The 59,746-nt window shown below is 35.1% G+C and overlaps 3 protein-coding genes across 3 annotated transcripts; all 3 read left to right on the plus strand.

The window, feature by feature from the left end:
• Window positions 1-6,976: 6,976 nt before the first annotated feature.
• On the plus strand, window positions 6,977-13,129 carry LOC110898788 (polyadenylate-binding protein RBP47B'). Its single transcript, XM_022145631.2, has 8 exons — window positions 6,977-7,250; window positions 8,043-8,526; window positions 9,853-9,905; window positions 9,980-10,110; window positions 11,545-11,632; window positions 12,338-12,499; window positions 12,641-12,741; window positions 12,855-13,129. The coding sequence occupies exons 1-8, from the start codon at window positions 7,047-7,049 to the stop codon at window positions 12,943-12,945; spliced, it is 1,314 nt and encodes a 437-aa protein (XP_022001323.1). The 5' UTR covers window positions 6,977-7,046; the 3' UTR covers window positions 12,946-13,129.
• Window positions 13,130-26,060: 12,931 nt separating this feature from the next.
• Window positions 26,061-34,979, plus strand: LOC110898789. The gene is made up of 12 exons (XM_022145632.2): window positions 26,061-26,909; window positions 27,883-28,085; window positions 28,189-28,386; window positions 28,613-28,684; window positions 28,777-28,872; window positions 28,966-29,045; window positions 32,748-32,823; window positions 32,911-33,121; window positions 33,233-33,429; window positions 33,512-33,611; window positions 33,857-33,946; window positions 34,047-34,979. Exons 1-12 carry the CDS (start codon window positions 26,384-26,386, stop codon window positions 34,766-34,768), a joined length of 2,571 nt encoding a protein of 856 aa, XP_022001324.1. The 5' UTR covers window positions 26,061-26,383; the 3' UTR covers window positions 34,769-34,979.
• A 15,067-nt stretch (window positions 34,980-50,046) lies between these two features.
• Window positions 50,047-55,951, plus strand: LOC110898791. Its single transcript, XM_022145634.2, has 12 exons — window positions 50,047-50,857; window positions 51,842-52,044; window positions 52,131-52,328; window positions 52,469-52,540; window positions 52,629-52,724; window positions 52,820-52,899; window positions 53,765-53,840; window positions 53,928-54,138; window positions 54,264-54,460; window positions 54,539-54,638; window positions 54,880-54,969; window positions 55,047-55,951. Exons 1-12 carry the CDS (start codon window positions 50,350-50,352, stop codon window positions 55,766-55,768), a joined length of 2,553 nt encoding a protein of 850 aa, XP_022001326.1. The 5' UTR covers window positions 50,047-50,349; the 3' UTR covers window positions 55,769-55,951.
• Window positions 55,952-59,746: the final 3,795 nt, after the last annotated feature.

The following is a 59,746-nucleotide window of genomic DNA, read 5'->3' on the forward strand; positions in this document are numbered from 1 at the left end:
AGTCTCAATGGTTAAGATCTCTAATACGAATTGGTCAGACATTTGTCTCTGAACGGTTAAGCATTATACTGTTTCTTAATAGTTCAGACCTCATACTGCTTAAGCATTTAATAGTTCAAAACTCTTACTGATTCAACACTTAACCATTCAAAAGTTACCAAACAGCCCCTAAACATTATACATGAGCTCCATGTTACGGCCGGTGTATTCGGTACCGGTACCCACTTTTCTTGTTTTTCAGTACCGGTACCGAACTAGTACCGTACTCATCCCTACCTAACAATGTTACCAATTAATACTATATAAATAAATACTATAGTACATGGTTTTATCATAAAGCAAAGTCCAACTTTATAAGCTAAAAATACAAGTTTTAATGCATAACAATGTTACAAATTAAGAGTATATAATTTTTGAACAACTTCATTTAGAACCAAAAAAAAAAAAAAACAAAAAAAAAAACCCACTAAAGCACATGTACAACTCATATAGACACAAACTTGTTGCAAAACAATAGTATATAAATAATTTATAATTAGAGTTTTTTAGGTGGGGATGAAGTCATCCATAGCCCATATTGTCCAATAAGAAAATAAATGCTTCAAATATGGAAACAACATATAAAGCACACTATACAACAACTAAAGCACAACAATGTTTTAAATTAATAGTATATAAATAGTATATAAATAGTTTATGTTAACATAAATTGATTAAAATGATAAGTAAATTATAATTGGTATGGTTATAAGATTATAGATTTTAAAATTTACACATGTAACCTGAGAAAGTGTATCGTACAATTGGTCTTAACGTACATTACGTATGCGAGTATATATCACACGTTATAAAAAGGCGCGTTCATGAATCTGGGGAATCGCATGGGGGGGATGAAATCGCATGTTGTGTTTTATGGGGTGAAATTGCATGGGGGGATGAAATCGCATGGGGGATGAAATCGCATTGGGATGAAGATCTGACGGCTGGAGTTATCACGTATGTAATGTACGATAACTCATTTTGTACGTTAACCGGCCCATATAACCTTCAAACTTATGAAGTAGCGTATGAGTTATGAAATACCTAAAATAATAATAATATATGTCTTTTTATTTTTAATCTAAACTTTTTACCTTCCTTTAAAATAACATCAAATCTCATAAAAGGCGTAGGTAAGATTCTTTTATTTTGTGAAGTTTTACAAGTATCGAAAAGAAAACCAAGAAATTTTCTTTAATAAAAAGTGGATTGTTGTGACGTGTTTAAAATCTTACACAAACAATAAACACGTCAGCATTTTTTTGATTTTACGTTCAGTTCTAAAACAGTAAAAAAATCATTTGTTAGAAGACGTCTCCGGGCCTATTTTTTCGGAACGGTTAATTTCATTAACTACTAGCAAGGCGCTAGCAAGCGCTTACATCACAAAATAAAAAATACACCAATTTTTCCACGTACTTTTTAACACAGATCTATTCTTTATCTACAGAAAGCTAGGGGATCTTTAAAGCCTTGACCGCTCCATTCTTTCAACGAAAAAAACCATCTTGTTTCTCCATTCTCAAATACACCACACTGTCCGGGCGTATATTGGATGCTTTTTAAAAGGTCCGTATATCACATTTTTTTTTTCACACACATCCCTCGAAAATCAACTTATTTGTTGTTTATAAATTTCAAAGTTCGTCCTTTATGTATGTCTAATATATCAAAGTATGTCCTTTATCTTTAATAACCTCAGAAAACATCCTTAATGTTTGAAAATCCTTACATGTTACGTCCTTTAGTCCTAATCCAGTTACTTTTCATGGTTAAATTTGACTAAGTCAGCCCCACATAAGGGTATTTTGGTCATTTTATCATAAATATTAAAATAAATAATCATCAAAAACAATAAATATATACAGTCTAAATGTTTCTCCTTCTCTCTCTAACTATCCTAACCCCACCATCACAACCCAGCTGCCACCACCACCACAGATCTGCCACCACCACCACTTCACCTGCAACTTTAATCTGCTCCAAACCAGTTTTCCGGCAAATTTCAAACCAGTTTTCCGGCAATCAAATCATCAAGCTTATTCATCATCACCTGCAACTCATCTCACTCAAAAGCTCTGTTCCAAACCAGATCTCTCCCCCCCCCCCTCCCCTCTCTCTCTCACACACACGCCCACCACTATCACCAACACCATCACCACCGTCAACCGCCATAGCTCCATCATCACCACCGCTGCACAAACCTCCACCACCGCCCAACCCCAACCTGCATATTCAGATCTGAATATGTACAGATCTGAACACCACCACAAAATTCAAACCCCAATCTACATTTAAGCTACTAACCCCAAACAAACCCCAAATCCGGATTTAAACTACAAATCTCCCCACAACCACCACATATTCGATCCGATTAGAGAGAGAGAAAAGAGGGTAGTAGAACGAAGACCGCATACGGTGGCGATTAACTGCGATGATGACATCCTTAACTGCGATGATGACATACGGTGGGGGTGTGGAGGTGGTGGCAGTGGTCCGGTGAGGTGTGTGCAGGTGGTGGCAGTGGTCCGGTGAGGTGTATGGCGGTAGTGGTCGGTCTGGTGAGGTGTATGGCGGTGGTTGTCGGTCCAGTGGTGGTGGTCCGGCGATTAGAGAGAGAGAGAGCTGGTGTGTGTTGAGAGAGAGAGAGAGAGGTGTTTATGTGTGAGAGAGAGAGTTGATGTGTTGTGAGAGAGAGAGAGAGAGAGCTGTATGTATATATATATATATATAATTTTTTTATTATTTATTTTAATATTTATGATAAAATGACCAAAATACCCTTATGTGGGGCTGACTTAGTCAAATTTAACCATGAAAAGTAACTGGATTAGGACTAAAGGACGTAACATGTAAGGATTTGCAAACATTAAGTGTGTTTTCTGAGCTTATTAAAGATAAAGGACATACTTTGATATATTAGACATACATAAAGGACGAACTTTGAAATTTACTCTTTAATTTCATAGTAATCTGTTTAGAAAACTTCTAATAAAGCTCTTGATGGGCATCATTAAATAAGTTGTACAATTTGATAAATCTTGATAATGAATATAATCACAATTTTTTGCATTTGGTTTCATGATTTAAATTTGTCACCGTACTAATTACATGTTTCCGAGTATTAGGGTAATTTCTCTACCTTCACACGAATAATGCATTAATTATCCATCCGATTGAGTAGTTTAGAAATCCAGAACGATGAGTGGTTAACTTCAGCAGATGACCTTCTATGTATTGACAGCCCTATCATAGTTGGTAATAGCGCCCATAACGAGTGCTATATCAAATAACTCATTCATCGTTATCTGATTTGGGTGTCTTCAAAGCGAGTGAATAGCGGGATTTCAACTTTTTTTTTTTTGTTTTAATATAAACAGCGATAAAATATACGTATATAATAGCTGGATTTTAGGTTTTTTAATAGCGATAAAATATACGTTACAATAGCTGGATTTTAGGTTTTTTTTTTGTTAAATATATGTATAGAAACATCGTATTTGGATATAATATACATATAAAATATTTCTAAAATTTTCTTCTAGTGTATCACTAAACATAAAATAGTGTCCGCTATTTCATCGTTATCGGTACGTAGCGTATAGGTTGTCGCTATCGCTCGCCATTCACTATTAACAACTATGAGCCCCATCACCTTCCAAAGTATAGGTCATGGGTTCGAGTCTCGCCTGGAGCAAAAGTGTTCTGGGTTGAGTAAGGGGTTTTACCACAGTAGGCCTTGGGCGGTGGAATGGTGCTGGGTCAGGACCCCAACGGTCCAGTGCGTCTACGTTCACGGGCGTGGGTGATCTTTTGCCATTGAGTTTACCTGAATGATCGGAATTTTGTTGATCGTTAAAAAAATCAAGAGGTTAACTTCAAATTCATTAGAAGATAATCAATAGTAGCTACAGACACAATAAAAACCCTAATAGTTCTGGTGAAAACACAAAATTCTCACTAACCTAGTGATACAATTCAAATCTCCCTTTCACATCACCATATCTCGTGTCACGTTTGTTTGATGTTGAAACTAGAAGCATATGACTATGTCATCATTGCAATTTCAATCAAATCTGAAATTGAGTCTCACTTGAAACCCGGTGCTTTAACTTTAAGGGCCTAAAACCTTTGTGTTTTTTTTAAACATAATTAGGTCTATTTATCTACTTACGTCTCGCTTGCGGTATGCGCATATAATGTATATGTGTGTGGGCGCTCGGGGGGCAAAAGTGAAAGTGCACTAATTTTAACGTTATTTTACTAATTTCGTGAAAATAATGTTAAAAGAGGGGGATGGTTAATCATGCATCATGTGGTGGCGTTGATAGCCGAAAGACAAGGGAGTACATGCACTAATTGGCCTTTGTCTTAATTGCCGAGTGTTATGTGCCTTATGTCCAAGGTTTGATGCAAAACTACCATCGAGCCGGGGGTCTCACTGGAAGCAGCCTCTCTATTCCTACGGGGTAGAGGGAAGGCTGTCTACGTCTTACCCTCCTCAGACCCTATCTTAGCTTTGCTATTGGTGGGATTTACTGAGTATGATGATGATGATGATGATGATGAGGTCTATTTATCTACTCTAAGGGCATGTTTGGCTAAGCTTATTAGAGTTAAAAAGGACTTTTGGGAAAAAGACTTTTTGAAAAAGGAGTTTTTTAAAAAAGTGTTTGGATTAGCTTATGGGGTGGAAAAAGCCAATAAGTCAATAAGTTGTTTTTTAAAAAGTGTTTGGCTTAACTTATATGATATAAGGGGGTAAATAAGGGGTATATTGGTAATTTGAAGCTTGAAAAGTTATAAGCTGGCTAAGAAGTCACAATATTGTGACTTCTTAAAAACTCCTTTTCATTCATCTCAAAAAGTCATTTTCAAAAGCACTTTTCAATTTGGCAAACACTAAAATGACTTATTGGCTTTTTGATTAAGCCAATAAGTCAATAAGTTACTTTGAAAAGCTTAGCCAAACATGCTACAAGAGGTTAGACCACCCGCAATAGGCATTTACAATATACGAGGGATGAAGACGTGGCATCGTTAAACGACTTTCCAGTGGGCTACGTTTTGTGCAGCCTTGTATGTGAGTCGTATTCTATGATCACTTTCTTGGGGGAAATGGCTATAGAGTTCATGTATGGCTCCAACTAATTTCTAAAAATAAACAAAATTGAGTATCAAGGTTGGAAGGAAAGACGTGATCATAAAAACCCCCAAATTGAGTATCAAATCAGTCGTAGTCTACTTTGCCAAAAACATTTTACCTTATTAGTTAATGTAAATGAAGTGGGTTAAGGAGTGAGATGGTGGCTTAGGCACTGGGCGACAAACCTATTTCATGTATGCAAGAGGCATATAGGGGTGAGTGATGTGGCTTAGGTACGGATCATCCTATTGGGATGACATCCACAAGGCCACAACTCTTGGACAATGGGGTATAGTCAAGTGGAAATGGGGTGTGAAAGGTGTCACATAGGCAGTGCATTACTCTCAGGGGTTGGTTCCGGTACAAACCATATTTATCCTACAAACCGTAAGAACAGATCCTAGCACTTAAAAAAAGTTAAATTAGCACATACCAAACAATACATACATAAAAGTAGCACATTTAAATTATATTAGCACATGAAAATTAATCAAGATAATTGATTTTAGCACATATTTGGATGATATCAGCACTTTTCTTAATCAGCACATTGAAAACAAAAGAAATACCCGAATAAAGAACGAATTGCTTGTTAGCATACTTTATAGGGAATTCAATATAATTGATATTATTTAGGATATTATTTTATCATTTCTCTATAATTGGTTGGATGCCACGTGACACTTTTTAAATGGTTCTTACAGTTTGTATGCGAAATGTGGTTTGTATTTGATCCTACTCCATTACTCTCATACAGTTTCCATAAATATAAGACGTGTTTCCACATCTAAGCTCCACACTCATTATATTAATTAAAATAAAATAAGAAAATAAATAAAATAAGAAAAATTATTGTTTAGGAGTTCTTCAAATACACACCCAATCTTTCACGCCTCAAACATATATGGTGGACTTCTGCACGATCAACCAATCATTTTGTTGTAGCCATGCCATAGGAAACACGGTGTTCCACGGTGTGGCACAAGTATACCCCATAGTTTTATGTATATGCTAGGGTTGCAGGCAAGATAATGTTTTTTTCTCTTAGTTTTCTTAATACCTATTTGTATTCTTTTGGATAGAATTACAAAATAAAGGTATTGGAAAAACCCCTCTTAACTTTTCTTATATCTTTAAGTTTAAATTTCTTTATTTAAATTATTAGGTTGCAATGTGCGGGTAAGAAAAGTTGAATTCGTGTTTTGTAACGATTGTTTTACATCTCAAAATTGTTTTCATGATTTCCAAAATAGTTTTTACTTTTATAAAGCAAATACTTTTGATACGTTTTCTTATATGTACTTAAACATGTTAATGTCATCGTCGCAACAAGTGTAACTAAGTTTGGAAATACGTCGCTACCCGTGATCCCACCCAAAAGCACGGGCAAATTTGCTCATAGAACTTAAAAAAAACATGGTCGATGAACCATAATCTTTAGTTTTCTTTTTTGACCCTCAAGTTTATAGACTTTACACGCTCATCCCCAAACTTTTGGTATATCTATTTAATAACTTCACAACTCGTCTTCTCTAACACTTCAATTCTTTTGTTTAAATTACTATTACGACTTTACAGCTCAACATGTGAGACATTATACTCTTTTTATCTATACCTAACCACGTTACTGTCACTAACGTGACGTGTGTAACAAAGTTAAAAACGTGTCACGTCACACGTTAATGTCATCACTATAACACGCGTAACGAATTCACAAACATGACATTACCGCCATAACGCGCGACACGGGTAAAAAACTTATAAAAACAATATGATAGATAGTTTTGGTTCAAACTTGTAAGTTGTGACTGGTGAAGACAAGAACATATTCTAAACCTGCAAAAACTAAACAAGAGCGACGATGGAAGCACAGGGTGCGCAACAGCCATGGATGATGAGCGCACAACCGCAACCACAGTACGCTTACGGAGCACCGCCGCCGCCACCGTCGCAACCCTACCACCAACCGACGTCACACGAAGAAATCCGTACCCTCTGGATTGGCGATTTACCCTACTGGGCCGATGAGTCCTACCTTCATTCCTGGTTCGCCCCCACTAACGAGGTTCTTTATCCACATCTCTTCTTTTACGAATTACTGCTTGTGTTTGTGTCTGTCTGTTATGGCCTTTAGGGTTTCATTGTTACGGAAATTGACCCATGTTACTGAATCTGTCAGAAGTTAGGTCTCTGTTTTTATCTGGGTTTTATCTGTTTGAGGAAGGTTTACGCTTCGTGAGGCGAAAGGAAAACACCTCAAGGCTCGATTCTGTTTTTTGTTTTAAACTTTGTTCGCTTAAGGTTGTCAGAGCGCCTGGATGGCAGCAAAGCGTTTTCCCTGCGCCTTGCCTGGCTTGAGGGCCTAGGTGCGCGCTCGAATGGCTTTTGCCTAGGTTCACATCGGAGCCAGTCACATCATACAGGTCGTATGATAGGGCGTAAATGGTCATAGGGTCCGTGACTTTGTCAGTGGTCACACTGTGTGTTAATCAAACACATTATTCCAGCCATATGATTTTGCAAGCACAACCTCATACGGCCTCTCGCCCTCTCATACAATCCACATGACCATTTCTTGCATGTCATACGGCTCAGATGACCATACGGCCCGCATGACACTTTATTGGTAATGTTGTATTTGGATAGTGTGTGAGTGGTGTTCGTATTCGGATAGTGTGTGAGTGGCGTACGTATTTGGATAGTGTGTGAGTGGCGTTCGCATAGCTCTGATCTTTGAAAGTTACGGATCCACAAATTTGTTCTTTTTTCTTTCAAAAATAACTTGAATCATTGCAGAAAGCTGTTTGTTCTTGATTATGATTATTTATGAGTTATGACATTTATCATACATCTACAGGTGCTTTCAATAAAGGTAATTCGTAACAAAGCAACAGGCCTTCCAGAAGGTTACGGGTTCGTGGAATTCGCTTCACACGCTACAGCAGAAACTGTTCTTCAAACATACAACGGAACACAAGTTCCCGGAACCGAGTTAACCTTCAGGTTAAACTGGGCGTCTTCAGGAATCGGAGAACGACGACCCGATGCCGGTCCGGAACATTCTATTTTCGTAGGTGATTTAGCACCTGATGTTACCGATCATCTATTACAAGAGACTTTCAGGACTCAATATCCGTCTGTTAGAGGGGCCAAAGTTGTGACCGATGCCAACACGGGTCGGTCAAAGGGATATGGTTTTGTTAAATTTGCAGATGAGATGGAGAGAAACCGTGCAATGACTGAGATGAACGGGATTTACTGCTCGACTCGACCCATGCGAATCAGTGCGGCAACTCCAAAGAAGCCCACGGTCTTTCAACAGCAATATGTTGCACCAAAAGGTATTGTGTTCTCGTTTGAATGCGTTTTATTAAATATCACATAATCAGTTTCAAAGCATGCATTCAAACACCCTAATAGATGCTAATTTCTGTGAATATATACTTACTTAAAAGAGTAATTTACGTTTCTGGCCCCTGTGGTTATATCACTTTTACTATATTAGCCCAAAATAAGAATTCTTAACATATCTGCCCCCATGGTCTCTATAGCTAACCATTTTGGCCCCTAAGTCTAACCATTTTAGCCCCCATGGTCTCTATAACTAACCATTTTGGCCCCCATGATCTCTAGACTTAGGGGCCATAATGGTTAGTTATAGAGACCATGGGGGCAGATATGTTAAGAATTCTTATTTTGGGCTAATATAGTAAAAGTGATATAACCACAGGGGCCAAAAACGTAATTTACTCTACTTAAAATCAATGGTTGGTGCCTGGTGGCATAAAAAAGACAAAATAGGTCCTAGGCTTGTTAACTTGGCAAAAACAACCTTTTAACTTTCAAAGTTGACATTTACACCCCTTACATTTTCAAAAAACTTTATAAAATGCTTTTTACGCCCTTGAGTTCTAACTTTTCAAATTTACCTTTGGTATTTTCATTCTTTAGCTTAAAAGAAATAAACTATTTTCTCACGTGTCGTAATTTTTTTCGGAAACGAGTCGGGTCTAATATAATGTGTTTTCATGCTTTTTTTTGTACGTTTTCGGTTGGTCTACTTTTTGATATTTTAATGTACGTGTCGGTACAGGGGTAGAGGTAAGGCTGTCTACATCTTACCCTCCTCAGACCCTACCTTAGCTTTGCTATTGGTGGGATTTACTAAGTAAGATGATGAAGAATGTACGTGTTGGTACAAATTCCCGTTTCAACGTAAATGATATAAATTCACGTTTTGACATAATATTTTTTTCAAAACGAGTCATGCTTATTTTTGCCTACGTTTTTTGTTGGTCTAAGTTTTGACATAACTGTGTTCGGAAACGAGTCAGGTCAAATATATTTTTCATTCGACGGTATGAGTTTTGGTTATTGCCCGTTTTGACGCTGCTAAGTCTTGATGCAAAGTTAAGGGTGCTGTAGTGGTTAGGTGGAACGCTCACTAAACGAACCAACTTGTTTTCGATTTCGTTTCTTTTGTAACCGCAATGCTTTAGATCGGATACGTCGAAACACGCGTTTTCTATGGTTAACGCATCATATGACGTGCCACCCACTATAAACAAACTACGTGTCACCGCCACCACGCGCGGTCTATTGCAACAATCTAGTTTGAGTTGAAGATGATGATTAACACACACTTGTATTGTCGTATTTGTTGGCAGGGTTATATCCAGCTTCTGCCATTGCTATGGACACCGATCCAACTAACACGACAGTAAGTCGGGTATACTGGAATATAGTATTGTATCCGTTCGTGTTTCTTATTTGCATTCTCGTTTTGTATTGCAGGTTTATATCGGCAGTCTTGATTCTGCTGTTACAGAGGAAGAATTGAGGCAGATTTTCTTGCAGTTTGGGGAAATAGTTTATGTCAAGATCCCTGCAGCTAAGGGATGTGGGTTTGTGCAGTTTGTAGCTAGGTTAGTCTTTAATGTCGGGAAAAACTGCTTTCTTATATGCGTCGACGACGTATTTACTTGTGAATGGGCCTAATCGGGTTAACTTTTATCTTTAAAATTTAAATGGTTTTCTTTTATCTTCAAAGGATACATGTCAAAGGGAGAGGATCATGAGAAAACTCTTTTTTTCCGTTAGAAAACTCTATCAAACGATTGATATTTGTGTTAGGTTTTTTTGGGGTTTATTTTGTAGGGTTTAAATTTTTGAGGTTAGGGTTTAGCACTTTAGCATTTAGTTTTTAGCTTTTAGGCGTTAGCCTTTAGGGTTTAGCTTCTAGGCTTTAACTTATAGGGATTGCGGTTTAGTTTTTTTGGGTTTAGGGTTTATTTCTTAGGGTTTAGGGGTTAGATTTTATAGTTTAGGGTTTAGTAATTGTTAGATAGAGTTTTCTCATAAAGAGTAGTTTTCTCATGATTCCTCCCCACAGGTCACATGGGTCTAAGTTGGCCATTGTTTAATTCTAATGCATAAAACTGGGGCTGCAAACAAACTGAACAAATACGGACAAAGCCTTGTTCGTGTTAGTTCGTTAAGTAAATAAACGTTTTCACGAACCGTTCATGAACACTTACCGAACGAGATTATCTGCTCGTGTTCGTTCATTAAAGAAATGAATGTGTTTGTGTTCATTCGTTAACTTCAGGTAACGAACACAAACAAACGCTCATGAACACAAACATACATTCATGAACACAGACGAATACAAACAAACGTTCATGAACATGTACAATTGAGCATATGTTAAAAGGTATGTAATATACAATACACTAATATATTTTAAATATTTTATTAATTAGTGGTAGTTTTGAAGTTTTAAATAAAATATAAAAATTAACCATAATCAACCATCAAACAAACATAGACGAACAAGTTACCAAACGTTCGCAAACATAAATGAACGAATGCGGCCTATGTTCATGTTTGTTCATTTAACTAAACAAACAATTTTTTTTGTTTGTGTTCGTTCATTAATTAAACAAACGAACACAAATGAACTCTTCCCGTCGAACAGTTCACGAACTATTCGCTGAACGTTTAGTTCCTTAGCAGACCTACATAAAACCTTATAAATAGTTTTATTTGAAACTTTTGATGATTATTGATTGATAAAATTTTGTAACCGTAAGTTATTTTAAAAATCTGAACAACAAATGTTACTTGTACTAGAAAGTTACCGTTTTGACCCGTTACCCAACCCGCTCTTTTTCACATCTTACAGCAATCTTTCACAACTAGTGAAGTGTACTTTTGTGGGATAGTGGGAAGATGTCACTTTATATATTTTTTTATGAGATCAAGTGGAACCATTTCTTCATGATCTTTAATAAGGTTATATTGGTTTTTTTTTTTTTTTTTTTTTTTTTTTTTAAAGTCGGTGATTGTATGCTATGCAGGACATCTGCTGAAGAAGCAATTCAAAGGATGCATGGAAGCCAGATTGGTCAACTTGTTGTCCACCTTTCTTGGGGAAAAAGCAAGCAGGTGAGCTTTTACTTTTGGCTGTTTTCTGTATGATATGCAACGCATAATATTAGTTTTTATTAATATTTAATACCATTTACCCCTTATTTAAAGTTGTCTAGTAAACGAACCGAGCTTTCTAAATTTGTTTACGAGCCGAGCCTTTTAAATTTGTTTACGAGCCGACAGTGGCGAAGCTTGACCCGAATGACGAGGGGGTCGAAAACGTATATACCCAAAAATTTCTATAAAACCGGGGGGTCGAAAACGTATATACCAAAAAATTTCTATACGAAAACTACATATATAACACTACTGAGCGAAAAGTTTGGGGGGTCGGGCGCCCCCTCCCGCCCCTTCTATACTTCGCCCCTGCGAGCCGAGCCCGAACATAAAATTAGCGTGTTTAGTAAACGAGCCCGGGCCCGAGCTTCACTTATCAATCTCACGAGCCTAAACGAGTTATTATTTATATTATTTTTATTTAATTATTTAATATAGTAATTAATAGATAATAAATGTGCCGAGCCCGAGCCGAGCTCGAGCTTAAGCTTTCATAATTTACTTGAGCTCGGGCTTGGCTCGTTTGCACCGCAAGATATGCTTCATACATAGTATGGTCATCGAAGTAGTAGAAGGTTCATCATGGTCTACACAACTTAAAATTTCAAAGTCTTAAGGTCAATATGCAGTTTAGCAAAATTGTTTTCTGGATTTATACTGTAGGACCCATCTGGAGTGTGGGCCCCACAAGCCGATCCGACTCAATGGAGCAGTGCATACTACGGTTATGGACAAGGTTATGATGCTTATGCCTATGGAGCAACTCAAGATCCATCATTATATGCATATGGTGCATATGGCGGTTATATGCAGTATCCTCAACAGGCAAGTAAATTTACATATTGTTATCATATATACCTTTTTCATTCTTTTTTAAAACAAGTTATATACTTCAATATAACTTAACGGGTCAGGTTCTTTGATTATATGGTATTTAATTATATATAAGATGCGGTTGATTTTCAGGGTGAAGGTGAACAGGATATGGGAGCAGTGGCAGGCGTTGCGCCCGCTGTCGAACATAGGGAGGAAATATATGATCCGTTAGCCACACCAGATGTCGACAGGTAAGTTTCTTGTTTTTATAATGTTATTGTCACAATAATTCTTTACAGAAATTTTGAAAAAGTTGACATAATATGAAAGATTTTCATAATGATAGTGGTGGTAATTTTTGTAGGTTGAATTCTGCCTATCTTGCTACACACGGAAGTGCGATATTGGGCCGTCCTATGTGGCAGAAAACGTCATCTTCTTCGTTACAAGCGTAGCTATAATGTTGTTCTATGAACGAAAAGCGAGCTAGTTGCTAGTTCACAAGAGTTTGGTAATAGTAGAAGCTACAATTCTGTAATGGAGGTTGTAGATTTAACCCGATTTATTGAATGGCGACTTTTATAGATATGGGGTTTTACTTGCTAAAGCGTTTATGACATGCTTAATTCATTCATTCAACAACTTTAGGGATTTACGTATTCTAAGATCAACTAAATTATTGCTAATGTGTTTCAACATGTCAATTTGCTCGCGATTATTGGTCATATGCTCCTCCCCATACACATTCCAAAATAAGTAGATTATTGCCTCCATTAGCGAATCAATCAAGGATAATAACCCCGTTATTCTTGTCATCTCCGAAGCCCTTCTTAGGACCAAGTTGTTTTCCTGCACCGTGCCTCGCTTGAGGGCCTAGGTGCGCACCCTAAGGTCTTTTTGTCTAGGTGCATACAAGAGCTGGTCACATCATATGGGTCGTATGATAGGGCGAAAAATGGTCATATGGTCCGTGACTTTGTCAGTGGTCACATTGTCAACTCATCCCCAAACTTAAAATCTTCTCTATGTGCCTTCTGGCTTCTTAGATGTCGATTGTTCCCGGTGTACATATAACCATGGTCCATGGGGGATTTGTTATGTATTTGTGTTCCAATCTTATTTCATGGACTCCTCGGAAATAATTCCAAGTTTTATGTTCATTTACTAAATCCGAATACAAAGTTCACGGGCTAAACTTACCTCGTTGGAAGCCTTTCTTTGTGAACTTAGTGTTGGTGAAACTTTAATCACTACCCCATAGGCCTATAATATGACGTACCTTTCAGCTAATCATGTCCTCTTGGACAAAGCACAAAGCATGTGGAAGTTGACATTCAATTTGTTAATGAAAGGGTCACACAAACGAAATCTTCAACACCAGTTTATATCGACAAACAATCAGACTGTTGACATCTTTAAAAAGTCGTTGCCAACTATGGGAGTTTTCTCTTTATGATCTAAACTAAAGGTTGTCCTCCTTCCTTAACTTGTAGGGCGTATCTGGCTAATTATGTGTTGAGGGCGTTCATGAGTATTATCCTTCTATTTATTACGTATATTGCCCTATACAGCACACATTTCTGTCCGATTGGCGATTACTCTTGTTCAATACAATAAGATTATACCATTTTGACATATTCGATTGTTTTCTAAGTACTATATCTAATATATAAGACGAATTTACATCGAGATAGTTGGTAAACGGGCAACAAGCTACGATATTATTTAATTATATTAATACAAGCTAATAGCTACGATATTCATAGTTATTTATATAACTGGCCCATAAAGTATAATTCTCTGTTCTCTGACTCACCTCATGACTATATTATTATAAATTATTTTTTAGTTTGTCTCACATTATAATGAGAAAAATGCAATTTGCGTCCCTGTGGTATGTCCTAAACATCAACCTGAGCCCCTAAATTAAATTTTTGGATGTTTGAGCCCCTGACCTTATAAATTCATAACACTTTGAGTCCCTGCCGTCAGTTTGACTGTTTGAGGCAGGGGTAAGACCGTCTTTTGACATATATTAATAACACTTTGCGTCCCTATGGTATGAGTGAAATATCAACCTGAGCCCCTAAATTCATTTTTTGTTTTTTTCTTAAGAAATCTAATAATTCAAATTAAATTAACTCTTTTATTTTTTTTAAAAAATGCAATCTAATAATTAACTCTTTTTTAAATAAATGCAATATAATAATTAAATGCATCCTATATATATCAAAGATCCACAAGCAATTGGGTTATATTCATTCATAATAAAATTCTCGATAACAAAAGACCGTAACGTACAGACTCGATAACAAAAGACCGAAACATACAAAACAGAGACAAAACGTCAAAGATCCACAAGCAATTGTGGATCTTTACTGACGGGTGCACTTCGGAATGTAGCAGATATGAATGAATATAACCCCAGTGGCAGATATGAAATTCCAGAGCTCGCTAATTACATATCTGCCACTGGGTTATATTCATTCATATGAATGAATATAATTCATTCATATGAATGAACATAACCCAAGTGGTAGATATGAAATTCCAGAGCTCGATAATTACATATCTGCCACTGGGGTTATATTCATTCATATGAATGAATATAACCCAAGTGGTAGATATGAAATTCCAGAGCTCGCTAATTACGTATCTGCCACTGGGGTTGTATTAATTCATATCAATCACTTTCTTATGTGCACCGCGCCATCTTCTAGGAGGTTGTCAAGTGTTCTCGCCTTCGTAGTTGGTGTTTTGCGTAGTATCTTTACGTCCGCAGCCATTCTGTACAACAAAACACATTTAAATGAGGAACACATTCAATCCAAAACTGATCCAATACAACAAAAACATTCAAACCGGAATCAAAACCAAAACACATTCAAACGAGGAACACATTCAATCCGAAACTGATCCGATACAACAAAAACATTCAAACCAGCATCAAAACCAAAACACATTCAAACGAGGAACACATTCAATCCGAAACTGATTCGATACAACAAAAACATTCAAACCAGCATCAAAAACCAAAACACATTCAAATGAGGATACCCTAAACCTTAAACCCATAAGAATCAAAACCCACAAGAATCAAAACAAAAACACATTCAAACCCCCAAATAACACATTCAAATAATCAAATCAAAACCAAAATACCCAAATAACTGTTATCATCGAATCAAACAAAAAACAAAAATCAAAATGAGGAACACATTCAATCCGAAACTGATCCGATCAGTTCTTAATATGAGGAACCCAAATCATCGAATCAAACCCTCTGTTTTTCACCGAAAATCAACCCTATGTTTTCACCCTCTGTTTTTCACAATATAAACACATTCAAAATCAAACCCAACATTCAAACCCAGAATCAACCCAAAATCAAACCCAAAATCAAACCCAAAATCTGTTTTTCACCCTTTGTTTTTCACCATCGATGAAGATGATGATGATGATCTGGGGAGTTGGGAGAGGAGAGCTGTTGATGATGATGATATTGGGAGTTGGGAGCGACTGTTGATGATGATAATGAAACTGGTCTGCTTTAAGTATAGATATTAAAGGGTGGGGGGTATTATGGACTTTTCACAACTGGCAAACGGTCAAACTGACGGAAGACTGACGGCAGGGACTCATACTGTTATGAAATTAATACCACAGGGGCTCAAAATGAAAAAAATTATTTTTAGGGGCTCAAATTGATGTTTGGGACATACCACAGGGACGCAAATTGCATTTTTCTCCATTATAATGCTAAACAATGATAAAGACGTAACAAAAGACTAGTCATCGGTTTAAGTTGTTTTTATTAGCACAGACGTTTTCAAAATAAATGGTGGTTTCGAAGCCATTTATAGAGTGGCTTCGTTTTGTATTTGAATTTAATTGATACTGTTGATGTTGATGAGACAACTTAAAAATTGTTTTTAAATATATTTCATTAAGTTGTTGTAACCACCATGATTTTAATTTCTTCCCGAGAGTTGTGTGAGGAATATATTTCTTTTCAGAGGATCAATTAAATATTGTTCTCTCCACTTTGTCGATTAAAGCCTCAATAGCTATTTAATTATTTTATTCATCTCTATTAATTATTTTTTTTATATATAACTACTATTTAATCAGTTTTATGTATAATGTTAATAAATAAATATAATATGTAAATACATTTAGCATATTAAATAAAAGTATAATAATGTTGTTTAGGCTCGTTTAAACGATCGAGTCTAGTCAAACTTGATAAGTAAAGCCTAAGCTCGAGCTCGTTTATTAAAAGCAGTGGCGCAACATAGTGGGGGCGGGAGGGGGCAGCCGACCCCAGAACTTTTCGCTCAGTAGTGAAGAGTATGTAGTTTTCGTATATAATTTTAACGTTTGATCAGAAGCAAAAAAAAAAAAAGTTAGTTTTTTTTTTTTTTTTTTTTTTTTTGACAAGGATTATTCGTGTAAAATTTTCCATTCTTTATTGTACTAGACAAAAGATTCTTTATGGCAAAGAGGCAACACTTAACGTGCTCTTAAATGCATATCCCCATCAAAGTGTTACTTCGAATCAATGAATTGGGAAAGAGACTTGAAAGGCTTGGGTGCATAATAATTGAGTGGGGCTTGTTTTTATGGAGCCAAAAAAGATGCATTTTTTGTGCTATTATCAATGGTTGCTTTCCTCTCACACCTATCTCATTTATTAGAAACTTGGCCAGATGTAACTTATAGTTCATGAAAGTAACTTTATATAAGGATGTGTTTGGGATCGCTTAAGAGTATGTGTAGTGGTAGAAGTGAATAATGCCCTAGAAGTGAATAATGTCCTCATTTTTGGGCATTGTTCGATACGTGGCAGTCCAGTCATCCAAGGGGCGTTTTAAAGAAATGAGTGTAGTGGGATAATGCCCCACCCTTGGGGCATTATGCGACACATGGTTGTCCAATTATTACCCATTATTATTTTTTGTTTTTTGTTTTTAGTTAAAACTAAGGTTTAAAATAGATGTAGGGACATAATTGGCAAAGAAAACAAGTTCAGGCATTAAAAAAAGAACACCTCATCCAACTTTTTCAAAGAAAACACCCCTTGGGTGGTTGTCTGGCGTGAATGGGGCATGGTTTTGTACAAAATGCCTAAATTTTGGGCCATTACGGGTGATCTAATGCTTTTTGATATATTATACCCTTATAAAGAAGCAAATTTTTGGTGCATATCAAGTTGTACATTATGCTTTGCACATTATTCAAAAAAAAAAACTTGACTTTTTACTTTTAACCCGAAGGTTTTTACCTTTTGCAATTTTAACCCTATATAATTTGTTTTTTTTAACTTTAACCCAAAACTTTTCATTATTTGCAATTTAACTTCACAACTTTTGTCACTTATACTTTTCATCTTTCGCAAATTTCCGTTTTACGTATAGTTCTAAATTTTTCGAGTTAATACGACGTAACGTACATGTGTGGTTCAACGTTTTTGCCTCTATTTTTCCATGTTTGAAAGGTTTCGCAACACGCATATCCTAGGTCGAGTCAGTGTTGGTGGTCGATGACGGTTGTGTGACATTAGTACTATTTGACACCGTTTTACGCCCCGCTGCAACGCGATGTGTACTTTGTGGGTTTTTCAAAGAAAAACTGGTTATGCATATGGTTGTCGTAACGTTGGCTTTAGGGGTTTTCCAAAAAAAATGATTTTTTTTTTACTTTTCACCCAAAAGTATTTCATAAATTACTTTTAACCCAAAACTATTTGTTTTTTACTTTTAACCCAAAACTTTTTATCTTTTGCAATTTATTCTCATAAGTTTTTTACTTTCAACTTTGTTCTTTTATAGTTTTCATTTTCCGCAAATTTTTCGCTTTATGCTTGGTTCTAAATTTTGTGACATAACACATAGCAACGTGTGTCTTTGGCTTAACGTTTTTACGTTTCGTTCTAAATTTTGCGAGTTAACACGATGCAACATGCGTGTGTGGGTGAACGTTTTACATCGTCTATTTATTCCCCATTTGACAGGGTTAACATAATGTGCGGGTCCTAGACCGACTTAGTTATAACTAAAAATCCCCGCCGCATTGCGGCGGATCGTAATCCTAGTTACAAGTTAATTAAAAAGCATATAATCTATATGTCAACCAATCCTTTTTTTCCTTACAGGAACTTAAAAGTAACACGTCATATATATTTCATTTAGTGCTCCTAAAGTAAAATAAAAACGAAAATGTAAAAACAAACTTTGATTAAAACGTGTAAAGGGTCGTGTATGTTGATCAATCAAGACAACTGTTTTTATTTGGGAATTTTGTAAACACGGACGGATAGTTAGATAGGCGTGTAATTACTTTTAGATCAAATTACTTAAGTTGTTCTTTCGAATAATTTAATCGGATACAACTCTGAATTCGTGAACACAACTTAGTATATGTGTATTGCAAATTCGTGAATGAACCAGTGAATGTGACCAAGAACCCTAATTTTGAATCTGGGGATGAAAGGGTGGTAACCGCCTGTTAGCAGTTATTATTTTTAAAATCAAAATGCCTCCAAAATGGCCTTATTTTTCATTACGAAAGGCTAGTAACTGCGTGTTGGACCCTGCCCTTTGGAACCCCCCTTCGAGGCTCCGCCCAAACACTTGGAATTATAACAACTCAAACAAGCGTTTACTTCCACACCTCCTAACTTGTTCGATGTATGTTGTAATTTCCTTTGATTACCAAGTTAGTTCCGATTATACTAAAATATCTAACATTAGTTGCATCGATATGAAATCAAGAATATCGTATTTGCATTATAGGTTTGAGTAAATACACATATAGTCAATTACTCTCACGTATATTATTAATTATGTTACTTTTGTTGGGTCGACTTAAAATCAAGATGTGTCATAATTATCACATGTAAGGGTAAGTAGATGGAATTGTCTAGAAATGAAGATTATGTCGAACGAAATTATCCAAGTGTTTGGTGGTGACTCTTGGCCGGACCTTCTCCTTGGTGGCTTAGCGGGTCTGATATCGACACATCTATACTGTATTGCTCTGTTGTCTGATTCGAATCCCGTTAACACACCGTAGCAGTTGCGTTTTTGGCCGGAGTGTTTCAGTTCCTTGGTGTCTTGTTTCTACGTGTTTGGAGCATGGGGTTCCCACCACAGCATGGGAGCTACAGGGCTCCACTTGCCGGAAGACCGGTAATGACGTTCTACATCACCAATCTCCCAGAAGGTGTAACGAGGATGGGGTTATGGAGAGCTTTCCAGACATTCGGAGTAGTGAAAGATGCGTACGTTGCCAGAAAGAAAGATTCTAGGGGGAATCACTTTGGGTTTATTCGATATGAAGGAGTAGAGGATGTCATGGCAACTTTACGTTGCATGAACAAGGTAACGATCCATGAAGCAAAAGTGAGCGTTTCTGTGGCGAAGTTCGATAAAAATCACCGGTCCTTTCAGCACAAAAACTACGGTAATCAATACCAAGGGCCGCCGCTATTCAAGGGTAACGTGAATGCTCAAAGGAAACCAGTTTTTGAGTATAAACCAGTAAACCAGGGGAGGTCCTTCTCAGATGTTGTCAAAGGTATTGGGAAGGAGCAGGAAAAAGACGTGAAGACTGTTATGATAGAAGACAGGATCGCTGTCTATCCGGACCATTGTATGATGCGGGCGGTGATCGTGGAATTAAAGGATATGTTAGTTTTAAAAAAAATAAGGAGGAAGTTGGATAGTTGGGGATATGGCGAATACCCTGTGTCCTATCTTGGTGGACTGAAGTGCATGATTGTATTCAAAGGGAAAGGTCAGGCAACGGAGTTTATCAGGAACAGTGAAGAAGAATGGGGTCAGATAGTAACATCGGCGGAACTCTGGAAAGGACAGGATTTGAATTATGAACGGTTAGTATGGATTAGAGTGAGCGGGGTTCCAATTCACCTTAGGGATTGTAAGACTTATAACATGGTTGGAGAATGCTATGGTAGAGTGGTCGGATCGTCGGAATTCTCGTGGAATGATACAGACAATTCAGACAGTGGGTGTTGGGTTGTAACAGAGTCAGGCAAATTTATTGAAGACGAAGTGAAGCTGCAATGGGGCGAGAAAAACTACATGGTTTGGGTGAGGGAGGAGCAGAATATGTCGATTGAAAGGGTGATTTCAGAGTTATCGGAAGGTGGTAGACACACGCCGGAGAAGACGTCGGGATCGGTGGCGGTGCCGGCCGATGACCTGGAGGATGGAGAGATCCGAAGCGTCGCCGGTGAAGGGGAGAATGTGAAGAGTCAAGACTGGGGGAACGAACCGATTACTCCCATGCACGAGGTGCATGGGAACCAGGAGAGAGAAGCATTAAATACGGCGGCAGGGGGGAATGAACAAAATGATTATGTTGGTGGGACCTGTCCAAAGAAAGTTGTTGTAGATAAGAATCAGGATCCAAGTAATGCTTTGGGCCCTGGCCCAAACACCAAGTCTAGGAAGAGGCCTCGTTGTAATAGAAGCCCGCAACTGTCAAGCCCAGAGATAGATCCGTGGGGGGACAAGCATCAGACCCACATAAGGAATCTAGAAAGGTCCTTTGACCTAAACAACGAGACGTTACCAGAAGATTATCAACAACGAGATGCGGACACAGTGGAAAAAAATATCGGTGCTGGTGAAAGTAAGAAACCGATGCCGGAAGGAGGGAATGAAGTCGGAGGTAGGAACGAAGTACCGGAGCCCGGAAAAAATGGAAGGGAGGAAACGACAGAGATGGGGACGGTGAAAAGAGGTGTGGATGAAACAGCCGACACAGTCATGATCGGGACGATGCTTGGATTCCAGTTACAAGGCTTCGAGAATCAGGTCAGCGAGGTTATTGTTGGTGAAAAGAATGGTTTACAATGAATTTTATGTCAATTAATTTGAGGGGGGTCAGGGACCAAAGGAAGATAGATTGGGTAAGAGGATTAAAAACATCCCACGGCGTTCATTTTTTGGCTATCCAGGAAACGAAACTAGGGGGAATCACAGAATTTTATTTTAGCAAAATTTGGGGAAGGTCGAGATTCGAAATGGCATATGTAGATGCAGTGGGGAGGTCAGGTGGCTTGGTTAGCCTGTGGGACCCGACTGTACTCGAATGTAATGAAGTCATAAGAAGTCAGAGGTTCATTATTGTGCAAGGGCAATTAAAACACACTGGGGAATGGGTGAATATAGTGAATATATACGCGTATAATGATCCAGCTGAGAGAAGGGGGCTGTGGGAAGAGCTGGTTATTCTAAAGCAGTCTCTGCAGGGTTTGTGGGTGTTCTGTGGGGATTTTAATGATGTTAGAGAACCGAATGAGAGAATGAATTCAGAATTCGTGCCTCTTAATGCAGCCTTCTTTAATCATTTCATTGAGTTGGCAGATTTGGTCGAATATCATATGGGGGGCAGAAAATTCACCTATCATTCGGATAACGGACTCCACAAGAGTAAGCTTGATAGATTTTTGGTGTGCAGGGAATTTCATAACAAATGGCCGAATGCCTCGGTGGTGGCACTTTCTAATGTGGTCTCGGATCATAGCCCGATTCTTTTATCGATCCTGGAACAAGACTTTGGGCCTAGTCCAACTAGGATCTTTAATTCATGGTTGATGATGCCAGGAATGATGGATTTTGCAAAGCAAGCGTTGGGTAGTTTTGTTTTTGAAGGTCCGACAGACTTAGGCCTTGCTGTAAAACTGAAGTGGATAAAGTTCCGATTAAAAGAACGGGTCACTGCAATTAAGATGGAAGGGGAGGCGGACTATAAGCAAAAAATGGAGTTGCTGGAGGCTTTGGAGGTACAGGCTGAGGAAAGGGAATTATCACCAGACGAGCTCACTACGAGAGCCGAGTGCAAAAAGGCAATTTTGGAGATGGATAGAGTAAAAATCATGGATCTGAAGCAGAAATCCAGGGTGAAATGGGCAGTGGAAGGGGACGAGAACTCGTCTTATTTTCACAGTATCGTGAACTCGAACCAAAGTTCCAACAGGATCAACGGCCTTATGATAGACGGGACATGGGTGACGGCACCTCCGCTCATTAAGGATTTTATTTGCTCATTTTTTGCACAAAAATTCCAGGAACCTTCCTCTAATAGACCGGGGCTTTTGTGCCCTAATTTGAAGCAGATATCGGATAATCAGGCCGGAATGTTGGTAGCACCATTTACGCTTGAAGAAATTAAGAGTGCAGTTTGGGACTGTGAAGGGGATAAAGCACCGGGACCAGATGGAATTAATTTCAAATTCATAAGAAAGTGCTGGGAATTTCTACAGGCTGATTTTGTGGCGGTCTTTGAAGAATTCAAGACAAATGGAACTATCTCTATGGGTTGCACGTCCTCTTTCATTGCATTGATTCCAAAGTGTAGAGATCCGGATGGATTGGGGGATTACAGACCCATTAGCCTCGTCGGGTGCATAAATAAAGTTGTGTCAAAAGTTTTGGCGAATCGACTTAAGCTTGTTATTGACAATCTCGTATCGGAGGAACAGACTGCGTTCATTGCGGGAAGAAGTATTTTGGATGGACCATTGATTCTGAATGAACTAATTCCTTGGATGAAGCAAAAAAAGAAGGAGGGGTTTATTTTTAAAGCAGATATGGAAAAGGCCTACGACTCACTTAATTGGAGGTTCCTCGAATCCATTATGGAGCAAATGTCGTTCCCATTGACGTTTATTAAATGGATTATGGCTACTGTTAATTGTGCAAGAGCTTCTGTCCTTGTGAACGGGTCACCAACACAAGAATTTTCATGTCACAGGGGTCTGAGGCAAGGAGACCCGCTATCGCCATTCCTGTTCATTATAGCTATGGAGGCACTCACCGGGGTTATGAAGAAGGCATGCAATCTTGGCATATATGAGGGTGTTCGTCTCTCCAACCAAGGTCTAGTTATGTCTCACTTTATGTATGCTGATGATGTAATTTTTTTGGGAAATTGGTCGTCAAACTGTGTGCTTAATCTCACAAGGATACTACGATGTTTCTATCTAGCATCGGGTCTTCGTGTGAGTTTGGTAAAAAGTAGTTTCTTTGGGGTAAATGTGGGGAATGATAGTGTACAGGAGGTGGCGGGTTTATTGGGTTGTAGGGTTGGATGCTTTCCTTTCAAGCACTTGGGGCTTCAAGTAGGGGCAAACATGAATCTGGTAAAACACTGGCAGCCGGTAGTCGAAGTTTTCAAAAAAAGATTAGCTTTATGGAAGGCGAAAACATTATCGTTTGGGGGTAGATTGACGCTTACAATGTCGGTACTAAATGCTCTTCCAACATACTATTTCTCACTATATAAAGCTCCATCCGGGGTTATTGATCAACTGGAACGATTGAGGAGGGAATTTCTATGGGGGATTACACCTGAAAAAAAGAAGCTGTGCTTGATAGCATGGAATAATGTACTAACTCCAAAGGATTCGGGGGGAGTGGGGTTGAGTTCTCTAAAAGACGCTAATCTTGCCATGCTTGCAAAATGGTGGTGGAGGTTTAAAACGGAGCCGGATAGTCTATGGAGGAGAGTTATTTGGAGTATTCATCACAGTGAGAGAAATTGGAATCCTATCCCGAGAAAGGTGTCGATATCGGGTCCGTGGAAACAAGTCTTTAATGTGTCGAAAGATATAATGGGATATGGATTAAATTTACAGGAATGTTTTCGGGCTAATATTGGGCTTGGTGAATCGGTTTTATTCTGGAAGGAACGATGGATAGAAGGTGTGACGCTACAAAGAAAGTTCCCATGTTTGTTCAGTTTAGAAGGATCTAAGAACGCAGTCGTGGCTGATCGAATGAAGATGGTAAACGGGGCAGTGGTATTGAACTTCAGCTGGGTTAGACAGCCTGAATCACAAGACGAAATGGTAGAATTGCAGGAATTATCACAACTATTGTCCTCGGTCGTAGGTGGTCAAGGTGCAGACCGGTGGGAGTGGGAGCTGGATAACTCAGGTCGGTTCTCCGTTAAAAGCCTGAAGAGTTGGCTGCAATGCGCTAGGTTCAGCGATATTGGGAACGAATTCGTTTGGAATAATTGGCTGCCTTTGAAAGTGAACTTCTTAGCATGGCGATTATCATTGGAACGGCTGCCCACACTGGCTGCATTAGCAAGAAGAAGTGCATGGTCGGGTCAAACAGAGTGCAGAGTGTGCAATCAACTGGAAGAAAACGTGGACCATCTCTTCATCGGATGCGAATTGGCACAAACGATTTGGAATTTTGTATCAACATGGTGCAAGGTATCAAATATTTATGCCTTCAGGGTGAAAGATTTGCTGAATTGGCATAAAAATGTTAAAGGGAATCGGAGATGGAGGAAATTAATTTACGCGGTAATGCAAGTCGCACTTTGGGTCATTTGGCAAAATCGGAATAAACTCATTTTCCAGGGAAAGGAAATACGGGTGGATCGGCTGAAGGAAGAAATCAAACAGTTGGGTTTTCTTTGGATTGGAAGCCGTTCGAACTTGAAGGATATAACGTGGGAGGAGTGGTGTAAGTTTGATGTATCTAGTAAATGTTAGCTTGAAATTGATGGGGATGTAAATGATATATGAACGGGTGTGTATTGTTGGTTTGGGCTAACTTTCGTTGGCCCTTGTTTTAATAAAATTTTGTTGGCCGTTCAAAAAAAAAAAAAAAAATTTGCTTGCTTCTCTTCCCGCATCATTAATGATGTTGTTAAGGAAGCAATCAAATTGCTAAAAAACGATTAGTTCTTTATATTCAATAATCAATAAAAACTAATTATAAAAAGTAATCAAATCATCATTTATAAGATAAAACATATAAACATTTAAAATTCAAATTAAAGATAAACACTTCATCAACTTTACCTTGCACGTTAAAACTCCGATTAGTCACAATGTATCAATTACTTGAAAAGTTATAAGCCAGTAATATCAAGAAACGTGATAAAAGAAACTTTGTAAACCAAATTTGATCACTAAAGTAAAATTAGAAAAGTAATTTATAAACGTTTAATTAACTTTGATACCAAAAAAAAAACAAGATTATAACAATTTTTACAACTAAGTTATCTTTTTTTATTTTACAACAAAAAATCTCACGTGTAAACTCACCTTGCTTGGGGCTATGTCCAAGGTCGACTCCTCGACCACTATGAGACCGTGCCCCCTAATGCACGGGAACCAGATGGAATCCGTAAACCCTCGCCCCCTGTCAGGTTCGAACCCGGGATTAAAGTCACGATTCGTCTCTTCACCCAAAATATCCATAAAAAAAGCGCAAACGGGAATCCAACCTGCGTCTCCGTTAGGGAGAGCAGGCTAATTAACCGCTTCACTAAATTCTCAGGACTTACAACTAAGTTATCCGACCCGCCAATCACACTCGAAACAGTTCTGATACCATGAACCCAACTCGCCCAATCCCCTAATCCTTGATCCGACCAGTCAGTCCGGTCCAGCTTTCAAAACACTAATGTATAAAGTTGCAAAAAAAAGTTAAAACCACTGGCCTATATAAAGCAGTTTAAGAGATAATGGCACCCATTTTCACTGTAAAAGTCATCTCTTTTCTGACCAACAACCGGGACCAAGAAACACGACATAAAATTCATCACAACTTCTTCATCAAAATCACCTACACCTTTCGTCTTGTATCCGATCAAAATATTCCCAATCTATAATATCCCAATATTATATTTCATTTTATTTGTCTTCATATCTGTTTTTTTCACACACCCATATCAAAATCTTTAGATAACGACACCCCATCCGTGAATATCCCCTGTTTTTTAGTTACTTCTTTACTCTTCTTCCACAATTCCTTTTTTTCTTAACTTAAAAGCCATTATTCCTCATCCCTTAAAAGGGTCAACTCTGAATAATAATAATTAAGTTTAACAATTATTATGAGTTTGATCATGTTGATGACATTTCAAGCATTTGTGATTCTGGGTTTGATCTGTTCTGGTGTTGTTGGTAAAGAATGTACCAACACTCCAACAGAGCTTTCGTCGCATACGTTTCGATACGATTACCTTAATTCACACAACAAAAACCATTTGTTGTTGTCTCATGACAATTATTATAATCATTTGACTCCTACTGATGATGCTGCTTGGGCTAGTTTGTTGCCCAGAAAGGTGTTGAAGGAGGATGAAGTTGGGTGGATGATGATGTATAGGCAGATGAAGAATCAAGTGGGGAGGGGTAAGGTTAGTGGGAGTTTTTTGAGTGAGGTTTCTTTGGGTGATGTGAGATTGGACCCTGAGTCAACTCATGGTCAAGCTCAACAGACCAATTTGGATTACTTGTTGATGTTGGATGTTGATAGTTTGGTTTGGAGCTTTAGGAAGACTGCTGGGCTGCCTACGGTTGGTACCGCGTATGGCGGGTGGGAGTCCTCGGATCAAGAGCTTCGTGGTCATTTCGTAGGTTTGTGTCCTTCATTTAAGATTTTAACATGGCTAGTACAATACATCATGGTTGTTTAGATGTACTTGAATTGATTTATGTGTGTTATAACGCCCGCGGTATGCGCATAATGCATCATGTGGTGACATTGATAGCCGAAAGACAAGGGGGTACATGCACTAATCGGCTTTTGCTGAGTGTTATGTGCCTTATGTCCAAGGCTTGATGCAAAACTACTATCGAGCCGGGGGTCTATTCCTACGGGTAGAGATAAGGCTGTCTACATATTACCCTCCTCAGACCCTCCCTTAGCTTTGCTATTGGTGGGATTTAATGAGTATGATGATGATGTATTTATGTATTATAAACATTTTAGACGCGTGTCGATTGACTGTAATTCTCTTATGTGGAGTGTGCTAGTTGATTCAGTATAGGTATATATATACACACCTATATAGAAGATTCTGACATGACTATTAAAATGTAACATGATTATATATGGTTCTATGAAGGTACTTGAACTGATGCATATGTACAGATGAATTTATGAGTATTCGTATATTATATTATATATCTACACTTGTGTTGATTGACTATAATTCTCCCATGTGCTATAATTTACCTACACCTATATTTAATAGGGTAGGTAAATTGCATTTTACCTCCTTTAAGTTTCAACAAAATTTCAGGCGTTGTCCTTTAACTAACGAAATTACAGCATAGTCCTTTATGTTCTAATTTCTTTACAGACGGTGTCCTTTTTCCCTAAAAAGATTACAAAAATAAAGGGCATCCGTTGTAAATAAATTAAAACATAAAGTACATCTGCTGTAAAGAAATTAAAAACATAAAGGAGATCCGTTCTAATTTTGTTAGTTAAAGGACAACGCCTGAAAAATAAATGAATGAGTTAGATTGGTTATGTCAGTTATCGCGTTATTTGTGGTTTTGTAACACAGTAACACTGAAGTTGTGCACCATTGAACATTATCAGGGCATTACTTGAGTGCTACAGCTCAAATGTGGGCAAGCACGGGGAACGATGCACTAAAACAAAAGATGACATCAGTAGTATCTATACTCGGTGAGTGTCAAGAACGTCTGAGCAATGGCTACCTCTCGGCTTTCCCGTCTGAGTTTTTTGACCGGTTTGAAGCTATTCAACCCGTTTGGGCTCCATATTACACCATCCACAAGGTTAAAATGATATGTTTAAAGAATATATATATATTTTTTTTTTGACTATTTTTATCAGAAAACTATGAAGAAAACTAATTCATAGTTCTCTCGTAATGGGCAGATAATGGCAGGGTTAGTTGACCAGTATGTTTTGGCTGGAAACAATCAAGCTCTTAAAATGGTGACTCAAATGGCGGATTATTTCTTCGAACGCGTGCAAAACGTGATCAAACAGTACACTATTGAACGACACTGGCGCTCGTTAAATGAAGAAACGGGTGGAATGAATGATGTCTTGTATCGGCTCTACACCATAACAGTATGTTGTTGATCGGTTCTCCTTTTTGTCTAATATTCTGATAATAGGGGTGACAAGCATGACCCGTTTCTAAAAATGGGTTAAAATTGTGTAAAAAATTTCAGTTGGGTCCATTTGGGCCAACTCGATTCTAAAACGGGTTGAAACAGGTCAACGTGATAATAACAGTGCATAATATGTCATATCGCTATTGATCATTTGTTAACGGGCTTTTTTTTGTTAATAGGGAGATAGTAAGCATTTGTTGTTGGCTCATCTGTTTGACAAACCGTGTTTTCTCGGGCTGTTGGCTATAAAGGTAACTTATATATATAATTGTGAGTTTTTATAACATAATATCATACCATAAGTAACTTGTGCAAAAAAATATATATATATATATACTTGCAGGCGGATGAGCTAGCCGGTTTCCATTCCAACACGCATATTCCAATTGTTGTTGGATCACAAATGCGGTATGAAATTACCGGTGATCCTCTCTACAAGGTATTATTACATATGCGTATTTTTTTAACAAATCCCGCTTGATTTAAGTTTAGGATAATATAAAAACGTACTTTTCCGTTATTTGTTTTGCAGGAAATCAGTATGTTCTTCATGGATACTGTGAACTCTTCTCACATGTATGCTACAGGAGGGACATCAGTTAGTGAGTTCTGGTATGTATGTAGGGTAAACAATCAGCAATTTTATTCAATATCGACGTTAGGGGTGCAAACGAGCCGAGCCGACCCCACCCCAAGCTCGATTAACTTATGAGTTATGAGAGCTCGAGCTCGGCTCGTTTATTATCTATTAATTAATATATTAAATAAAATTAATATAAATAATAAACTCGTTTAGGCTCGTGAGCTCGATAAGTGAAACTCGGGTTTGGGCTCTTTTACTAAACAAGCTTATTTTTAGGTTCATGCTCGGCTCATAAACAAGGTTAAATAAGCTCGGCTCGGCTCGTTTATTAGTATCATCATACTCAGTAAATCCCACCAGTAGCAAAGCTAAGGTAGGGTCTGAGGAGGGTAAGATGTAAACAGCCTTATCTCTACCCCTGTTAGGGGTATCGGATCAGAGTAGGCTCGAGCAGAAGCGTTACAAACACACACACACACACACTAGCAGAAAATAAAGAACACGAGAATTTACGTGGTTCGGTCAAGGTGACCTACGTCCACGGGTTGCAACTAGGGTTTTACTTTTATTAGATGCTCACAACTGACACAGACTACAGTTACATAATAGGTATTTATAGAACAAGATTAGGGTTTTATACTTGGTCAACAAGTTAACTAAGTGGGCCTAATAACTAGGACCGGCTAACCCTAACTAGGGCAGGCTAACCCTAATTAGGGCCGGCTACCCTAAAGCCTACGAACCCAACAATCTCCCACTCGGAGGCTTTGCATAGTCCACAAAGTGCATCCAAGAAACCCATCACCAGTAACTTCAGTAATCTTTACGTTCAAGTCTTCCCAGCCTCCAGTTCCAAGAACAAGCTAAGACTTCAGTCACATCCAAGCCACCTAGTTGCAACCACACCTCTCATCAAGTAACTGAGAGACCAGTTGAAGCTCCCACAAGCTCCAACCCAACAGTCTTATCAGACCCATTCTCTATCTCAACCGGCTTGCACGATCCACTAGCTCCAGAGATACACCGAGAATTAATACCACTCTCCACATTTTGCAAACTATTTCCAGGAGAGCTTTTTTCTTCAGTCGGAATCTTCGTCTTCAAAACCCAACGGTTCTTTGTGATTGTACCCGGAACACGACCCATGCTCCCACTATCACCAAATCCCCTGATTGGCTTAAACTTAGACCCCCGACCACATTCAACTGACATCCCCAAAGCACCAGGATTCAAGTTCACAAATTGAACCCTCTTCCGCTTACTAGATTCAGTGAACCAGACTTTATGTTGTACAGGGACGGCTACTCCCTCAACAGGTATCTCAACTAGATAGAACGATCCTCGTCTCCTCCCACAGGCAACAACAAGATTTCCATCAATCACCTTCCACTTCCCACCACCAAACCTAACATCTAGTCCTTGTTTATCCAGTTGACTAACAGAAATAAGTTTCTTCGTTAAACCTGGAATTACCCTGACGTTCTTTAAGTTCCATGTAGTGCCCAGTGGAGTCTTCAGATTGACATCTCCCATACCCGTAACATTAAGAACATGACCGTTAGCTAATCGTACCTTTCCAAAGTCTCCCTTTTTCAGATTCACCATCGTCTCCCCGCTGTGCATGGCGTGAAACGAAGAACCAGAATCCATAGCCCAAGAATCTATAGACTCTTCACAGCAAACTAGTACGTCACCGTCAGATTCATCTGACACAACACTGTTTACATGCTGCTTACCATCCTCTTTCTTAGGATCAGGACACTCGTTTTTAACATGCCCCTTTTCACCACAGTTCCAGTCCCTCACATTCTTCCCAGCTTTAGACAAGCTTTTCCCATGACTCCCAGTGCTTCTGTTTTTACCTCTTCCCCTGCTAACACTGAGCATACCAGAAGTAGATCCTCCACTAGTGTTCCTGAACGTCTTCACCCAAAACACTATCCCGGACCCGATCAAACTTCAAATTTCCAGTTCCAGCAGTTTCAGTGACCGTTGTCACAAATCCTGACCAACTATCAGGTAAGGAAGATAACAAAACCACAGCCTGAGTGTCATCATCCAACTTCATGCCCACAGTTGCTAACCTGGACAAAACTGAATTGACCTCATTAATGTGATCAGCAACTGAACTGCCTTCGTTCATTCTCATATTAAACAGTTCCCTCATCAAGAACACCCTATTACCGGCAGACGGCTTCTCATACATATTTGACAGAGCTTCTAACATATCACGAGCAGTTGTTTCTTTCATGATATTAAATGCAACGCTCCTCGTCAAAGCCAATGTAATTTTACCTCTTGCCTTTTTGTCCTTTGAGTTCCAAATTGCCTCGGCAGCTTTATCCATTCCAGCAGGTTTTTCTTCTAGTACCACATCCAAATCGCATTCACCAAGCAACGCCTCTATTTGCATTCTCCACCAAGCAAAATCAGTACCGTTGAACTTCTCGATTCGGAACTTCCCGTCTTCAGCCATAACAAACGAGAAAAACCAGAAAAAACCACAAGGAACCAAGCAACTGAAACCCGAGCAACTTTCAATAAACCAGAAACCCGAAGTACCCGAACCAGCGACTTCTCTTGCAAACCCGAGCGTAAAATCAGCGAATAACCAGAGTTCAAGAACCGAAACCCTAATCGCCAAACACCCCAAAACCACCGGATCCGCAACAACAAACCCTACGGCTCAAACCCTAGACCTTACGAGCCGTAACCATAGAATAGGTACGGGTCGTAAACAAGTCAGCGGCGACGGCAGCAACAGCAGATCAAGATCTCTCGTCCAGCTCTCTCTCCCTCTCCTGCGATAACCGTGTGAACCGTGTATTTAACTGAACCTTTGGCTCTGATACCACTTGTTAGGGGTATCGGATCAGAGTAGGCTCGAGCAGAAGCGGAACAAACACACACACACACACTAGCAGAAAATAAAGAACACGAGAATTTACGTGGTTCGGTCAAGGTGACCTACGTCCACGGGTTGCAACTAGGGTTTTACTTTTATTAGATGCTCACAACTGTTTTCAGAATGACACAGACTACAGTTACATAATAGGTATTTATAGAACAAGATTAGGGTTTCATACTTGGTCAACAAGTTAACTAAGTGGGCCTACTAACTAGGGCCGGCTAACCCTAACTAGGGCAGGCTAACCCTAATTAGGGCCGGCTACCCTAAAGCCTACGAACCCAACAGGTAAGATGTAAACAGCCTTATCTCTACCCCGTAGGAATAGAGAGGCTGCTTCCAGTGAGACCCCCAGCTCGATAGTAGTTTTGAATCAAGCCTTGGACATAAGGCACATGACAGACACTCAGCAAAAGGCCGATTAGTGCATGTACCCCCTTGTCTTTCGGCTATCAACGCCACCACATGATGCATGATTAACCTTCCCGACTTTTAACGTTATTTTCACGAAATTAGTAAAATAACGCTAAAATTAGTGCATGTACCCCCTTGTCTTTCGGCTCGTTTACTAGACAACTTTAAATAAGGGGTAAATGTTATTTAATATTAATAAAAACTAATACTACAATAAGGCTCAATAGGCTCGGCGAGTCTGACGAGTTTCACATGCCAGACTTAAGCTCGGGCTCGATAAGGCTCGGCTTGTTTCGAGCTTTTTCTCGAGTAGCTCGCGAGCCGCTCGGCTCGTTTGCACCCCTAATCGACATCCGTTAAGGGCGAAAGTTCGACTTTTGTGTAACAAATTGGTAGTTGCTTTTCTTAGGTCGGAACCAAAACGACTAGCGACTACCTTGCAGACGGAAAACGAAGAATCATGTACCACCTATAACATGTTAAAGGTACGCCTTAACTGTTCAAAAACCAGTTAGTGATCTAATGTTTTCATCATGTCAAATATAATGATAGATCTTACATTTATGTTTTAGGTTTCTAGGAACTTGTTTAGATGGACCAAAGAGATCGCGTATGCGGATTACTACGAACGCGCTTTGACTAACGGTGTCTTAAGTATCCAAAGAGGGAAAGAACCCGGGATTATGATATACATGTTGCCGTTAGGCCCGGGCATGTCGAAAGCTACCGGATATCATAAATGGGGAACGAAGTTTAATTCTTTCTGGTGCTGTTATGGGACAGGTTTATATATTTGTTTACTTACATTCACTTGTATAAATAATGCAAAAAAAAAAAAAAAAAAGATATCTAACATTCTAACTACAACTTTATGTTTTTGAAACATTTCTTTAGGGATTGAATCGTTCTCGAAATTGGGTGATTCGATTTACTTTGAAGAAGCGGGAAAGGATCCCGGGCTGTACATTATCCAGTATGTATCAAGCTCGGTTAACTGGAAACTTGGGCAGGTTGTTGTTGATCAGAAAGTTACGCCCGTTGTGTCGTGGGACCCTCGCCTTCGTGTAACAACTACCCTCTCTTCAAAGAAGGTAACAGGTTGTGAATATCGTGAAAAAGTTACATGTCGTTTTGGTTATTCGTTTGTAAAAGCGACTGTTGTGTTTTATGCAGGAAGGATCGTCGTCTAGTTTGAATTTTAGAATACCGTTTTGGACAACGTCAAGTGCGAAAGCGACGCTTAATGGTCAAAATATCCCTATAACATCTACAGGTATAAATCTTTTAACCACAAATAATGTACCATATATGTAATGTAACCCAAGTATTGAAAACGTTATACTTAAAATGACCCGATTTTAGAATAAGATTTTATAGCATTTATAAATTTTGTTCTGAAGTCGAGTCTTAGTGTAACATTTTAATACTTGATTTATAAAAAAATTAAAAACAAATCTTTAAAAAATGATTTTTTATATACGGAAAATTACATATATCCCCTTATTTTCAACGCTGCAGGTACATTCTTAACCGTCACAAAAAAGTGGAGCTCGTCTGACGTTATTACCCTTGAACTGCCAATCACACTAAGAACCGAAGCTATTCAAGGTACACTTTTGTGACCGAAACAAAAACATACTTACGCTTTAGCGACCGATATTGTTACACTTTAGCGACTGAATTTTTCCATTTTTTTTATATTTTTCAGATGAAAGATCTGAATATGCATCTCTTCATGCAATTCTATTCGGACCCTATCTTCTCGTCGCCTTAACAACAGGTGAATCCGACCTAAAACCGGATTCCAATTCCCTTTCCGACTGGATCACTCCGATTCCATCAGATTACAATTCCCAATTAATCTCCCTTTCTCAACAATCCGGTAACAACACCTTTGCTCTTGCCCAATCATCCAATTCCATCACAGCAATCCAATTTCCAGACCCCGGAACCAGCAATTCCGTCTTCGCAACCTTCAGAATCATCCCAACCGATCCCACAACTCGTGTGTCCTCCCGCAACGATGTCATTAACAAAACTGTCATGTTAGAACCGTATATTCTCCCTGGAATGGTAATTGTAAACCAAGGAAAAGAACAGAGTCTCGGAATTGGCGATTACCGTGATAACCGGAATGCGGTATTCCGGTTTGTGGAGGGAAACCAAGGGATGGTTAGATTGGAATCTGAAAGCCAGAAGGGTTGTTTTGTGCATAGTTTGAATGGAACAGTGAAGCTGAGCTGTGGTGGTTCTGAATCGGAATCGGATTCCGGGTTTGTGTTAGCGACGAGTTTTAAGGTGAATGATGGAATCTGTAATTACCATCCGATTAGTTTCGTCGCTAAAGGGTTGAATATGAATTATCTTCTGCAGCCGTTGTATAGTTTGAGAGATGAGCACTATACAGTTTATTTTAAGATTCACTCTTGATTTGTAAGAGTGTGAAATTACAGAAATGACCCTTTAGAGAAATGGATTGGAGGTTAAATTGGTTAATATGTTGGTGCAGTATATATGCATTTATTGGTGTACACTGTGACTGTTTCTATTATGGATCATTATTGAATAGTGGTTTATGCTTCAAAAGATAAATGTTATGATTTTTATTTTGGTTGTTTTAAGAGTTTTGAATTAATTTGCATTTGATAATCATTTAAGTGAATGTTTTTATTCTTAAGACTATTGGTGCAATTTTGTCAATTGATGTAGCTGGTGTTTGCTTTGTGGATGAATTTAGCCTTTCAATAAAAAGATATAATTGTGAAAAAATATCTAAAACAATGACCCATCATCTCTTAAAAATCGTCAAAATAGAACTGTCATTCAATGGCGGATGCAGGAATTATTTGCTTGGGGTTATGTCCAACTCCAAGGTCGACTCCTTGACCACCATGAGACCGTGCCCCCTAATGCACGAGAACCAGATGGAATCCGTAAACCCTCGTATCCTGTCAGGTTCGAACCTGTGATTAAAGTCACGATTCGTCTTCACCCCAAATGTTCATAAAAAAGGCCCAAACGGGAATCGATCCTGCGTCTCCATCAATAAGGCCAGGCTAATTAACCGCTTCACCAAATTCTCAGGACTTACAACCAGTGTTGTAAAAATCGCGACTAGGCGGAGACTAGTCGGCGATTAATTGCTAATCGGCCAGTAACGGAGTAATTTTCGTTAATCAGTCCATTAATCGCTAGTTGGGCCTAGTCAGCTAACCAAAATCGGCGATTCCGGCCAGATTCCGGCAAAAACCCTCTAAATTCCGGCCAGTTTCCAACCAAACCATGTGAATTCCAACAATTAATCCTGTATACTTAAAAAAATGAGTTGAGTAAGAGTTAAAATCTAGCTACTTAAAATATTTACCTATAAAAATATGTATATGTATACATAAAACTGAAAATTACATATAAAAACCCGATCCGATTAATCCCGAGTACTCGCTAGTCCCCACCTCACCGGCCGACTAGCGACTAGCGAGTTCTCCAACCTTGCTTACAACTAAGTTATCCGACCCGCCAATCACCAATCTCACGTGTAAACCCACCTTACTCGGGGCTATGTCCAAGGTCGACTCCTCGACCACCATGAGACCGTGCCCCCTAATGCACGGGATTCGGGAACCAGATGGAATCCGTAAACCCTCGCCCCCTGTCAGGTTCAAACCCGTGATTAAAATCGCGATTCGTCTCTTCACCCAAATGTCCATAAAAAGGCCCAAACGGGAATCGAACCTGCGTCTCCATTAGGGAGGGCAAGCTAATTAACCGCTTCACCAAATTCTCAGGACTTACAACCAGTGTTGTAAAAATGGCGACTAGTCGGCCAGCCAAAAATCGGCAATTCCGGCCAGATTCCGGCAAAAAAACCTGTATATTCCGGCCAAAACCTCTAAATTCCGCCCAATTTCCAATCAAACCATGTGAATTCCAACAATTAATCTTGTATACTTAAAAAAAATGAGTAAAAATTAAAATCTAGCTACTTAAAATATTTACATATAAAATTATATATATGTATACATAAAACTGAAAATTACATATAAAAAAACCCGATCCGATTAATCTCGAGTAGTCGCTAGTTCCCACCTCACCGGCCGACTAGCAAATTCTCTAACCTTACTTACAACTAAGTTATCCGACCCACCAATCAAACTCAAAACGATTCAGTCCAGTCTGGTTTTCAAAACACACTGATGTATAAAAGTTACAAAAAAAGAAAAGTTAAAACCATTCAGGGGCGGATCTAGTGTGGTGTGAGGGGTAACCTCCGCTACCCCTTAACTTTTCCGACGAAGTAGAATTTTCCTTAATTTTTAATGTTTTATGCATTATGTTACGCCTGAGATTATGTTATGCTACCCCTCCCAACAAAATTTAAAACTAAAATAGTGTTGCAGCGGCTACAGAAGTGTAACAGAGAGAAAGAGTTTGGTTGTCTTTTGTTTGGTGTGTCTTTTTGGTTCTGTTTGGAGTGTAACAACTCTTAGCTTCTGGCTATGGGCTTGTGTACAGTGTATCTATGTTTGCTTCTGGTATGGATTGGAAATTCTCGTTGGTTTGGAAAAAAAAGTGTTTTCAAATGAAAGAGTAGGAAGAATACAATCTATACTATATAATAAAAGAAACCTATTTTGGGACACTTGTCATTCTCTCATTTAATTGATTAAAATTATTAATAATACTAATAATAATAATATTTAATCTAAATTAATACAAATTTTTATTATTAATAATATTAATCAAATCTAAAATCTAATCTAATACAAATTTTTTTATCAATAATATTATTAATATAAGTTGAAGTTGATTCATGGACTAAATAAATAAACAAATGTATCTGTATGATACGAAGAAAAAAAGGAATTACGACAAAAGAACCTTAATGACATGATAAAATAAAACAAAAGTAAAAAACAAAAGAGCCTCACACTTTATGTGCTATAAAAAAAACCCAAAGAAAATTCACTGTAGCTAATCAGTTGATAATAATAATCTATATATCTATATATATTAATAAATGAGATTATGTGGGCTATGTGTCCTTGAATGGTGAAGTCATTTTGATGATGTGGCAACTATTGGTTTAGTGAACCTTGATTTTGGGAGGGAAATTGTCTAATTCTTAATACACATACCACATTTGAGAATACACAAACCAAAAACTACATATCCACGCGGGATCCGATAGTATTTGGGCCGGATATATGTTTTTTCGAAATAACCAAAATACAATATGGATCCTATATAATCTTATTTCTCAATCATTGAACCCAAAATTTTCATTCTACACTTTCTTTCTCTCGGTTCTCTCTCTTCTAAATTCCATCTCCGATCATCATCTTAGGTGCCGAATCTTTCAAAAATCATAGGTAAATTTACTTGATCAACCTTAAATACTGTTTATTTATGTTATTAGATCTTATAGGAACTTTTTTTTGTTCAAAACCCATTCGGCAGATCTTAATCATTTTCGTTGTTATTTGTTTGTAGATCATTCCACATAATTTGCAGGTATGTAATTTATATTAGATTGTTATTTATTGTAAATGTTTAATATGAATTTTTGATGATTTTTATGTTTTTTTTTTATTGTTGATCGAACCTGTTATATGTAAGTTTAATCAACAATCTATAAAAAATTGTTCTTGATCTCCTTCTCTGCAGATGCTTATTGTTTGATTTTTCTTTTTTTTTTTCGTTGTTTGTTGATGATTTTGCATTATCCGATTCCAATCATATGAAATGATATTTTGTTGATGTTTTGATTTTGTTCTCATGTTACTCATATTTTTATTTACAGTCTTTTAGTTTATTGTTGATGATGATATGTTTTGATTGTGTCCGATGTGTTTTGATTGTGTTGATGAAGATTTACAGTGGTCTGATAATTTTTCATCCGGTATAATGTTTTTGTCTTCGGAATATTGATTTTGTTTCCAAAAAATAAATATTTTTTATTTTTTTAAACCGTTTCTTATTATTTTTGGATTTGGAAGTTTCTCCATTGACTAAATTATCTTTTAAAGCTTATTGATTGTTGATTTAGGAATATTGATTGTTTTTCTATAAATACTTTACCGTTTTATTTTTTTAAAAACCTTCATATATATTTTTCAGATATGGATCTCTTGCACAACAGTCCTTCATTTTTAAAGCTTATTGATGAAAATGACCCGATATTTTTGGTACGTTTATGTGTATTCTAATTACTAATCATATTTTAAGTAAACTAATATTTGTCTTTTTTTATTTTGTTTTAAACACATAGCAAATAAATGGTGATTTATATTTAGTATGATAATTTTTAGTATGATAATTTACGGCATTGGATGTTAGTGGTATAATTTTCAGAATTCAAATTCTAAATTTTAAATTTTGAGGTTTCTATTTTAAATTTAAAATTCTGAGCAATTTTAAATTTCGTTAGTGATTCATTTTTAGTATGATAATTTTTCGGAATTAAGGTTTCTATTTCTATAAATAAATGGTGTTACGTTTTTTGAAACCTCAAATTTAAAATTTTAAGGTTTCTATTTATATTTCCGGAATTTAAATTTAAAATTTAAAATTTTGAGCAATTTTAAATTTCGTTAGTGATTTATTTTTAGTATGATAATTTTCCGGAATTAAGGTTTCTATTTCATTTTCCGGAATTCAAATTTTAAATTTAAAATTTTGAGCAATTTTAAATTTCGTTAATGATTTTTTTTGATACCTCAAATTTAAATTTTAGTGATTTATTTATAGTATGATAATTTTCCGGAATTAAGGTTTCTATTTCTATAAATAAATGGTGATTTATTTTTAGTATGATAATTTACGGGATTGGATGTTAGTGATTTAATTTTCACAATTCACATTTTAAATTTTAAATTTTGACGTTTCTATTTTAAATTTAAAATTTAAAATTTAAAATTTTGAGCAATTTAAAATTTCGTTAGTGATTTATTTTTAGTATGATAATTTTCCGGAATTAAGGTTTCTATTTCTATAAATAAATGGTGTTACGTTTTTTGAAACCTCAAATTTAAAATTTTAAGGTTTCTATTTCTATTTCCGGAATTCAAATTTTAAATTTAAAATTTTGAGCAACTTTAAATTTCGTTAGTGATTTATTTTTAGTATGATAATTTTCCGGAATTAAGGTTTCTATTTCTATTTCCGAAATTCAAATTTTAAATTTAAAATTTTGAGCAATTTTAAATTTCGTTAGTGATTTATTTTTGAAACCTCAAATTTAAATTTTAGTGATTTATTTTTAGTATGATAATTTTCCAGAATTAAGGTTTCTATATCTATAAATAAATGGTGATTTATTTTTAGTATGATAAATTTTAGTATGATAATTTACAGGATTGGATGTTAGTAATTTAACTTTCAGAATTCAAATTTTAAATTTTAAATTTTGAGGCTTCTATTTTAAATTTTAAATTTAAAATTTTGAGCAATTTTAAATTTCATTAGTGATTTATTTTTGGTATGATAATTTTCCGGAATTAAGGTTTCTATTTCTATAAATAAATGGTGTTACGTTTTTTGATATCGTTAAAGCCTGAGTCCAAACAAATTGTGTTACGTTTTTTGAAACCTCAAATGTAAATTTTAGTGATTTATTTTTAGTATGATAATTTTCCGGAATTAAGGTTTCTATTTCTATTTCTATTTCCGGAATTCAAATTTTAAATTTAAAATTTTGAGCAATTTTAAATTATATGTTTTCTGCTATTATGAGTTTATTTCTATAAATAATTTATCATTTTTACGTGTTTAAAATCGTTCACATTTAATTTGCAGGTATGGATTTGAATAACAACAGTCTTTCATTCTTAAAGCTGATTGAGGACGATGATCCTATTTTTTTTGGTATGTTTATTGGTTTTATGATTACTAAACATATTGTATTTAGACTTATGTATTTAATTATTTATTTTTTTTCACTGATAGGAAATACCTAATGAATTTGCTTCATTAATGTGGGGAGAACAACCACCTTACAAGGATTCTAACTATGATTTCGTTACATTTTGAAAGATCCACAAACAGGTAATCATATTTTCCTTATTTACATTGATTATACAATTTTTGTCTAACTCTGTCTTAATCCTCTTTTTCATGATTGATTCTCTCGATCTTCCGATTTGTGTTTGTGTACAGCAAAAAAACATCAACATGTGAAAAAAATTTGTTTGTTTTTCTTCAAGATATCGTTAGATTGTGTGTTTATGGTTAGATTTTGTGTTTCTCAAAAAGATTTGTGAGTAAAAACGATGATGACTATTCATATGAGAAGTATGTTATGGATCGATTTATTTTCGCATATCCGGGTTGTCATTGTTAATGTTAAAAAATCATGAGATATATGCATTGGAAAGTAGCTTTTGACTTATACGTCAAAACGAGGTCAGTTTGTAACAGGTTAGATGAATCTATAAACCTCTCATTGCTTAGATGAATTTATAAACCTCTCATTGTTTATTTTGTTTGTTTCAATCAATATCACTTATTTGATTTGGATGATTTTTTTTTTCAATATCATGCTGATGTGTGGAGAGGAAGCAATTGAGGAGTTCAATTTTATCAAATCAAGGAATCTTACAATGTACATGATCTCTCACTCTTACACTTTCTTTTGAATTTTATATTATTTTGCTTTGGGTATCATGGGGAATTCATTAACAATAGACGAATGAATTAGATTTTAAAACTGAAATTAATAATCTTAAATTCAAATTTTAAATCTCAAAATTGAAATATTGTTGATCTAAAAATGAACAAATTCTGATCTATCACTTGGTGGATGAAGAATCCATTAGATCTGCACTTAGATCCGATCAAAAGTTGATTTTATAAAGATTGTTTCGATTGCTAATAACGTTTTCTTTGTTCTTATTTCTGTAGATCCGATCAAAAAAAAAATTAAAGGTATGTTGTTTTAGTTAGTTGTTTATCATGTCTTCCCCATTTATGACAGTTATTGAATTTTGTTGAATTTGTTTTTCATGTGAATCCGTAATTTGTGATAAAAATCGGACTCCGATAATTCCTCAAACAAAAGAAGTTAGTTAAATTTTATATTTTTTTTATCTTTTTTAAGTTTGTAATATTTAATTTTATCCTTTTTGTTCAGTAATTTTTTTTTTAAATTAGTAATGTATGTTCTGAATGATTTATGGTTTGTATTTTCCCATGGTTAACCGTCAATCTTTTGTGAAATTCGTACTCGGAATGTTCGTCTACCAAAACAGGTTAGTTAAATGTTGTTGGTATTGTTTGTTTTTTGATGTATAGTTTTTCTTATTTCTTATTAAATTTTGTGTCACTATTTTTTTTAAATTAGTAATATATGTTCTGAATGATTTATTATTTGTATTTTCCCATGGTGAATCCTCAATCTTTTTTGAAATTCGGACTCGGAATGTTCGTCTACCAAAACAGGTTAGTTAAATGTTGTTGGTATTGTTTGTTTTTTGATATGTATACTCTTTCTTATTAAATTTTCTGTTTAGGCATAATTTTGAAACTTTATGTCATTATCTTTTGAAGTTCATATTGTTAGTTTTGTCACTTATGAGTTTTTCTATTTAGGTTTAAAGATACCTTTAATTTCTTTCTAAAGAGGTTTTTTTGTTTCCATAAACACATTACTGTTTTTAAGGTTAATTTTTCTATTCTCAATTATAACTCGGTTTCTGTAATTAGACATTGTTTCTATAAATAAGTTACCGTTATATTTTTTAAAAAAATTCCTTTATTCCTTTACAGTTATGGATCCTAAAAACAACGCTCCAATCGTTTTTAAAGTTGATTGATGACTATGATCCTATATTTTTGGTATGTTTCTTTGGTTTTCATTTTATCAACAGACAATAAGTTATTTAAGCTTATATGTTTTTTGTTTCGATTCATAGGAAATACCGTATGATTTTGCAAGCTTATTGTGGGGAGGAAAAGTTCCATATGGTTAATGTCTTGAACTTATTGATGATGACTTATGCAACTGCAGGAATCTGAATCTTCTTCGAACACAAGAGGTAAGTTTAATTTTATCGTTTTTTTTTTGTGTTTTTTGATCCGGTATAATGATAGTTTTCATCGTTTATGCTAATCTCTATAATTTTTAAGTTATTTTGTTTTTTATTTGGCAAATCTAACTATGATATTTTTTGAAATTTGAAAATCTTCGTTTTTTTACTAATAAATTTTGTATTGTATTAATATGTATTAATGATTCTTTTGTTTTGGTTTTTGATTTCTGTTTTTCTTTTTTCATGATTAACTAATAAATTTTATATTATGTTAATTTTGAATCCATTAAAGATAATTTATATTTTTAGTGTGTGATATGTTTTACGGAATATTGATTGTGTTTTTAAAAATAAATAGGTTTTAGATTTTTTTTTTGAAACCGTTCATTTTTAATTATTTGTTTTAGAAGTTTCTCCCGATATTATAAGTTTGTTTCTATAAATAGTTTACCGTTTTAATTTTTAAAAAGCCTTCATATTTAATTTCCAGATATGGATCAGAGTAACAACTGTCCTTCATTTTTAAAGCTTATTGAGGAAGATGACCCATTATTTTTGGTATGTTTATATGTTTTATAATTATTATTTTTTTGTCATTGTTTTTTTTTCTTATTTTGTTAAATTTAATTACTATTCGTATTGGGTTGTTAAACATTTTTTCCCCTTATATGTAGTCTAAAGATAATTGGGATAAAAAAACTGAACCGAAAGGGAAAGCAAGTGTTCTTTGTGATGAAAATCAAAGTTCAAAGGTTTGTGTTCATTTACTAAATTATAGGAGTTTGTAATTAACTGAATTGTTTTACCTTTATTTTTTCATTTTCAAATGTTAATGTTTTATGTTTCTTAGGATGATCCGAAGGGGAAATCAAATGTTGTTGTTGATGAAAATCTAACTGTAAAAGTTTTCGTTCACTTAGTTTAATTTTATCGTTTTTTGATCCGGTATAATGATAGTTTTAATCGTTTATGCTAATCTCTATAATTTTTAAGTTATTTTGTTTATTTTTTTTTTGGCAAATCTAACTATGATATTTTTCGAAATTTGAAAATCTTTGTTTTTTTACTAATAAATTTTGTATTGTATTATATGTATCAATGATTCTTTTGTTTTGGTTTTTTATTTCTGTTTTTCTTTTTTTATGATTAACTAATAAATTTTATATTGTGTTAATTTTGAATACATTAAAGATTATGTAAATTTTTAGTGTGTGATATGTTTTTAAGGAATATTGATTGTGTTTCTAAAAATAAATAGGTTTTAATTTTTTTTGAAACCGTTCCTTTTTAATTATTTGTTTTAGAAATTTCTCCCGATATTATAAGTTTGTTTCTATAAATAGTTTACCATTTTTAATTTTTAAAAAGCCTTCATATTTAATTTCCAGATATGGATCAGAGTAACAACTGTCCTTCATTTTTAAAGCTTATTGAGGAAGATGACCCATTATTTTTGGTATGTTTATATGTTTTATAATTATTATTTTTTTGTCATTGTTTTTTTTTTCTTATTTTGTTAAATTTAATTACTATTCGTATTGGGTTGTTAAACATTTTTTCCCCTTATATGTAGTCTAAAGATAATTGGGATAAAAAAACTGAACCGAAAGGGAAAGCAAGTGTTCTTTGTGATGAAAATCAAAGTTCAAAGGTTTGTGTTCATTTACTAAATTATAGGAGTTTGTAATTAACTGAATTGTTTTACCTTTATTTTTTCATTTTCAAATGTTAATGTTTTATGTTTCTTAGGATGATCCGAAGGGGAAATCAAATGTTGTTGTTGATGAAAATCTAACTGTAAAAGTTTTCGTTCACTTAGTTTAATTTTATCGTTTTTTGATCCGGTATAATGATAGTTTTAATCGTTTGTGCTAATCTCTATAATTTTTAAGTTATTTTGTTTATTTTTTTTGGCAAATCTAACTATGATATTTTTCGAAATTTGAAAATCTTTGTTTTTTTACTAATAAATTTTGTATTGTATTATATGTATCAATGATTCTTTTGTTTTGGTTTTTTATTTCTGTTTTTCTTTTTTTATGATTAACTAATAAATTTTATATTGTGTTAATTTTGAATACATTAAAGATTATGTAAATTTTTAGTGTGTGATATGTTTTTACGGAATATTGATTGTGTTTCTAAAAATAAATAGGTTTTAATTTTTTTTGAAACCGTTCCTTTTTAATTATTTGTTTTAGAAGTTTCTCCCGATATTATAAGTTTGTTTCTATAAATAGTTTACCATTTTTAATTTTTAAAAAGCCTTCATATTTAATTTCCAGATATGGATCAGAGTAACAACTGTCCTTCATTTTTAAAGCTTATTGAGGAAGATGACCCATTATTTTTGGTATGTTTATTTGTTTTCTAATTATTATTTTTTTGTCATTGTTTTTTTTCTTATTTTGTTAAATTTAATTACTATTCGTATTAGATTGTTAAATATTTTTTTCCCTTATATTTAGTTCAAAGATGATTGGGATAAAAAAACTGAACTGAAAGGGAAAACAAGTGTTCTTTGTGATGAAAATCAAAGTTCAAAAGTTTGTGTTCATTTACTAAATTATAGGAGTTTGTAATTAACTAAATTGTTTTACCTTTATTTTTTTATTTTCAAAGGTTAATGTTTTATGTTTCTTAGGATGATCCGAAGGGGAAATCAAATGTTGTTGTTGATGAAAATTAAACTTTAAAGGTTTTTTTTCACTTAGTTTAATTTTATTGTTTTTTTTGGTGTTTTTTTGATCTGGTATGACGATAGTTTTCATCGTTTATGCTAATCTCTATAATTTTTAAGTTATTTTGTTTATTTTTTTTTTTGCAAAGCTAACTATGATATTTTTTGAAATTTGAAAATCTTTGTTTTTTACTAATAAATTTTGTATTGTATTAATATGTGTTAATGATTCTTTTGTTTTGGTTTTTTATTTCTGTTTTTCTTTTTTCATGATTAACTAATAAATTTTATATTGTGTTAATTTTGAATCAATTAAAGATTATCTAAATTTTTAGTGTGTGATATGTTTTTACGAAATATTGATTGTGTTTCTAAAAATAAATAGGTTTTCAATTTTTTTGAAACCGTTCCTTTTTAATTATTTGTTTCAGAAGTTTCTCCCGATATTATAAGTTTGTTTCTATAAATAGTTTACCGTTTTAATTTTTAAAAAGTCTTCATATTTAATTTCCAGATATGGATCAAAGTAACAACTGTCCTTCATTTTTAAAGCTTATTGAGGAAGATGACCCATTATTTTTGGTATGTTTATTTGTTTTCTAATTATTATTTTTTGTCATTGTTTTTTTTTTCTTATTTTGTTATATTTAATTACTATTCATATTAGATTGTTAAACATTTGTTCCCCTTATATGTAGTTCAAAGATGATTGGGATAAAAAAAACCTGAACCGAAAGGGGAAGCAAGTGTTCTTTGTGATGAAAATCAAAGTTCAAAGGTTTGTGTTCATTTACTAAATTATAGGAGTTTGTAATTAACTGAATTTTTTACCTTTATTTTTTCATTTTCAAAGGTTAATGTTTTATGTTTCTTAGGATGATCCGAAGGGGAAATCAAATGTTGTTGTTGATGAAAATCTAACTTTAAAGGTTTTTGTTCACTTAGTTTAATTTTATCGTTTTTTTTTGTGTTTTTTGATCCGGTATAATGATAGTTTTCATCGTTTATGCTAATCTCTATACTTTTTAAGTTATTTTGTTTATTTTTTTTTTGGCAAATCTAACTATGATATTTTTTGAAATTTGAAAATCTTTGTTTTTTTACTAATAAATTTTGTATTGTATTAATATGTATTAATGATTCTTTTGTTTTGGTTTTTTATTTCTGTTTTTCTTTTTTCATGATTAACTAATAAATTTTATATTGTGTGAATTTTGAATCCATTAAAGATTATGTAAATTTTTAGTGTGTGATATGTTTTTACGGAATATTGATTGTGTTTCTAAAAATAAATAGGTTTTAATATTTTTTTGAAACCGTTCCTTTTTAATTATTTGTTTTAGAATCCAAACATGTATTTTTTTGTAGATGTTTTTTGTTGTAGCTGATGTGGGTGGGGCAAGGTTGGGAATAGGTATGAGTCGGGTCAAAATAGTTTGATTTAGAGTGTAGAGTAACAGTGAGGTATTGTCTATACGTGTATACAAATTTTAAAAAAAATATACATGATTAATATACATTCTTGCTTTTGTATGTTTTATGGCTCTTTACAACAAGAAAAAGTTTAAGAAACCGAATTAAAAATTTATGGTGGAGAAAATGGAAAGATGATACTTTAGATGTTAAAAGTGTTATTTTTATACTATTATTTGATGTAAATTAAATTTTCCTACCCGGAAAATTTCCGGGTTATAACCTATATATATATATATATATATAACATTTTTATTATTTTTCTTATTATTCGTTCTACAGCTCATTCCCGAGTCTTTCCTGCCCAAGTTCTTTGATTATACATCAAATGATATTATTTCCATTATAGATATAGGCAACAAAATCTTTCATTTCAAGATTGAAACGCTTGATGGTAAAGTCGGTTTCTCCATTGGTATTGATGTAATTGTTAATCTGTTTCAATTGGAGGCCGGTTATTATTTAATATTCTCAAGAGGTTTTGGGAATTATTTCCATTTAACGATTTTTGGTAAAAATGGTGTTGAAATTAATTTTGCTCATGTAGAAGTTGATGAGGTAAGTATAAATTTGGTTGCTTCTTTATATATTTAATTACTATATTGTTATTCTAATAAATGTTACATATGATTTTCAGCCTGTAGTTGCACATATTGATGCAGTTGAAGAGCCAACTATTGATGAACAACAAGATGGTCGTGTTTATAAGTTTGTTCGTATGGCTTCTAAAGATTTTGTAAGTTTTAATATTATTCTTGGAACTACTATATATTAAAAATTACATTTTTATTATTCACATAAAAATACATTATTATTTTTATATTCTTCTTTTTCTTAATTTTATTTTAAAAACAATACAGCGGCTGCCTGATAATGTTTCAAGGATAGCTAAACTTGATTCTGATTTAAAACCTATGACCGTCAGACTTCTGCATTTGACTGAGCAAGAGGAGTTTACCAACCGTACCAGACGTGAAAAGAGAGGAGAAGGTTTTCGTTATGCGTTATGCAAATGGTCGAGATTCATGAAACGTGCTCGCATTAACGAGGGTGATACGGTTCACTTTTCTTTTGATGAAACTCATCAAGTCTTGAATGTTGAATTGGTTGTACCTCACAAAAGGAGTACTGATTAGTTGTTTTACATTTAGGTTTTGGATATTTGGTTTTCATATGATATACATTTACTTTGTTATGGTTAATAGTTTTTAACAATGTTTAATGGTTTTGAATTTTAAGTTATTATATCTTATCATATGTTAGTTCACTATTAGTGTTTCTTTTAATGGATAACACAATTTTGACATTATTTAGTGTGCAAACTTTATCAATAATTGTTTCGACTTCCAATGCATTTTTTGTTATGATATCCATTCATATAATCAGCCACATACCGTTTTATCATTTATTCATACACCTTATTCATCATACAATTTTTCGTTTATTAATATATATGTATATATTTATTTGTTTAGAAAGATATATTAACAACCCGTGAGTATTCACGGGTTATAACTTAGTCTATCTAATATAATAAAAGAAACCAAGTTTTAAACACGTGTCATTCATTGAAGCCATCTATTTTTATAGATAATTAATATCAATTAAACGATAATTATACAATTAAATTTAATATAAATTTAAACAATTCATATAGTAGATAATATATATAATATTTAAAATAGAGTAATTACAAAAATCATCCTTTATGTATGTCACTTATTACAAACTGTGTCTCTTGTCTTCAATAATTAGAGAAAACGTACTCGATGTTTGCAAACTCTTGCAAGTTATGTCCTTTAGCCCTAACTCAGTTAATTTAAATGATTTATTTATTTTATTAAACTAAAATAGTTAAGTGTAGAACCTATTTCAAAAATGTTTAAATGGTGTTCATTGGTTCTATACTTATATTTTCGTGTTTAATTCTCAACTCATATACGGTAATCACTATGTTTACGTGACATTTATAAGAACAATCACCCCATCCATCGTATATCGAGTATATCCGTTAGTTTTTTTCAGATATAATTTTTTATTAGATTCATTCAACCCGTGTAATAAACGAGGTTTTTAAAAGATATAACATTTTTATTTTTTACTATACAAAACTACATTTATGCAAGTCGTGTAATACTTGGGGTTTTCAAAATATAACTTTTTTTTTATTATGTAGTATATAAAATTAGATTTATTCAATATATAATACATAGGATTTATAAAGATATAACTTTTTATTGTTTGGTACATAAAATTACATGTGCTCAACCCGTATAACACAACCTCCCGCTTTAGTCTCCCTAAAGCTCGAACTTAGTCTCGCTCCTCAGCTCGACGAGGTTCTTAAAAATGTAACTTTTTTACAATTATTCAACCAATGTAATAAACGAGATTTTTAAATATATATTGTTTTATTATTTGGTGTATAAAATTGCATTTATTCAACCCGTGTAATAAACGAGATTTTTAAAGATATATTTTTTTATTATTTGGTATATAAAATTGCATTTATTCAACCCGTGTAATAAACGGGGTTCTAACCTAGTAAGATATATAAAGAAAAAAATAGATAGCTTTACATAATTCATGCCTAAATTAAAGATTTTTAATTAAGTAATTTGCTAAATTTACTAACTGAAAATTAGAATTTGGTAATTGTTTCTGATTGAAAATTTTCAATCAGGTAAATAGCTCTTAATTGTTATTTCCATTTTAAATTAATATTAACATTAGTATTAAAAATCAAATTATTATTTTTCCTTGCTTGTTATTATTTCCCTTTTAAATCAACATTTTAGTATTAAAAATCGAATTATTTTTTTCCTATTTGTTAGAGCGAGTCAAACTGAGAAACGGATTTTGGGTTAAAGTTTAGTATTTACATATTTTTAGTCCTTATTTTTTGTATTATGATAATTAAAATATAAATAATACCTAAATGTATTTTTACTTGTCTCTTTTGTATTTTCTTTTGTTTTTTTTTCTATAGAATAATAATATTGACATACGGTTTTTATATTAGTAAATTATTTGTCCGTCGTATAATCATCTTAGTTTCGGATGCTTAAGATTAACAAGTATAACTTTTTTTCTAAAGAATTATAATATCAACATTATATGAATACATGGTGCCTTACATACGTGAAGCTCTCGTCTCGCTTGTAGTGTTTTGAGCTTCGGCTTTTAGGACCAAATAGCCTCCGAGTGCCTCAAGGTTTTTAAAACCAGGGCATGAACGTATTGTAAGAAAATTCCTCTAATTTACGGTAAAAAAATTGGGATATCCATGAAATTTCTCTTCTATATCCGTCATTCACAGCTGGAGAAATCTATTAGATAAATGTTTATTTTATTTATTATTGTGTTTTCTTTTAGTTATTTCATTTACATGATATAAATGTATGGTAAATTTTTTTTGAGCGTTACCCCTAAAGTTTTATTCTAAATCCGCCACTCTGTATAAAGCAAGTTTATTTCACTGTTTAATGAAACCACTGGCCTATATAAAGCATCTCTTTTCTGACCAACAAACACGACATACAAATTCATCACAACTTCTTCATCAAAATCACCTACACCTTTCGTAGTCTTGTATCCGATCAAGATATTCCCAATCTGCCAATATTATATTTCATTTCCTTTGTCTTCATATCTGTTTTTTTTTTTTCACACTCCCATATCAAAATCTTTAGATAACGACGTACACCCCATCCCCTGTTTTTACTCATATAATCTTCTTCCACAATCCCTTTTTTTGTTAACTTAAAAGCCATTATTCCTTCATCCCTAGGGTCACTCTGAATAACAATAATTAAGTTTAACAATTATTATTTATGAGTTTGATCATGTTGATGACATTTCAAGCATTTGTGATTCTGGGTTTGATCTGTGGTGGTGTTGTTGGTAAAGAATGCACCAACATTCCAACAGAGCTTTCGTCGCATACGTTTCGTTACGATTACCTTAATTCACACAACAAAAACCATTCTCATGACAATCATTTGACTCCTACTGATGATGCTGCTTGGGCCAGTTTGTTGCCCAGAAAGGTGTTGAAGGAGGATGAAGTTGGGTGGATGATGATGTATAGGCAAATGAAGAATCAAGTGGGGAGGGGTAAGGTTAGTGGGAGTTTTTTGAGTGAGGTTGCTTTGGGTGATGTGAGATTGGACCCTGAGTCAACTCATGGTCAAGCTCAACAGACCAATTTGGATTACTTGTTGATGTTGGATGTTGATAGTTTGGTTTGGAGCTTTAGGAACACGGCTGGGCTGCCGACGGTTGGTACCGCGTATGGCGGGTGGGAGTCCTCGGATCAAGAGCTTCGTGGTCATTTCGTAGGTTTGTGTCCTTCATTTAACATGGCTAGTACAATACATCATGGTTGTTTAGATGTATGTACTTGGATTGATTTATGTGTGTTATAACTTATAACGCCTTGCTTGCATAATGCATCATGTGCTGCTGGGGTTGATAGCCGAAAGACAAGGGGTTACATGCACTAATCGGCTTTTGCTGAGTGTTATGTGCCTTATGTCCAAGGCTTGATGCAAAACTACTATCAAGCCGAGCCGAGGGTCTCATTAGAAGCAGCTTCTCTATTCCTACGTAAGGCTGTCTACATCTTACCCTCCTCTGACCCTACCTTAGCTTTGCTATTGGTGGGATTGACTGAGTAGTATGATGATGTATTTATGTATTATAAACATTTAGATGCGTGTAGATTGGCTGTAATTCTCTTTTGTGCAGTGTGCTAGTTGATTTTTTATAGGTACATATATACACACCTATATAGAAGATTCTGACATGGCTATTAAAATGTAACATGATTATATATGGTTCTATGAAGGTACTTGAACTGATGCATATGTACAGATAAATTTATGAGTGTTCGTATATTATATTATATATCTACACTTGTGTTGATTGACTATAATTCTCCCATGTGCTATTATAATTTACCTACACCTATATTTAATAGGGTAGGTAAATTGCATTTTACCTCCTTTAAGTTTCAACAAAATTTCAGGCGTTGTCCTTTAACTAACGAAATTACAGCATAGTCCTTTATGTTCTAATTTCTTTACAGACGGTGTCCTTTTTCCCTAAAAAGATTACAAAAATAAAGGGCATCCGTTGTAAATAAATTAAAACATAAATGACATCTGCTGTAAAGAAATTAAAAACATCCGTTCTGATTTTGTTAGTTAAAGGACAACGCCTGAAAAATAAATGAATGATTTAGATTGGTTCTATCAGTTCTCGTAATATTTGTGGTTTTGTAACACATTAACACTGAAGTAGTGCGCCATTGAATATTGTCAGGGCATTACTTGAGTGCTACAGCTCAAATGTGGGCAAGCACGGGGAACGACACACTAAAACAAAAGATGACCGAGGTAGTATCTATACTCGGGGATTGTCAAGAACGTCTGAGCAATGGCTACCTCTCGGCTTTCCCGTCTGAGTTTTTTGACCGGTTTGAAGCCATTCAACCCGTTTGGGCTCCATATTACACCATCCACAAGGTTAAAATGATATGTTTAAAGAATATATTTTTTTTTCTGACTATTTTTATCAGAAAACTAATTCATAGTTCTCTCGTAATGGGCAGATAATGGCAGGGTTAGTTGACCAGTATGTTTTGGCTGGAAACAATCAAGCTCTTAAAATGGTGACTCAAATGGCGGATTATTTCTTCGAACGCGTGCAAAACGTGATCAAACAGTACACTATTGAACGACACTGGCTATCGTTAAATGAAGAAACGGGTGGAATGAATGATGTCTTGTATCGGCTCTACACCATAACAGTATGTTGTTTATCGGTTCTCCTTTTTGTCTAATATTCTGATAATAAAACGGGTTGAAATAGGTCAACGTGATAATAACAGTGCATAATATGCCATATCGCTATTGATCATTTGTTAACGGGCTTTTCTTTTGTTACTAGGGAGATAGTAAGCATTTGTTGTTGGCTCATCTGTTTGACAAACCGTGTTTTCTCGGGCTGTTGGCTACAAAGGTAACTTATATATAATTGTGAGTTTTTATAACATAATATCATACCATAAGTAACTTGTGCAAAAAAAAATATATATATATACTTGCAGGCGGATGAGCTAGCCGGTTTTCATTCCAACACGCATATTCCAATTGTTGTTGGATCACAAATGCGGTATGAAATTACCGGTGATCCTCTCTACAAGGTATTGTTACATATGCGTATTTTTTTTAACAAATGCCGCTTGATTTAAGTTTAGGATAATATAAAAACGTACTTTTCCGTTTATTTATTTTGCAGGAAATCAGTATGTTCTTCATGGATACTGTGAACTCTTCTCACATGTATGCTACAGGAGGGACATCAGTTAGTGAGTTCTGGTATAGCAATTTTATTCAATATTGACGTTAGGGTTGCAAACGAGCCGAGCCGACCCCAAGCTCGATTAACTTATGAGAACTCGGGCTCGTCTCTTTTATTATCTATTAATTAATATATTAAATAAAATTAATATAAATAATAGACTCGTGAGCTCGATAAGTGAAGCTCGGGCTTGGGCTCGTTTACTAAACAAGCTTATTTTTAGGTTCAGGCTCGGCTCATAAACAAGGTTAAATAAGCTCGGCTTGGCTTGTTTATTAGTATCATCATACTCAGTAAATTCCACCAGTAGCAAAGCTAAGGTAGGGGGGTCTGAGGAGGGTAAGATGTAGACAGCCTTATCTCTACCCCGTAGGAATAGAGAGGCTGCTTCCAGTGAGACCCCCAGCTCGATAGTAGTTTTGCATCAAGCCTTGGACATAAGGCGCATGACACTCAGCAAAAGGCTGATTAGTGCATGTACCCCCTTGTCTTTCGGCTATCAACGCCACCACATGATGCATAATTAATCGTCCCCCGCTTTTAACGTTATTTTCACAAAATTAGTAAAATAACGCTAAAATTAGTGCACGTACCCCCTTGTTTTTCGGCTTGTTTACTAGACGATTTTAAATAAGGGTTATAAGGGGTAAATGTTATTTAAGATTAATAAAAACTAATATTACAATAAGGCTCGACGAGCCTGACGAGTTTCTCATGCCAGACTTGAGCTCGGGCTCGGTAAGGCTCGGCTCGTTTCGAGCTTTTTCTCGAGCCGATCTCGAGTAGCTCGCGAGCCGCTCGGCTCGTTTGAACCCCTAATTGACACCCGTTAAAGGCGAAAGTTCGACTTTTGTGTAACAAATTGGTAGTTGCTTTTCTTAGGTCGGAACCAAAACGACTAGCGACTACCTTGCAGACCGAAAACGAAGAATCATGTACCACCTATAATATGTTAAAGGTACGCCTTAACTATTCAAAAACCAGTTAGTCATCTAATGTTTTCATCATGTCAAATATAATGATAGATCTTACATTTATTTTTTAGGTTTCTAGGAACTTGTTTAGATGGACCAAAGAGATCGCGTATGCGGATTACTACGAACGCGCTTTGACTAACGGCGTCTTGAGTATCCAAAGAGGGAAAGAACCTGGGATTATGATATACATGTTGCCGTTAGGCCCGGGCATGTCGAAAGCTACAGGATATCATAAATGGGGAACAAAGTTTAATTCTTTCTGGTGCTGTTATGGGACAGGTTTATATATTTGTTTACTTACATTCACTTGTATAAATAATGCAAAAAAAAATAAAAAAAAATAAAAAAAAATTAGATATCTAACATTCTAACTACAACTTTATGTTTTTGAAACATTTCTTTAGGGATTGAATCGTTCTCGAAATTGGGTGATTCGATTTACTTTGAAGAAGCGGGAAAGGATCCCGGGCTGTACATTATCCAGTATGTATCAAGTTCGGTTAACTGGAAACTTGGGCAGGTTGTTGTTGATCAGAAAGTTACGCCCGTTGTGTCGTGGGACCCTCGCCTTCGCGTAACAACTACCGTCTCTTCGAAGAAGGTAACAAGTTGTGAATATCGTGAAATTTATGTCGTTTTGGTTATTCGTTTGTAAAAGCGACTGTTGTGTTTTATGCAGGAAGGATCGTCGTCTAGTTTGAATTTTAGAATACCGTTTTGGACAACGTCAAGTGCGAAAGCGACACTTAACGGTCAAAATATCCCTGTAACATCTACAGGTATAAATCTTTTAACCACAAATAATGTACCATATGTGTAATGTAACCCAAGTATTGAAAACGTTATACTTAAAATGACCCGATTTCAGAACAAGATTTTATAGCATTTTAAATCTTGTTCTGAAGTCGAGTCTTAGTGTAACATTTTAATACTTGATTTATAAACAAATAAAAACAAATCTTTAAAAAAATGATTTTTTTTTTAATACGGAATATTACATATATCCCCTTATTCCTGCAGGTACATTCTTAACCGTCACAAAAAAATGGAGCTCGTCGGACGTTGTTACCCTTGAACTGCCAATCACACTAAGAACCGAAGCTATTCAAGGTACACTTTTGTGACCGAAACAAAACACATACTTACGCTTTAGCGACTGAACTTTTCCATTTGTTTTTATTTTTCAGATGAAAGATCCGAATATGCATCTCTTCATGCAATTCTATTCGGACCCTATCTTCTTGTCGCCTTAACAACAGGTGAATCCGACCTAAAACCGGATTCCAATTCCCTTTCCGACTGGATCACTCCGATTCCATCGGAATACAATTCCCAATTAATCTCCCTTTCTCAACAATCCGGTAACAACACCTTTGCTCTTGCCCAATCATCCAATTCCATCACAGCAATCCAATTTCCGGACCCCGGAACCAGCAATTCCGTCTTCGCAACCTTCAGAATCATCCCAACCGATCCCACAACTCGCATGTCCACCCGCAACGATGTCATTAACAAAACTGTCATGTTAGAACCGTATATTCTCCCTGGAATGGTAATTGTAAACCAAGGAAAAGAACAGAGTCTCGGAATTGGCGATTACCGTGATAACCAGAATGCGGTATTCCGGTTTGTGGAGGGAAACAAAGGGATGGTTAGATTGGAGTCTGAAAGCCAGAAGGGTTGTTTTGTGTATAGTTTGAATGGAACAGTGAAGCTGAGCTGTGGTGGATCGGAAGCGGAATCGGATTCCGGGTTTATGTTAGCGACGAGTTTTAAGGTGAATGATGGAATCTGTAATTACCATCCGATTAGTTTCGTCGCTAAAGGGTTGAATATGAATTATCTTCTGCAGCCGTTGTATAGTTTGAGAGATGAACACTATACAGTTTATTTTAAGATTCACTCTTGATTTGTAAGAGTGTGAAATTACAGAAATGACCCTTTAGAGAAATGGATTGGAGGTTAAATTGGTTAATATGTTGGTGCAGTATATATGCATTTATTGGTGTACACTGTGACTGTTTCTGTTATGGATCATTATTGAATAGTGGTTTATGCTTAAAAGATAAATGTTATGATTTTTATTTTGGTTGTTTTAAGAGTTTTGAACTAATTTGCATTTGATAATCATTTAAGTGAATGTTTATACTTAAGACTATTGGTGCAATTTTGTCAATTGATGTAGCTGGTGTTTGCTTTGTGGATGAATTTAGCCTTTCAATAAAAAGATATAATTGTGAAAAAAATATCTAAAACAATGACCCATCATCTCTTAAAAATCGTTAAAATAGAATTGTAATTCAATGGCGGACGCAGGAATTATTTGCTTGGGGTTATGTCCAAGGTCGACTCCTGACCACCATGAGACCGTGCCCCCTAATGCACGGGATTCGGGAACCAGATGGAATCCGTAAACCCTCGCCCCCTGTCAGGTTCGAACCCGTGATTAAAATCGTGATTCGTCTCTTCACCCAAATGTCCATAAAACGGCCCAAACGGGAATCGAACCTGCGTCTCCATTAGGGAGGGCAAGCTAATTAACCGCTTCACCAAATTCTAAGGACTTACAACCAGTGTTGTAAAAATGGCGACTAGTCGGCCAGCCAAAAATCGGCAATTCCGGCCAGATTCCGGCAAAAAACTTGTATATTCCGGCCAAAACCTCTAAATTCCGCCCAATTTCCAATCAAACCATGTGAATTCCAATAATTAATCTTGTATACTTAAAGAAATTGAGTAAGAATTAAAATCTAGCTACTTAAAATATTTACATATAAAATTATGTATATGTATACATAAAACTGAAAATTACATATAAAAAACCCGATCCGATTAATCTCGAGTAGTCGCTAGTTCCCACCTCACCGGCCGACTAGCAAACTCTCCAACCTTACTTACAACTAAGTTATCTGACCCACCAATCAAACTCAAAACGATTCAGTCCAGTTTGGTTTTCAAAACACTGATGTATAAAGTTACAAAAAAAGAAAAGTTAAAACCACTCAGGAGCGGATCTAGTGTGGTGTGAGGGGTAACCTCCGCTACCCCTTAACTTTTCCGACGAAGTAGAATTTTCCTTAATTTTTAATGTTTTATGCATTATGTTACGCCTGAGATTATGTTATGCTACCCCTCCCAACAAAATTTAAAACTAAAATAGTGTTGCAGCGGCTACAGAAGTGTAACAGAGAGAAAGAGTTTGGTTGTCTTTTGTTTGGTGTGTCTTTTTGGTTCTGTTTGGAGTGTAACAACTCTTAGCTTCTGGCTAAGGGATTGTGTACAGTGTATCTATGTTTGCTTCTGGTATGGATTGGAAATTCTCGTTGGTTTGGAAAAAAAAAGTGTTTTCAAATGAAAGAGTAGGAAGAATACAATCTATATCTATACTATATAATAAAAGAAACCTATTTTGGGACACTTGTCATTCTCTCATTTAATTGATTAAAATTATTAATAATACTAATAATAATGATAATATTTAATCTAAATTAATAAAAATTTTTGTTATTAACAATATTTAATCAAATCTAAAATCTAATCTAATACAAATTTTTTTTATCAATAATATTATTAATATAAGTTGAAGTTGATTCATGGACTAAATAAATAAACAAATGTATCTGTATGATACGAAGAAAAAAAGGAATTACGACAAAAGAACCTTAATGACATGATAAAATAAAACAAAAGTAAAAAACAAAAGAGCCTCACACTTTCTGTGCTATAAAAAAACAACCCAAAGAAAATTCACTGTAGCTAAGCAATTGATAATAATAATCTATCTAATCTATAATCTATACTTTATAAAAAAACAAAACAAGCTTAGGCCACATGGCATGAACTTAAGCTATTAGATGCCACGTGGCATTTTATTGTTTCCTCTTTTTTCCCTTTGAGCGGCAAATTTAATAGACTCTTCCTATTCTACGTTTCATAATCTTACACTAGAAGAATTCCCAAATCCCTCTCAATCATCCTCTCATCTTCTCTCAAATCATCTTCCAAAAATAAATACATTCCATATTCTTATTCTTGAAGATCATTCCTTTCAATAATCTCCTCATCACAAACCCTAATCTAAGGCGATCGTTCCACTTTGACAATTTTTGTTTGTCGCATTCATCCGCCGTCACAAGTTCATCGATTTCTTCTTCGTCTTTTTCAGTTGTTAATTCACACAAAAACAGTAATAAAACATGAGATCGAAATTTGTGTTGATTATGAATCGATTTTAGATCTATTTTTGACATCTTGAATATCAAGTTTGTAGAAAGTGTTGAATTGCAGGTTTTTATTATTACATCGAAGAAGAAGAGAACAATATAGTTGTTAATTACAATTCATATATACTGTTTCTATTGTTGTTGGCAATTGATGAAGCTGAAGATGAATGGAGCCAAGAGCAATTTTGGTTGCATAGTTTGAAAGAAATTGTAGGTTGTGATTCACGAAGATAAAAATTGCAGGTTTTGCTATTTACAGCAACTCCAACGATCAGATGCACTCTGTGATTTATATAATAGGTATGGTGTTTCTATTTTTCGTTTATGAATTTTTCATGTACAGATGCTAATAGTGTTTCTTTTTCTTTTTTTTTCATATTGAAACCCTAAATCTGACATTGATTATTCATTCTTCAAAACAGGTTAATTAGTTAATTCTTTTAGTTTTTGTTTGCTGGTCAATCTAGGGTTTGGTCCCTTTACGGTGAATCCAAACTCTTATTTCGTATATATTGAATCCAAATCCCTAATGTTTGTTTTTAAATCAGGATTTGTTCCCCTTGCACTGAATCAAATCAGATGCTCTATCAGTTCCAGGTAAATACGGTAATTTTTTCTTGGTTTGATTGGATATTTGTTAAATTTTATTTGTTTCATTTTTAATCTAATTTCATTTAATTAAGAACGGGTCAATTCGTGTTGTGTTTAATCTCTCAAATAGGATTAAATCAAAATTTTCAACTTATAATTTAGCACTAATATTAAGTATGTTATAAAGTTTCATTTTACTAATAATGAGCATCTATAAGGAAAAAAAGACTGGATATCAATATTGAAACTAAAATTTGCACATTGTTTTGCTCCTTTAGTGCAATGGCAGATGAGGTTAACAAAGAAACCATTGGAATCAAGCTCTATGCCTCCAACAGAGAGCTGGAACATTACTTTTAAAGTATAATAATTCAGTTGTTCTGTGTAAAAATAAGTTTGAGTTGCATATGATGGTATGTTCTCTCAACAGAAAGTTCTCTAGACCATTAACGGAATAGTCTTGAAAACTTTCCGTTCGGGGAAAGTATCATCATCAATAAAAAACAATTGGAATGTAACTTTGCTCAATCTCAAATGGATCATTATATTTCATCATGCCGGTGCTATTATGAGCAATGAAATAAGAGTTATTGATCATAGAAACTTCCATGTTTTAGAGACGGAACATAAGTGAATTAACATCTTGCATTTTGATTATGATAATATTACAATAACTTCTCTTTCGAGGTACCCACTTCCCCATATCATTTTGTGGGAAGTTTGAGTAATTTAAATTGGTTTTTAATTGATATTTTTTCTATTTTTTATAAGTTTGTTGATAATGTGTTTAGCCTATGCAAAAGCTGTTTGCACACCTTGAGGTTGCGATAAACGTTATATTATTTCTATTCATTTTTATGTAGATAGAGATTTTAATTATAAACGGGTCATTTTTGGCTTGTGTTATTGATTTGTGACTGAACTTGCGTAATCTAATTATCAAACTTGCGAAATCTGGATATCGTCTTCTATAGTTATTGATTTGTGACTGGTATTCTTTTGGTGGATGTGGCTTCGTAGCATTTACAGAGATCGTCTTGAATATTTCGGAAGCTCTTAAACCAAATGCCTAA

This window comes from Helianthus annuus, chromosome 1 (genome assembly GCF_002127325.2).
Source record: "Helianthus annuus cultivar XRQ/B chromosome 1, HanXRQr2.0-SUNRISE, whole genome shotgun sequence".
NCBI lineage: Eukaryota > Viridiplantae > Streptophyta > Magnoliopsida > Asterales > Asteraceae > Helianthus > Helianthus annuus.

Bases quoted from the DNA above. Each gene is read 5' to 3' on its own strand.
- LOC110898791 (XM_022145634.2), top strand. From the start codon at position 50,350: ATGAGTTTGATCATGTTGATGACATTTCAAGCATTTGTGATTCTGGGT. The intron at 52,045-52,130 runs GTTAAAATGATA...CGTAATGGGCAG, and splicing joins CATATTACACCATCCACAAG to ATAATGGCAGGGTTAGTTGA. The intron at 54,970-55,046 runs GTACACTTTTGT...TTTATTTTTCAG, and splicing joins AAGAACCGAAGCTATTCAAG to ATGAAAGATCCGAATATGCA.
- LOC110898789 (XM_022145632.2), top strand. From the start codon at position 26,384: ATGAGTTTGATCATGTTGATGACATTTCAAGCATTTGTGATTCTGGGT. The intron at 26,910-27,882 runs GTTTGTGTCCTT...GAACATTATCAG, and splicing joins GCTTCGTGGTCATTTCGTAG to GGCATTACTTGAGTGCTACA. The intron at 28,685-28,776 runs GTAACTTATATA...ATATACTTGCAG, and splicing joins TCGGGCTGTTGGCTATAAAG to GCGGATGAGCTAGCCGGTTT.
- LOC110898788 (XM_022145631.2), top strand. From the start codon at position 7,047: ATGGAAGCACAGGGTGCGCAACAGCCATGGATGATGAGCGCACAACCG. The intron at 11,633-12,337 runs GTGAGCTTTTAC...TTTATACTGTAG, and splicing joins CTTGGGGAAAAAGCAAGCAG to GACCCATCTGGAGTGTGGGC. The intron at 12,742-12,854 runs GTAAGTTTCTTG...TAATTTTTGTAG, and splicing joins GCCACACCAGATGTCGACAG to GTTGAATTCTGCCTATCTTG.